The 72,089-nt window shown below is 42.7% G+C and overlaps 2 protein-coding genes and 1 long non-coding RNA gene across 3 annotated transcripts in view; 2 read left to right on the forward strand and 1 right to left on the reverse strand.

Annotated features, from left to right (window-relative positions):
- Nucleotides 1-1,195: 1,195 nt before the first annotated feature.
- Nucleotides 1,196-3,851, forward strand: LOC309504316. The gene is made up of 2 exons (XR_014208057.1): nt 1,196-1,433; nt 2,715-3,851. It is a non-coding gene; the product is annotated as an uncharacterized lncRNA (long non-coding RNA).
- Nucleotides 3,852-18,565: 14,714 nt separating this feature from the next.
- Nucleotides 18,566-37,343, forward strand: LOC309511377 (uncharacterized protein). Its single transcript, XM_082186578.1, has 12 exons — nt 18,566-18,914; nt 23,107-23,187; nt 23,976-24,174; nt 26,351-26,436; nt 27,869-27,987; nt 28,282-28,375; nt 31,060-31,178; nt 33,432-33,500; nt 34,034-34,157; nt 34,266-34,359; nt 36,729-36,792; nt 36,969-37,343. Exons 1-10 carry the CDS (start codon nt 18,636-18,638, stop codon nt 34,314-34,316), a joined length of 1,221 nt encoding a protein of 406 aa, XP_082042704.1. The 5' UTR covers nt 18,566-18,635; the 3' UTR covers nt 34,317-34,359; nt 36,729-36,792; nt 36,969-37,343.
- A 24,476-nt stretch (nt 37,344-61,819) lies between these two features.
- The window catches only part of ubald2 (UBA-like domain containing 2), an 18,862-nt gene continuing 8,592 nt past the window's right edge, over nt 61,820-72,089 (reverse strand). Inside the window, exons 2-3 of the mRNA XM_082166981.1 lie at nt 70,779-70,832; nt 61,820-64,525 (exon numbers count right to left, since the gene is read on the reverse strand). Coding sequence (XP_082023107.1) covers nt 64,166-64,525; nt 70,779-70,832 — 414 coding nt within the window. The 3' untranslated portion in view covers nt 61,820-64,165. The remainder of the gene's footprint in view (nt 64,526-70,778; nt 70,833-72,089) is intronic.

Consider the following 72,089-nt stretch of genomic DNA (forward strand, 5'->3'; position numbering starts at 1 on the left):
ATCCGCCCGCATCCCCACCTGTGAATTTTAGGAATGTCACAATCCACCCGTTTTAGCCACTTTTATGCGGGTACCCAACCCATTGCAGGACTCTAGGTGCTTATGTGACAGCTGATAGCGACATTATTTGACTATTATGGCATTTCTTAGATTTTTGCTATAATAGCCGTTTTATTTTTCTGTTAAATTAAATTCAAAAAGTATCTCGTCTCCTCGTTTGTCCACTTTGTTGACACCGGCCATGTGTGCAAACCAGACAGTGTATATAATGGGTACAAACTGGGCGGAAATGAACTAAAACTTCTTTTGGGGCGGGTTGTACCCATAAAATGACCTAAAACTTAAATCGCAATCCATTATTTATTCGGCAAATAACGTTTCCATCAGCGTTTATCGCATAAACCGTACATCGATCAAGATAAAATCCGATGAGACCGACCGTATTTCATTTTAGTCGATATTCAAGAAATTCAATCGAATTTTACTGTTTCCATAAGGCATTTTTCATTCGATATCACATAATTCGGATAAAAACGTGTTGATGGAAACATAGCTACAGACACTCATTAATCACTCAATAGGTCTCATTCATGAAATCGTAAATATACGAGTAAATATGTGAGTGATTTGCGCGTAAAGAGACATTCCCGAAAATTCTTCTCCTGATTCACAAATACTTCGTAAACGTCAAATGTGATAGTGAAATGTGTGTGTGTGTTAATGAATTCCAATCAGTTGTAAATGGGACGCGCGTGCCGTGCACGCTCACTCAATTACCATAAATCCCGCCCATTAAAACCGACTGAAAACTATATATGGGCATCATATTATGACACCAAACGAAGGATTTCAACATGTCTTCTCAAAAGCGAATGAAGAAGATAAATTTCTCAGATGCAGAAATTGAAGTTTATTATCAGAAGTTCATTCAAAACGCCACATTTTATTTTCAAGCGTAGCCTACATAGTGGCATATCAGGTCCTAAAAAAAAGGAAGCTTGGCAGCATAGATGCAGTTAATGGAGTTTCATCTGTTAATCGAACAGTCCCAGAAGTGAAAAGAAAATGGTTCGACATGAAGCTTGACTGGATCACTTGTGACTTGCGGACTTGTAAAAGAATAAACAGCTTGAATATTAAAAAAACAAAAAAGAATAAACAGCTTGAATATTAAAAAAACAAAAATGAATAAACCGCTTGAATATCAGGGCTCTAGAGTGCGACCAATTTGGTCGCACATGCGACCAAATTTTGTAAGGGTGCGACTAAAATTTTACCTAGGTCGCACCTGTGCACCTAATGTCCTCACATCCACTGCCTCTCCACGAACTAAGCGTTTGTTCTCCTTTGACGGAACTCACACTCTTCTCTCACGCGGTGCCACAGCTCGCACAACACTACAGCCCTGCTTAATGAGTGACGACTAGGGCTGGGTACCGAGTTCGATACTTTTTAGGTACCGACCGAATTGCCTCGATACTATCGAGTATCGAAAAATGACTTGTTTTTCGGTACCAGATTTCGATACCTAAGGGGTTAACTCGTCAACGTCAGTGCTCAAACAAATACATATGAAATGCACAACGACACGCCTAAAGTCGCTCACGCACATACACCGTACGCAAACTCTACACACACGAGAAGCGTGGAACTCTCCGCGCACATACTCATATGAGACGCGAGCGCACACACACACAAACTCTCCGCGCACATACTCATATGAGATGCGAGCACACACACACAAACTCTCCGTGCACATACTCATATGAGATGCGAGCACACACACGCGCACATACTCATATGAGATGCGAGCACACCCACACACACACACACACACACAATACCCTAAAGATGTGGAAAAGTCGATCAAAAGTGTGGCTACATTTCTCCAGGCTCGATGCCAACAGCGCGCGATGCAGTATTTGCGGTAAAATAATTGCTGCAAAGACCGGTACCATGACAGATATGATGAAGACCTTGACAGTGCACGGAGTAAACATAAGAGCTTTGCTCCGTAAAGTTGGTCCGTCTTCGACTGGTAAATGAAGAGATACCTTGTTGATCACTCTGACAGTGTTTATATTGCAATAATAACCTACTGAATGTACACTGCCGTTCAAAAATCCGTTGGTTAGTCAGAATTTTTTTTGCAGTAAGGATGCATTAAAGTGATCAAAAATGACCTTAAAACATGTGTAATGTTACAAAAGATTTCTGTTCCAAATAAATGCTGTTCTTTTGAAATTTGTATTCATCAAAGAATCATGAAAAATATTTATCATACTAGTTTCCAAAATATTAAGCAGCAAACTTTTTTCATATTTCTGAAGGATCATTTGACACTGAAGTAATGATTTTGAAAATTCAGCTTTGACGTCACAGGAATAAATTACATTCTGAAATATATTCAAATAAGATTTTAAATTGTAATACTATTTCACAATGTTACAAGTTCTACTGTAATTTTGATCAAACAAATTCAGCTTTGGTGAGCATGAGCTCTTTATAAAAAAATGTTGTTCCTTTGTGCACTGGCTAAGGAGCATGAGTCAAACTGAAAAAATAAAACCAAAGTTTTTTTGAGGTAATGTGTAATGTAATATTGTTAAAATGGATTTCATAAAATTGGTATCGAAAAAAGTATCGTTCAGGAACCGGTATCGGTATCGAAATTTTTTGGAACGATACCCAGCCCTAGTGACGACGGAGGACAGAATTAAACATTCAAACGTAGCCTGGTTACACTTAAGGTCTGTGATATTAGTCTGATTTTATTTTAGATTTCGGCTTCCAAATATTATAAAAAATAATATATTGAGGTAAAACCATTAAAAACTATAGCCGCATTCTATCTTGCGCAACTTCTTCCCTTCGCAGCATTGCGCTGTCATTTCTCCCTAAAACTCAAACTTACCGACAGAATCAGCACGATCGGTGATTGTTGTAAAATGCAGTCTAGCTACTGTTGCGGGACACGTTAAATAATTAAAAGAGCAATTAAAGGCACAAAAATCTGCGCAAGAGATGCTGTTCGCAAGGCGGCGCGTGCTCCGAAACAGACCGAGACAAGCAAATTATACTTTGGGTTTCATGTGCGCGTCTAAACGATCAAATATACAAAAGTATGTCAAAATGACCGGCTTGGAGATTCAGTAAAAACAGTTTGTCTTAAATGGATGTAGTTCTGGAATAGTTGGGAGAATATGGTGCATCAGTAGCCTATTAGATCTGCACTCGGTCTTAAAGGGGCAGCAGTCTAATAAACATGCTGACGATTGCGCCATTACTGCGAATCAAACAACAAGAGAAAAATCACTCACAGCTCTTGAAAGAATAACTTCAGCTTTAATAAGCATTAATCTATTTATGATAAATTATGTAGTGTTATTTTACATGTGATTACTTTATTAGATTTCTTTTTAGACCATACCTGATCAGTAATGTTAGTAGACCTTCCTGAAATTAAAGCACTGTGTAGGCCTATATAATGTGTATCTTTGTTTAATTGTTTATCTTTTGTTTATCTATTGTTTATCTTTGTTTAATATATATATATATATATATATTAAACAAAAAGAACCGATAAGAATACAGTTAAAGTACCGGATCGATAAGCAGTATCGGTAAGAGTAGGAATACCGTTAAAACCCTACTCCCCGGTCAATGCTCCGACAACAGCCCAGACATGGAGCTACTTCAGCCACCATTCTCCCCAGTCCCTGGTAAGATGCCAAGCCCTGGTCCTTCGTTGGAGATGGCATCCGACTCAGGGACGGAGGTAGAGCCTACCGCGCCTGAGCTAGAGACTCAAAATAGTTAGTTTGGCAGCTCAGTGAAGCACTTTAAACTTATTTTTTTAAAAAAAAATTTATTTTTTTATATACAGTATAATTGTGCTTAAAAAAATAAATAATTGTGTGCACCCAAATTTTGTGCTGGTGCACCTAAATAAAAAAGTTAGGCGCACCAGTGCAACCAAGGCAAAAAGTTAGTCTGGAGCCCTGAATATATAGGCCTATATATATAAAAAAAAGAATAAAAAAAAACCACTTGCGGACTTTTGTTCCGTTTGCAGATGGCTCTCGTAATTACTGGCTCTCGTAATATAAGTAAAAAGAAAAACCGTATGTAATTGCTATATATAATATTTTTTCAAAATGCTGTGTAAATATGTAACGATTAAGGTGAATTAAAATGCATCCTTATTAATGAGCAAAACGTTCGGATGTTAAGCACACTATTTACGCGTGGCTGGAGCAGGTGTAGATTTCTTTCGTAGCAACTAACATTTGGAAAATACGAACATTTTAATGAATCCGAAAATTTACGTCAGAACCACTTTACACACGATTTACACCAAAATTCGTTCTGCTCGTGTTTCATGAATAAGACCCATTGTCTCAACTCATGACAAAATGCTCATTGTTATACGCCTATGGTACGTGATAGCTTTAGCCCACGGCTAAGTAGTTCAGCTCGCGCTGTGCGGCCTACTCAACTCAGCTCATATCAAATCATTTCTGAAATTGACATATCTTTCATAAGATAACATATGATAAAAAAAATGTCACTCAACAAAACGAGATTGCATCACATATTCAATTAAAAAAGACTATTCAATAAAGATTACCGCTCTGGGATCGGTCTTACATAAGTCTTTAATCCGATTTCCACTTCACCTCTCTCTAAAAGTGGCCCTGGTGCCATCAAATATTTTGGTTTGCCAAATGATTATTGATTGTCAGACTCCAGAGAATATTCTTGCAGTGGTTTGGTTCTGATCGGACCAAAAACCTAGAAGTTCGCAAAAATAGTTTTTTCCAAAAAATGCAATTTACTCGAAATTGGCGCCGAAGGGCGAGCAAATCCGAGGCATGCACCTGGTCCGCCTCGAGCCAAGGAATCCAACGATATAAGACACTTGAGCCTACGCCTCACGGTTGATGAGTTATGAGCCGTTTCGTACTTTTGACCGCTGTAGCGCCCCCGTCAGGCCGATCGGGGCGGGCCTTGGTGACGCTGTAGGCGGTGTGAGTATCAGCCCCCAAAGTTTCAAGTCTCTACGACTTACGGTTTGGTCTGCCCGATCAGTTTTATGTCTGAATGTTGCATCATGGGAAAATTAACAATAACAATAGGGTTTCAGCACTTCGTGCTTGAACCCCTAATGATTTCTGAAGGATCATGTGACACTGAAGACTGGAGTAACCTAATGATGCTGAAAATTCAGCTTTGATCACAGGAATAAATTACATTTTAATATATATGAAGAGTTCAGATGCAAAAGCCTCTAAGTGCCATCTGACATTTTCTTCTAGAATGATCATTTTTATCAAGCTCGTATATTTAAGTTCAATAATTTCACTTAAATGGCAATGAAGATTACCTATTAATTGTCATTTAAGTGAAATTACTTAACTTAAATATACAAGCTTTTATAAAAAAGATCATTCTAGAAGAACATTTCAGATGGCACTTAGAGGTACTCCTTACCTGTTAGTGGGATTTCTGGGCGTGGTGACTTCCACACAGTCTGTCTATTCGTGGTGGTACATAGTGACAGCCTCATATCATTCTCTGGTTCCAGCCTTGCCCTGTACTTGTTCTTTAGATATGCCAGTGTGGAAAAACCGCTCTCACAGAGGTATGTAGTTGGAAAGGGTAAAAGACACCTCACTGCTTTTACTGTAAGCTCTGGAAATTCTGTCTGGCAACTTATCCAGAACTTCACAAGGGGTTGTGTATCATACATATGCCTCCTGACAGAGTCTGTGGACATCTCTATGAGCTGATCCTCTTCTACAGTGGTTAAGCTTGACCCTGCTGCTGCATCATCACTGAATGGGAGCAGGATCCATTTGCTGTCACAGCGCCACTCATCAGAATCATTGAAGTACTTTTAGAATTGAAGCACAAGCTTCCTCAAATGCTCACACACAATGTCTTTAATGTCAGTGCTGTCAGAATATTCCTCAACTGAAGGGAACATAGCCAAGTTACCACTCTCCACTCTTTCTATCCATCTTGAAATTTTTTTAACAAATGCCTCTAGTTTTTCGTAGAGCTGCAGGACGTTTGAATCTCTCCCTTGCATTGAAGTGTTCAACTTGTTAAGCTCTGCAAAAACATCGGTGAGATACGCCAGCTTAGTTAACCAGTGGCTGTCCTTGAACATGCAAGCCAGTTCAGTGCACTCCTTCTCGCACAAGAAAGTATAGATAGCGTCACGTAGTTCAAACACACGGGCGAGCACCGCGCCGCGAGACAGCCATCTCACCTCTGAATGGTAAAGGAGAGAGGTGTGTTCACTTCCTAAGCCTTGACATAGGGATGCAAACAGGCGTGTATTTAATGCTTTTCGTTTTATCAGGTTTACAGTTTTAACAACAGCATCAAACACCTCGCTGAACTCAACACTGAGATCTCTATGAATCATGCAGTGTGTCCAAATTATCGCCGGTGCTACTTTCTTTACGTGCCCAATCAATCCAGTCTGGCTGCCACTCATTGCTCTGGCTCCATCGCTACATAGCGCCACACACTTCTGCCACGAAATAATGTGTTCTTTGAAAAAGTCATCAAGGGCTGAAAAGATCTCGGCACCTGTAGTTCACCCTGGCAGTGGTTTGCAAAAGAGAAATTCCTCGCACATCGCACTATTATCCTCGTAACACACAAATGCCAAAAGTTGCGCGTCATTTGTTATATCTGTCGTCTCGTCTAATTGAATTGAAAATCCCTGAACTGATCGAAGTTTCTCTATCAGCTGCTCTTTCACATCATTTGCCATTTCCTCAATTCGACGTCCGACTGCTATCTGACAAAGGAATAGTTTTTAATTGATTAGCACATTCTTCGTTCATCATGGTTCCCTATCAAGGCTACGGAACTCGACATTACGGATGTCGTATATGGGAACTCCTCTCATCCTTCACTTCCGCTGAAATCTTATAGGCTAACGCCAGCAGAGCTGGCCAATTGACGCAAATATGCAAATACTGAAACACCGTTGCAGTTATAATGCAAGTGCAGCGCCAATTCCCTTCAGAATCTCTCTCTTCACGCTTAAATCGTGTGCTAGAAAGCTGATACTACAAACTTGGATTATTCGCCGTCGTTGAAGTTGCGTCGGAGATACTCGCACTGTCTCCTGCATCCGATGGCAACTACTTGCAACTTATGCTCGGGCCCCAACGCCCCCACCCCACCTTTCATCCCCCTCGCGACGTCGCTGACTTCGTTTCCTTCGGGGTGAGTGAGGGGGACGACTCCATGTCGCTGTCGGCTTCCGAGAACGACTGGGGTGCAGAGCAGGCCGCACCGCTGGCGGCCGCGGAGCAGGACACCCCTGCGGACCTGCAGGACGAGCTCTTCCGCGTCCTCTCTAAGGCCGTCGAGGAGCTGGACCTCGACTGGAAAGCTCCTGATGAACCATCAAAGAGCAAATTGGATACGTGGTTCCTACAATCGAGCCGCCGTCAGGCCGCTTCGAAAAGGGGAACACCGTTTTTTCCCGACGTGCATGAGCACGTGGTGAAGTCGTGGGCGGCCCCGCAATCGGCGCGCACCCTCACTTCCACCCAGGCTATGTTTGCCCCCGTGGACGAGGCGGGGGACCACGGCTACCTCACCATCCCCCCCGTCGAGGAGACCGTCGCCGCTCATCTCTGCCCGTCGGCTCCCGCCCTGGGCTCGGACCGCAGCCTGCCGTCCCGAGCCTGCAGATTTACGGCCCACCAGGCCAACAAAGCCTTCGGTGCCGCGGGGGAGGCGGTATCCGCGCTGCATGCTATGGCCCTTCTCCAAGTGCTCCAGGCAAAGCAGCTGAAGTCTCTGGATGGCGCCGCCTCTCTTGACGCTGACGCCATCCGAGATCTCCGTTCGGCCACGGACCTCGCGCTCCTGGCCACGAAGCGCTCGGCCCAGGCGATCGGCCGTTCTATGGGCTTCCTCGTGGTCCTCCACAGGCATCTGTGGCTCACCCTGTCGGACGTGCAGGAAGCCAACAGGAAGACGCTCCTGAATGCGCCCATTTCCCCTGCAGGCCTGTTCGGAGACGCCATGGAGAAAGTAACCGAGCGTTACTCCGAGACGCAGAAAAAGGCCAAGGCTATGAGCCACGTCATTCCGCGAAGGGCGCCGCCGCCGCAGCCGCGCTCTCGTTCGTCCTCAGCCTCAGGCCGCCAACCCCAGGCTGCGGCCAGAAGACAGGCAGCACCCCGCCCGGGACAGGATGCCCGTAAGGGCCGCAGCGGTCAGTGGCAAGGGGCAGGTAACAGGAGGACGCAGAGGAGCCCGCGCAGAAAGCCCACCGCGTCCCCTGCCAGGCCCAAGCAGTCGTCCTGACCGCTCGGGCAAGAGGAGGAAAGAGCGTCAGGCCGGCCCCGCGTTCAAGCGGCGCGCTCTAGTGCACTTCGTCCCTCAGAGTTCTGCGAGCGACGCGTGCAGTTGTTCTGTGTATGCAAATGTTGTGAATGTTGTTCAAATAAAGCAAATCACTACTTCACAAACAGAGCTTTTTTCTCCTCTTGCACCACACACTGTGTTACCCGCCCTGCCCTCGAGCAGCGCAGAGTCACGGTCAATAACTACCCCCAGCACTCACATAGCGGCCATGACCGCAGCGGCGATGACCGCAGGTTTAGATCAGCCCACGCTCAGTCGTTTCCAGGCAGCGTGGGAAGCTATTCCGGGCATTTCACCGTGGGTGTTGAATATAATTCGGCGCGGGTACACACTTCAGTTCAAACGCAGACCACCCCGCTTTCGCGGCGTAATTCAGTCATTAACTTTGCCCCAAAACGCTCATGTGCTGAGGCAGGAAGTGTGCAGCTTGCTCGAGAAGAAGGCTATAGAACCAGTTCCCCCGAGCGAGCGGGACAGCGGGTTCTACAGCCGCTACTTCGTTGTGCCGAAGAAGGGAGGGGGTCTCCGCCCCATTCTGGATCTGAGACCTGTCAACAGAGCGCTTCACAAGCGCGCCTTCAGGATGACAACACTGAAGCAAATCCTGGCGCAAATTCGCCCCGGGGACTGGTTCGCTTCAGTGGATTTAAAGGACGCTTACTTTCACTTTCAGATAGTGAAGCGTCACAGACGATTCCTGAGGTTTGCGTTCGAGGATTCGGCGTACCAATATACGGTGCTTCCGTTTGGACTGGCCCTAGCCCCCCGAACGTTTTCAAAATGTGTAGACGCGGCACTCTCACCCCTCAGATCGAGCGGAATGCGCGTCTTGAACTATCTGGACGACTGGCTAGTTCTCGCTCAGTCGAGAGAAACGCTGGTCAGCCACGTGAATACCCTCCTTCGACACTTGGAGATGCTCGGGTTGAGGGTGAACGTCCAGAAAAGTGTGCTCACACCGAGCCGGACGATAACATTCCTGGGAGTGTGCTTGGATTCGGTGAGAATGAGAGCGCGCCTCTCCCCCGAGCGAGCGGAGGCTCTGAGTTCTTCTCTCGGTCTCTTCAGACCTGGCAGGCTCGTCCCGCTAAAAGAGTTTCAGAGGCTACTGGGACGGATGGCAGCGGCTTCCTCGGTGTGTCATCTGGGGCTGCTGCATATGAGACCGCTTCAACTCTGGCTGAAAGCGCGCGTTCCCCCGGGTGCGTGGTATTCTGGCCACAGGCGCGTTATGGTCACCAGCGAATGCGCCCGCGCCCTGGCCCCGTGGAGGAACCCAGATCTCTTCAGCTCAGGTGTCCCTATGGGCTTAGTGACGCGGCGAGTGGAGGTCCTGACGGACGCTTCATCCACCGGATGGGGAGCGGTCTGCTTGGGCAAGCCCGCCTCGGGTCGGTGGTCAGAGAAGCAGATGGAGTGGCACATAAATCGCTTGGAACTAGAAGCGGTCTCTCTAGCTCTAAAAACCTTCCGGTCTCAGCTGGAGCAGCGGCATGTGTTGATTCGGACAGACAACACTTCCGTGGTCTCGTACATAAATCGCCAAGGCGGTGTACATTCCAAAGCCCTATTCAGGCAGGCGGAATCCCTTCTGCTATGGGCGGACCGGTTTTTCCTCTCGGTGAGAGCGGCGCACATCCCCGGTGTTCTAAATCGCGGGGCGGATATGCTCTCGAGAAGCGGGATTCCCCAGGGGGAGTGGAGGCTTCACCCCGGGACGGTTCAGCTGATATGGAATCGTTTCGGCAGGGCGGAGGTCGACCTCTTTGCAACGAGCGAGAACGCGCACTGTCAGATGTTCTTCTCGCTGTCCCGTTCCCCCCGGGAGGTGGACGCGCTGACTGCGCGATGGCCGAGAGTCTGTCTCTATGCTTTTCCTCCGGTGAAAATTTTGCCCATGGTGTTGTGCAAAATCAGGGAGGAGAAGGCGGCGGTGACTCTGGTAGCCCCGAACTGGCCGAATCAGCCCTGGTTCGCGGATCTGGTAGAGTTACTAGCAGGGCAGCCATGGGAGATTCCGCTCAGGAAGGACCTTCTGTCTCAGGCGAGCGGAACGATCTGGCATCCCAGCCCCGCGCTGTGGAGCCTCCATGTGTGGCCGCTACAGGGTCGCTGAGCGGGCGGGACGCGCTGCACTCGCGGGTTTTGAATACCATCGCGGAGGCACGAGCTCCGTCCACCAGGCGCCTGTATGCTCTGAAGTGGGGTGTTTTCTCTAAATGGTGTCAGGATGTCGGCATAGACCCAGCGGACTGTTCTGTGTCGGATATTCTACGCTTCCTTCAGTATAGGATGGATGAAGGGAGCCTGCCATCCACTCTGAAGGTTTATGTGGCCGCTATTGCCGCGTTTCACCCCCCTGTTGACGGACAGTCTATCGGTAGACATGCGTCGGTGACACGGTTCCTCAAGGGAGCTAGGAGATTGTGCCCTGCACGGCCGCCTTCTGTGCCGCCGTGGGATTTAGCTTTGGTCTTGGAGGCTTTGTCACGACCGCCTTTCGAGCCCCTGGCCTCGATTGCCATTAAGGAACTATCGATTAAAACGGCTCTGCTTCTCGCTCTCGCCTCGGCGAAGCGGGTTGGGGATTTACAGGCTTTCTCTGTAGGTGAAGATTGTATTCGCTTTGGACCGGGAAACTGTAATGTTACTCTCAGACCGAGGCCGGGTTACGTTCCTAAGTCGCTCAATACCCCGTTCAGAGCGCAGATTGTTTCTCTGCCTGCCCTGTCCGCTGAGCCATCAACCTCTCAGGGTTCGGATGCTCAGAGTGCTATTTGCCCAGTCAGAGCGCTCCGAGAATACATTTCTCGCTCGGCAGCGTTTCGACAATCGGACCAGCTGTTTGTGTGCTTTGGTGGATGCAACAAGGGACGGGGGGTCTCAAAACAGAGGCTTGCTCACTGGATCGTGGACGCTATTGTTTTGGCTTATGATTGCCTGGGACAGGAATGTCCCCTGAACATCAAGGCCCATTCGACTAGGGCGATTGCCTCCTCGTGGGCTTGGACTAAGGGTATGTCTATTCAGGATTTATGTCTTGCGGCTGGCTGGTCTTCTCAGAACACGTTCGCCAGATTTTACAAGTTGGATTTACCCTCTGTAGCGTCTCGAGTGCTTTCGGTGAGTTGATCGCTTACACAGCATTAAGAGAGCTGCTCTGCGCTTTGCTCATGAGTTGTTCTGTGTGCTATTTGTGTGTTGTACTATTGTCACCGCTATGCGTTGGCTTTCTCTGTTGTTGTTGCCCTGTTGGTCTACAGTGCAACCTTCCCCCAGATATACTGCTCGGGATATGCAAATTCCATATAGTGTTGGTAAGCTTGTGATTGGTCCCTTTGGACCTATCAGAGGTTAGAGGTTCGCTATTTGTCAATCTCGGCCTATCAGGCGCTTGCACTCTGGGGGCGAGGTTTGTATTGGGTCTGTTCAATAGTTGCTGCCACGGCGGGATTCTATACAGTTCCCATATACGACATCCGTAATGTCGAGTTCCGTAGCCTTGATAGGGAACGTCTCCGGTTACTTTCGTAACCTCGGTTCCCTGAAAGGCAAGGAACGAGACATTACGCTCGCCGCCGTGTTCGCTATTATTTAGCGTTGTTCGATTCGGAAGGGAATTGGCGCTGCACTTGCATTATAACTGCAACGGTGTTTCAGTATTTGCATATTTGCGTCAATTGGCCAGCTCTGCTGGCGTTAGCCTATAAGATTTCAGCGGAAGTGAAGGATGAGAGGAGTTCCCATATACGACATCCGTAATGTCTCGTTCCTTGCCTTTCAGGGAACCGAGGTTACGAAAGTAACCGGAGACGTTTTACACATGTCTATAGCTGCTGGCAAAATCAGCAAAACTATAAACCATGATTTCAGAATTTTTTTCTACTGTTGTAGTAAACCGGCCTGTAGTAAACTTTTAGAAAGACTTAAGGAAACTCCTACTGATATAATATATGATGGTTTATTGTGTTATATTTAATGTTACTAATGTGCATAGACTAATAACAGTACAGTTAACATTTTGAGTTGCACAACCATTCTGTTGTATTTTGCAATTATATTTGGCATAAGGTGTACATTTATTGCAAACAAAACAGTTACTGGGGAAAAGCAGATACTGGCAGATACAAATATATTATATTTATTAATGTCAAGAATTCAGAAGTGTATATATTTATATAGCCTACACTACAAATAAATAATATACAATTAAATTATGCTTATTTTAAATGTATTGAGCAGGCTAGGTATAAAAAATATAGGCTTTTAATAATCTTTCAGTGCGCAAAACCATGATAATATGAAACGCTTCAAAACAGAGCTCGCAAAGCGCGTATGCGCATCGCGGGTGCAGAATGACGTGCTCAAAGCAACATGGAGTCACAGTGTGCAGCGCTGCGCTGCACAAGTGCGCATTTAAAAGTTCACGGCACAAGGCAAAGAAATGTCGAGCGCACAAATCCTAGTGTATACTGTATATCTGTCCAACAGTTTATTGATCATTTGTTTCACAGTTTTAAATTCCAGTTATTGTGCGTTTGATGCCGATTCATAGTCCTTGTGATGTGTGATCTAACAAGCACACGGTATTGAGTCGTTTAAAAACAGCAACAAACTCCAACAAAATAAAGTCATTTTATGCAAAGCCACAGCCTTTTATCTACAGATCATGCATTATAATGTGAATATATCATATTGGAGAGAGTTTTACCGTGCATCCAACCGGAAGAGGCGCGCGCGCTGTTTGAATACAGAGGAGAGAAAACGAGTTTCCGTAAACTTTAATTATGTAAATAGACTTCTGTCCCTCACATTAAGCTATGGAATAACTTCAGATGACTTTGTCACCCAAACTGACGCGGTAGTCTTCTTCGTCTTATTTCTTAACTTCTTTTGAAATTGTTGACCGACGGGCACGCGCTGAGCTGTTGCTGTCTGAGCGCGCAACAGCGGCATGGACGGAGGGGCGGGGGAGTACTGGCTACTGTGTGCGATCGAAGGTCTAGAGCGGCTTGCCTGCCTGGCTGTGCATTAGGGATGAAATGCATAACTGATGCTACTAAAATTTATACTGGCCAGCGGGGTGGCCAGTGGGGTGGCCAGGAGTCGGTCAGGGGTGGCCACGCCCTGGTGGCGCCATTGCTGACTACAGATGGAGAGTCATGTCTCCTGAATAAATGCATTAAAAAAAAAGAGGCTGTATTCGATATGTTAAACTTTCTCCCAGGTGTAGTGTTGTTAATTTAAAAAATTAAACATAGCAAGTGATCTCTAGCTCAACAAACAAACATATAATATTGAGAATTATTTTTACCGAGTAAACTATTTATTGCTTTATTAACCCTTCAGAATTAATACATATTTATTATTTTTTCTTGAAAAAAAGGCAGACTTAGAAACTCCATTAATTATAAGGATACAAAGATTTTTTTTCCTTGAAAATGGTTGCGTAAATATCAGTTATTAACATAGCTTTCTTATTTTTTTACCAATTTAAGAGAAATATATTTCAGTTTCAATTTGGAATAATTTAAAACATGGTCTTGATTTAGAAAATTTTGCTTTAATATGGAACTTACCTAGTAAAATAAAGAGATTTACAATATTACATAATTTGCTATCTTTACAGTCAAAATAGGTAATAATCGGTTTTCCTTCAATTGTTATTGTATGTTTTGTTTTGGATACCACATCATTTTCGACACCTTTCCCGAATGTTATACAAAATGAACAACCATAAAAGAGATGAGTTAACGATTCTTGTTCTATCTTATAGAAACCACAAAAATTATCAACAGGCATGAATTTTGAGATAAACAAGTTTGTGGGATATATATTATGCAATATATTCAAGTGTAGGCTAATTCCCTAACTTTGTTCGTGATACAAAATCTAAAAGGAACAAGCCACGCCCCCTGCCAATTAATCTCAGTCAAAGGAGAATTCCAAAAAAATTTCTCACGAGGTGTTATTTTCTTTAAATTTAGAAAGCATTTTCTGATACCGTCTGTCGGGCAGAAACCTCGTACGTCCAAATTTTGTCAATTTCATATTTATTCACAAATCGATGCTATTGGTCAGTCCCCACGTGGTTCTGTTATTTTTACAAATTATTAACCAATCTAAAGTGTTGAAAATAGCTTGAGAGCAAACCTCTTAACTCCATTGGACCGGACACTTCAACTGTCAGAGAATCCTCGTAACTCCACCTCTTCTTCACTCCCCGGCGGGCGGCCAATAGAGTCTGTCTGCATCCTGCAAGACTTCAAGTTACGCCCCACTTCAAGTTACGCCCCACTTCAAGTTACGCCCCTTCAAGTTACGCCCACTTCAAGTTACGCCCCTCCAAGTTACGCCCCTCCAAGTTACGCCCACTCCAAGTTACGCCCACTCCAAGTTACGCCCACTCCAAGTTACGCCCACTCCAAGTTACGCCCACTCCAAGTTACGCCCACTCCAAGTTACGCCCACTCCAAGTTACGCCCACTCCAAGTTACGCCCACTCCAAGTTACGCCCCTCCAAGTTACGCCCACTCCAAGTTACGCCCACTCCAAGTTACGCCCCCTTCAAGTTACGCCCCTCCAAGTTACGCCCCTCCAAGTTACGCCCCTCCAAGTTACGCCCCCTCCAAGTTACGCCCCCTCCAAGTTACGCCCCCTCCAAGTTACGCCCCCTCCAAGTTACGCCCCCTCCAAGTTACGCCCCCTCCAAGCCACTCCAAACACCCATTGTCCTACGTTCTTGCTACGGGACGGGTCCCCCCTCGGCGTGGACGCACTGGCCCATCCATGGCCCAATTTGCTGCTATATGCATTTCCTCCCCTTTGCCTCATAACGCTGTCTCTGGCCAGGGTGAGGGAACGGGGCTTGACCATGATTTTGATCGCTCCTAGGTGGCCCAGGGCACCGTGGCTCTCAGAGATTATCCCTCTGCTGTATGCCCAGCCGTGGCCCCTCCCACTTCGCACCGAACTTTTGTCCCAAGCGAATGGGGAAATCTACCACCCGCACACAGACAGGGTGGCCCCTTTGGGCCTGGCCCGTGCGAGGGCCAACTTAAACACATTGGGGCTCCCCCCACGTGTTGTGGCCACCATTCAGTGTGCCAGAGCCTCTTCGACATGGTCCCTTTACGACTGTAAGTGGCGTGTGTTCGAAGAATGGTGTGAAGGGCGACAGTTAATATCATATCAGTGCTCAATCACTGATATTTTATGCTTTTTGCAGGACCCTATGGATAAGGGAAGATCTTTTTCCACTATTAAGGTCTATTTAGCGGCTATCGCTGCATGTCATGTGGGGTTCGACAGTGCTACGGTGGGGCAACACCCCTTATGGGGACCTCTCCATGGTGCTTGAGGCAATGTCTCAACAGCCGTTTGATCCCCTGGGAAGTATTTCCCTGAAGAATTTGTCTTTCAAGACAGCTCTTCTCCTGGCCTTGGCTTCTGCCAAGTGTGTCAGTGATCTTCATGCACTTTCTGTTCATCCCTCATGTACTAAATTCTCTCTCAGTGGAGATAAGGTTTTTCTCAGGCCCAACCCGGCCTTTATGCCAAAATACTTCCCGGCATTCACGTGTGAGGTGATTGAGCTTTCCGCGTTTTTACCCAGCTCCTTTCTCCTCCACAGAGGATCAGAGGTTGAATGCCTTTGTGTCCTGTTCGTGCCCTGCGGGTGTACTTAGACAGGACCAGCTCGTTTAGAAAAAGCGACCAGCTTTTCATTTCTTGGGGTCCCCCGTACTCAGGGAACCCCATTTCCAAGCAACTCCTTTCTCATTGGCTTGTGGAAGCTATATCTTTGGAATATGAATCTAAGGGAGTGCAGCCGCCTGAGGGCATCAGAGCTCACTCCCCTAGAGGTATGGCTGCCTCTTGGGTTCGGTTTAAGGGAGTCTCTTTGCAGGACATATGTGCCGCTGCAAGCTGGGTCTCTCCCCATACGTTTGTCAGATACTACCGGCTCGATGTCACCAGAACTCTGGTTGCTTATTCCCTAAGTTAGCCTAAAGTGTTTTATACACTTGGTAAGGGGCGAGTCAAATGTGAAAAAAACATTGCATATTCTTTACTGTATAAATTAAATATAGCCTAGATGGATCTTTTTGTAAAGTTGAAAAGGGTAGACTATTTAGTCAAGACGTGAAAGACAATTAAATTCAGTATTCACGCGCTGTCTATCAAGACGTTGCCCGCCAACATTTGTATGTGGGGCCCATGTGGGTATGAAATGGGCGTGACCCACATTGTGAAACCCACATGGGACCCACATCAATTGCCCATGTTCAGCCCATGCCCACAAGGAACCCATGCTGCCTGGATATAACCCACATGGGGCCCACTTATCAATGTTGGCTGGGAATTGTGTGACAATTATTAATCCTAGCACCTTTACAGGTCTGCCTCACACAATTCTTTCCCAGGTCCTAGTGTCCCCCTCTCTACCAGATAGATATAAACTCACTATTCTGAGAAAGAGTCACAATTGCTAGATATAAACTTGGAATTGCGAGGGGAAAAAAAGTCAGAACTTTGAAATAAAAAGTTGTAATTTTACCTTTTTTTTTTCATTTTTTTTTTATTCCGTTGTGGAAACAAGCTTCTATAAGTCTTAATGCAAATCTGAGCAATGAAACATCATTTATATTCACTACGCTGTGAGACTGTCGAGGAGAACTATGACTAGGCCTATAGATTACATTTTTATCTTCCACAATTACAAAACATGAAACACTCAATGCACAGCCACAGTCAGTTTTAACTCTTTTTGCCAGTTGGTTAGCTGAGCTTAAGTCAACAAGTCATAAGTACCAGTAAATATGAATGTGCTGAGAAAGGGTTCAGAAAGAGCTTTTTTAATACATTCACAGCACTTACGCTACAAGCTCATTTGCATGGGAGCAGAAGCTACATGTGTTATTTGGTTCAAGCCAATGCAATCAATAGGATGTTGAGGGAAAATCAATAGGATGTTGAGGGAAAATGTTGAGGGATGATGAGGGAAAATCAATAGGATGTTGAGGGAAAATGAGATGAATATCTGGTCATTTACTTGAATGTATCTTTCTGTAAAAATGGTAACGGCACCTGGTTCTTTAAGATCTCATGATAGTTACAACACCTTGATGCTTGACAATTTTATTATACACAAAAATAAAATGAATTTACAAGTTTTGCTTTGGCTAAATGTATTGCTTTATTATTTTATTTGATGTTTGTATATGTGTGTAATCCACATTTGACAGAAAAACTGCCATATATGTGTGTGTGTATATATATACACACACACACACACACACACACACACACACACACACACACACACACACACACACACACACACACACACACACACACACACACACACACACACACACACACACACACACACATATATATATATATATATATATATATATATATATATATATATATGTATATATATATGTATATGTGTATGTAATTTAGTTCCATTATATTCTTGATAAGAAATATCTTAATATGGTGAAACAGAAACAGCTATTATGGAGATTTGTGTTTCTGCAACAACCCCCCCCCCCCCCCCCCCCCAAATAAACACTGAAGTAAAAGTAATATTAAAACTGTTCTGCATTTTGGGTTTTAACATTCAAAGTTTGATCAAGAAGAAAATCTGATACTGTTTTAGTTTGACATTTGTTTATAAGGAACAATGACTACGATATTATACAATTTTGTATTATTTTGGGACAATGAAACATTCACATTTACAACAGTTCCTCCAAGCAATCAATAAAAAAAAGTAAAATAATATATAAAATACAGCGCCGCTTTAGAAATCAACAAAACCGAAGAAAACGTTTAATGCCTTATACACTTCGGCTATTTGTTTATCCCAATAAGATTGTAGCCTATAGTAGGCCTATGAAAATACATCTTTTTATTTTATTTTATTTTTTTAAGTTTGCTATTTTTATCATTACATTATCATTTAACATGTAAAACTACATGTATATCGCTTTCCGCTGTCACGTGCACTGCCGATGATGATGCCACTGAATCAGTTGCTAAGCACCCAAAGACGCCGCCGCTCACAATACTAACGTTAAGCGTAAACAGAGCAAACTCGACCAAAGCAAAGCAGCCGGTAAGACTAAATCGGGCCTTGCGAACTTGTTCAGAGAGAAGTCATTCAAACGAGCATATCTGTGATTGTCGATTTTGACAGCATTGTATTTGCTAAGACCATGTCGACAGACATAAGCCTGCATGAGCTGCTGGAGCTCTCCATCCCGTCTAATTTAATAGGGGTCGATTTCAACTCCCTGCACACTTTGCTGCACGCCATCCTGGAACACCTGAAGACCGAGAGGGTCAAAGCTGAAGCTTCCCTGCCGGAGTCGTCGAGCCCGAATGGGGCGCTGGAGCAGAGATTGCAGGATTTGGAGGAGCAGCTGCTGGCACTGAAGGCTCTTTCCACCGCCTCCGAGCTCATGGGCTCCTCCGACACGGCGCTCAGCGACAAGGTAAGAGACAGGAGGAAACTACTACTGTGAACTAGAAGTAACGTTATATGCTTTACAGGGCCATGGTACCTCCACTACACTGTAGGTCTATCACCACAGAACACAGTTAGTTAATAACTTACCTTGCTGGTAACACTTTACAATAAGGTTCATTAGTTAACATTAGTTAAAGGGGTGTTATAATGCCGTTTCCACAAGATGTAAAAGAAGTCTTTGATGTCCCCAGAGTGTATTTCAACAGAAATGTGAAGCAGCACAAATCCTCTCAACATTAATAATAAAAAGAATGATTTCTGAAGGATCATGTGACACTGAAGACTGGAGTAACCAAATGATGCTGAAAATTCAGCTTTGATCACAGGAATAAATTACATTTTAATATATATGAAGAGTTCAGATGCAAAAGCCTCTAAGTGCCATCTGACATTTTCTTCTAGAATGATCATTTTTATCAAGCTCGTATATTTAAGTTCAATAATTTCACTTAAATGGCATTGAAGATTACCTATTAATTGTCATTTAAGTGAAATTACTTAACTTAAATATACAAGCGTTTATAAAAATGATCATTCTAGAAGAACATTTCAGATGGCACTTACATCTTGTACTTTTAAATAAATATTAGTTTCAAATTTTTCTAATTGTTTTCTAAACTTGTTACATTAAGGCAACAAACAAAATTCCCACATTATTGTAAATGTATAATACTAAATCCGTAAAACCATAGAATTCAGTAGGGTATCCTTTCTTTTTCACATCATAATAATAGAATTATAAATAGTATTTTACATGGTACTCCCAAAAGCTATAATGTTACCATGGTAGTTTTCAATATTGTTTTGTAGGTGTACTATTTGGTGTGCCATCACATAATATGGAAATAGAACTGACTAATTACTATATTCATATACCATAGTGTTTACAAGGTACTACAAGGTAACAGCCATAGTATTTCCATTGTTATATGCCCCAACACTACCAACATAGATCAATAAATAAATAAAAAGGGTATTACCTTAAAGCACGTCTAAAAAAATTCCCATATAACAATATTATATATTGCCATGGCACATGCTCAAAAACATGATATTACCATCTAAAACATAATCATATTTTCATGCTATGTGTCCACAAACACTGTATAACTCTTGCACTTTCCAAAAACATGTTAATAGCTTGTTCTTTTTTCTAGTTTTATTTTCATTGACAAGGAAGGATTGAACAGTCAGTAACTGTCTTGATAGTCAGTATAATAATCTAATTCATGTTTGTCATCTACACATCTACACTTCCTCCACAGAATAAAACAATTCAGGAGATATTTTGTGACTTTTTATCTCACAATTCTGACTTTTTTTCCCCTCACAATTGTGAGAAATAAACTCGCAATTTGCAAGTAATAAAGTCAGAATTGCGAGACATAAAGTCAGTATCCCCGCAATTGAGAGTTTATATCTGACTTTTTGAGAGGTGTGAAATGAAACCAAGTAAATCTTCAAAACCTGTTTCCTCCTCAGTGTACGGACGTAAACCAAGACCTGCTGAATAATCTGAGACAGGAAGTTGATGCGCTGAATGGTCAGCTCAGCCAGGTGAACACACACACACACACACACACACACACACACACACACACACACACACACACACACACACACACACACACACACACACACACACACACACACCAGTATCACTCACATTTCTGCTCATACTGTATATATTCAGCACTTGATAACATGTTGTCATCCTCAGCTGAGTGAGTTGGCTGACCGTATTGTGGCTATGGAGCAGTATTGCAGCCGAGTGCAAGAACTGGACAACACCACGGTGAGTGAGGAATAGTTCAACCAAAAATAACTTTTCAAAATTCACCCTCATGAAATTTCACAAACAAAGAAAGTCCACTGTCAAAAGTGTGCCAATGTATGAAGCCTCTTGTACACAGAAGTCACTTCACATCCCTCACACGATCTCCAGATCACATCGATTTGAAATAAAAGTATTAAAGGGGTCCGATAATGCCCTTTTCAAGACATTGTAACGTTACCGACCCCAAACTTTTGAACAGTAGAGTATATGTAATGGAAAGTTGCATAAATGTACATCTTGAGTCACACTTGGAAATAACAGCAGCTGTTAGGTATAAAAAGGAAGGAGCATAAAATAATCTGAATATTTTTGCATTAAATATGCAAATTAAGCCTTTTAATTTTGCTGTATGATTTACTTTTAAATCAATATTTTTTTCTAATTCTAATCTTCTAATGTTACATTAAGGCAACAAACAAAATTCCCAAATTATTGTAAATGTATAATACTAAATACGTAAAACCATAGAATTCAGTAGGGTATCCTTTCTTTTTCACATGACTGTATATCACAGTAATAGAATTATAAATAGTATTTTACATGTTACTCCCAAAAGCTATAATGTTACCATGGTAGTTTTCAATATTGTTTTGTAGGTGTACTATTTGGTGTGCCATCACATAATATGGAAATAGAACTGACTAATTACTATATTCATATACCATAGTATTTCCATTGTATTTTATATAAAAAAAACAGGGTATTACCAGATATAAAAAAAAAGGTCTAGAAGCATAGTATTTCCATTGTTATATGTCCCAACACTACCAACATAGATCAATAAATAAATAAAAAGGGTATTACCTTAAAGCACGTATAAAACAAAATCCCAAATAACAATATTATGTATATATTGCCATGGCACATGCTCAAAAACATGATATTACCATCTAAAACATAATCATATTTTCATGCTATGTGTCCACAAACACTGTATAACTCTTGGGGTGGTGGCGCAATGGATAAGACACATGCCTTTGGTGTGAGAGACCCGGGTTCGAATCCACTGTGAGACACCAATGTGTCCCTGAGCAAGACACTTAACCCCTAGTTGCTCCAGAGGCGTGCGACCTCTGACATATATAGCAATTGTAAGTCGCTTTGGATAAAAGCGTCAGTTAAATGAATAAATGTAAATGTCTTGCACTTTCCAAAAACATGTTAATAGCTTGTTCTTTTTTCTAGTTTTATTTTCATTGACAAGGAAGGATTGAACAGTCAGTAACTGTCTTGATAGTCAGTATAATAATCTAATTCATGTTTGTCATCTACACATCTACACTTCCTCCACGGAATAAAACAATTCAGGAGATATTTTGCGACTTTTTATCTCACAATTCTGACTTTTTCCCCTCACAATTGTGAGAAATAAACTCGCAATTGCAAGTAATAAAGTCTGAATTGCGAGACATAAAGTCAGTATCCCCGCAATTGAGAGTTTATATCTCGCAATTCTGACTTTTTATCTCACAATTCTGACTTCTTCTTGTGAGATATAAACTTGCAATTGTGTCAAAAGTCAGAATTGTGAGATTAAAAATCACAATTACCTTTTTTAATTTCTTATTCTGTGGTGGAATCAAGCTTCCATACTCTGTACGCTAGTCATCCCTTCAGTTTAATAAAGTTACAAACAAGATAAATTTGTCCATCAAACAGCCTCACAGGGAAGCAAACAGCACTGAGAGTAACACAGGTTAGACATCAGGAGTTACACAAACATTTCAGACAGTGATGCCACATCCTGTTTGATTCAAGGGTGATTCCCAGGGCTGTGTGCTGTCATGGCAACCTCTGGTGGGGTTAAAGGTCAAAAGTTCAGAAAGTGTATTACTTGCCTTTTCAAAGAAAGAGACACAGAGGATGTGCTTAACTGATTCAGCAGTGCTCTTATAGAGTTTGATCCCTCTTCAAAGTTCAGGCAAAAGGGCATTATGTGCTTTTTCTTTGAAGAGCGTGTTGGTTTCCCAGTTACTGTTGCCCAGTATGAGAGGTGTGAAATGAAACCAAGTAAATCTTCAAAAACTGTTTCCTCCTCAGTGTACGGACGTAAACCAAGACCTGCTGAATAATCTGAGACAGGAAATTGAGGAGCTCAAAGAGTCCAGAAATGATCTGAGACCGGAAGTTGATGCGCTGAATGGTCAGCTCAGCCAGGTGAACACACACACACACACACACACACACACACACACACACACACACACACACACACACACACACACACACACACACACACACACACACACACACCAGTATCACTCACATTTCTGCTCATACTGTATATATTCAGCACTTGATAACATGTTGTCATCCTCAGCTGAACATGAATGAGTTGGCTGACCGTATTGTGGCTATGGAGCAGTATTGCAGCCGAGTGCAAGAACTGGACAACACCACGGTGAGTGAGGAATAGTTCAACCAAAAATAACTTTTCAAATTCACCCTCATGAAATTTCACAAACAAAGTCCACTGTCAAAAGTGTGCCAATGTATGAAGCCTCTTGTACACAGAAGTCACTTCTCATCCCTCACACGATCTCCAGATCACATCGATTTGAAATAAAAGTATTAAAGGGGTCCGATAATGCCCTTTTCACAAGATGTAAAATAAGTCTGATGTCCCCAGAGTGCACAAAAAACCCCACAGATATTTTTTATAGCATGTTAAAATGGTCACTTTTTGAGGGTGAGCAAAAGCCCGCCGTGTAAGCATCTTCGATTACCTCACACAGACACGCACTGAACATTTCAAAAACGTTTAGCCTTTTATGTTCAAACCGCAGTCAGACAAAGATGGAGAGACTCAAGAAGAAGTGACAACATGTAGACAACATTTCTGAATGGTTAGTTGATGAATTTATGTAGCTTATGTGTAGTTATCTTCTAATCTAGTCATTGATTAGCATATTCTTGATAATCTATAAATCGCGTTCCCGGGGGCGGGGCTTTCAGAAGCCAGTAACAACCATCCTAAATCTCACAGGTTCTTATCGCAGTCATTGTTTTGTCAGAGCAGGCGGCAGCTGCAGTTGAGGCAAACATTGACCTGAATGAATGATTTGCTAAATGTAAATGCATAACCAACATCTACAAACAGAAACTGAGGCCAAAAACGAAGACATTCATCTCAGCCTCAGGTGGCATGAACTGTGCTTTTGTAAATGACATTCCCTCTTGCATTCTCAGGGGTTGCAGGGCACAGTCTCCGCCGCTGAAGGCACCGTACCCGTCCTCCCTTTGAACCCGGAGACCGTAGAGGCTCTGAAGGAGGTGGGCAGACTGAGAGACAGGCACGAGAGTCTGGAGACCCGTGTGGGACAGCTGGGAGCAAACAAGGCTGATGGGACCCAGCTTCAACATCTGCAGGATCTCCTCACTGCAATGGGTACGACATACACAGCAGGGTCTCAACCGACAACATCCTGCGTTATTTCTATTATTCATTGATAATTCTAATCACATTTATAATTCATGGTGACCACACAAAGAGGCTTATTGCTTGAAAAGATGCCGATGTTAAAACAAGTTTTATCACAGACAGCAACATAGTGTCGGCCCAGATCCGGCCCACATCGAATTCACATGTACCAGATGTGGCCCGGATCTGGGCTGACACTACGTTGCTGTCTGGGATTAAAGGGATAGTTCTGTCATTATTTACTCACCACCATGTCATTCCAAACCTGTATGGCTTTCTTTATCTATGGAAAACAAGATATTTTGAAGACAGTTTTTTTCCATTCAATGGAAGTCAATGGGGTCCAAAACAGCATTAATAAAAACAATTGACTTTTCACTTAAAAGCCACCGGTGTCACTAATGACAAGGGTTTCTGAACTCTATATAAAGCCCCTTTAATATAACATGGGCATTACAGGGGCCTTCATCTGCATTTTGCACCTGCAAATCAATCAAATATCCATCGGTCCCACTTTATATTACAGTTTTTTTCGATTGCTAAACGACAGTGAGCACAACTGGAGCTACATGTGCAAAACTCTAACTACAGTCTGCACTACCAACAGTCACCTGAGCTAAACAGTTCACATCACCTGCAAAACTCATTCCAAGCAACACAACTCTTGACACATGGCAGAAAACACACTCAGTGCAGCCAAACACTACACACAACCCTCACTGAGATAACACACACTGTCACTCAGAACACACTGAGAGGAAACACACTACACACATCCCTCACTGAGATAACACACACTGTCACTCAGAACACACTGAGAGGAAACACACTAGCATCAAACACCAATACAGAAAATACTAACTTTTCATCTTTACAGTTTGAACAATTTCAGTGACTTCATACAAAGTAATATTTTCTTCACAGAAAAGAGTGACATTCTTTCACATGATTTATTAAAATTTTTAGAACATAACAATTCTTTAAGGTAAATTAAAATTAGCAGTTTGCTTCAATAGTCTGTTGTAATTTACGGAATTACAGTAATGAGAAAAAAAAGGTAGAAACTAAAAGTACATACTGTAATTCAAACAAATAATTGAGGGGCTAATCCTGCCTCTCTCTAGCATCAGGCCACAAGACAATTAGTCTTTCTGAGCTCTACCTATATATATATATATATATATATATGTGTGTGTGTGTGTGTGTGTGTGTGTGTGTGTTCACTAACAAGTCTAAAACAAGACACCTGCTTAGCCTTTCAGCTGAAATTGCACTCAGCAGTGTTTGAAAGGCACAAGGCTGAAATCTATTCTGTTTTGAATGTGTGGTTCACAGTTTTGACAGCAGTGTGTTAGCATTTGAACAAAGTGCTGTAAATCCACAGTGTTGTATGTACACAGTGTTGTATGTACTTGCATCAAAAAATATTTGTTAGGTACAATGTAATTACAGCATTGATGTTGTATTGCGAAACACTTGTGCTGCTATTGAGGTGGATACGGGTAAGGTTAGGGACAGGTTTGGTGGTAAGGGTAGGTTTAAGTTAGCCTGGTCCTACCAGAATCTCGTACATTTCATTTGTACAGAGAGTCTGGCCACTCTCCATTGACAAGCGTTAACTTCCTTGAAGGCGGGTACTCTGTTGAAGTTTAAAACTATTGGATCTGCCCAGAGCCACTCTGGATCTGTCATAACCAATCGCTAACCTTTGGTCGTGACGTAACCCTACAACTCAAACTAGCGCACGACCTTAACGTCATCGTTCTCAGCCACTCCCTCTGTTCGCTGATTGGACCGGTAAAAATTTGGCTGGAGAAAACCCACAAATATACCGCAAACCCAGACGGAGTACTGAAGGAAAATGAAAATTGAGCGGAAGTACGTAGGAGGGCGGAGCCAGGCTAGAAGGTTAACAGTGTAATTATAGATGTGATTACAGAAATTAACTACAGCTGTAATTACATGCAGGTATTTTTATAAAAATTCAAGGTCAATGTAAAAATGTACACAATAAGTGCATAGTAAGTACTAGTTAAATACACTTAATATGAAGTGGGTCCCAATTTTTATTCACAGGCAAGTTACTTTTTGTTAATATGCTTGTGTAAGTATGTTTCTGACATTTTGTTTGTGACGTCTGCAGGAGAGCGGCAGATTCCTGACCATGTGTCGGAGCAGCTCAATCATCTGAGGACTCTTGTGGACAGTCTTCTAGAAGATAAAGAGAAGGTATGAGAGAAAATAATCCAACCTAACCTTTCCTCTAACCCTCTCTTTAAAAACACAGTTTAGGGTTATCAGATTATATGATAGTCAAGTTCCTCTAAAGGCTGTTTTCATCGGTACAGTTTATGTAATTATCTAAACAGAACTTCCCCTAGACTTCTATTGTTGTAAAAGGTGAAGTGTGTCATTTGTGTCAGTCAAACATAGTCCAGCCTAAACTAATGCCGGTGACTAAGCAACCAATGTTGAGATGCTCAAACAAACAGAGCAATGTATTGATTGAGCCACAATGACACACTGTACACTTTTCAGTGCAATCAATCTAACTGGGATAGGAGAATATATTTGAGGTACACTATGTAACAACATTTAAATAATGAGTCAATACATCATCAATCCTTCCTCCAAAACATGTTTTTGTCTTACCGTGATTCACTATGGTAACCCTGACACCAACATAGTGTCGGCCCAGATCCAGGCCACATCTGATACATGTGTACTAGATGTGGGCCGGATCTGGGCCGACACTATGTTGCTGTCTGGGAAACATATTATAAGTGTTTATATTTAGAATGTTTCACAATGTTTTTCCGTGGGAAATTAATATTTTACAATATTACTATTTTTACTGTATTTTTCATTTAAAAAAAACTGCTTAATCAAAAGCTCACTGCTTGGTGAGCAGAAGAGTTTATTTTTTTACTTTTATTTTTAAACATTTTAAACATTTCCCTACCCCAAACTTTTGTACAGTTGTGGAAACGGAAAACAAATTTTATAGATGGCATTTCCAAATATGATTTGGACACTTTGTTAAGTTCTGTTCCGAATTGTTGTTTTCCACCTCATTTTAAATTCTGGAAATTAAATGGTTCACTCAATTCAATTCTGAATGACACACAGCCCATGGTTTTGTTGGATTTATCTTACTTCTGGCATATTAGTATTTTGGCAATTATTTTTCATCAATTATATGTAGGTCAAACTCAGGAGTTTACACGACACCGTTTTCAACTAAAAACATAAAACTTTTTATGCGTTTTGGTCGTTCGTTTACAGTTTTTGAAAACGGGCTCCGTGTAAACATCAAAAACATGAATCTGTGAAAACGATGACGTCATGCACATGTGTATTACGTGTTCAGTATATGTGTTTCATCGCCATCTAATGGCCTGGCAGCAGAATACAGCGTTTTTAGTCGTTTTTGCAGATCCGTGTGAATGGGGATCGTTTTGACAATGGTGTCGTCTGTGCGCGGAAAACTCAAAGTAAAATCTTCTCGGTTTTAAGCGTATCGTTGTCATGTAAATGTACCCTCACACTCAAACTTAATTTTGTAATTTTTTCTTAATTATGTTGACTTTCCATAGACAATGATTTTTATACTGTACAAACTGTATATTCTATCCCCTAACCCTACACCTACCCATCACAGAAAATCACAGAGGGGGAGAGTGTGTTGATGAACATGAGCTCAGACTCTTGTGGACGGAGCGATCAGGACACAGACGCCTCACTGATAAAGCAGCTGACCCTGCAGACATCCAACATCAGGTACTAGTGATTAACCAGTCACTCGTCAGAGACATGGGACAAACCATGTCCCACAGTTTCACATGGCATCAGTTTTTTTGGGTAGAATTGGTCATTAAAACCATGTAGCATCAGTCAGAGTGCAGTGTCAAAAACAAGATGTGCAGATACATTTTTGTCATAAAATGAAACAAAGATAAATCATATCAGAACTTTTGTTTAATGAAAAAACGTGATTAAATTAGAAAAGCAAGTGCAATTTCCTTTCACTGGTTGACATTTTGAGCCCTTTGTACATCACACACACTCATACAGGACTGCAGTGCTGAAGCTGGATGAGAAAGTGCAGGATCTGATGAGAGAGAAGAGTGAAGAGAGAAGCAGCCAAGACAGACACAATCAAGAGCAGGTCAGACAGACAGAACTCCTCCCTCCAAAGGGCTGGGCCATATATCAAACTCGAACACCAAAAGTTAATATTATAAAATAACTAATAAATCACAATAACCGATATATCGCCCAGCCCTGTTGATTTAATACCCTAGCATTGGGTTATTATTTTTCCTTAACATTATTTAAATTTTTTTCTTTACGGTTCACCTGTAGTTAAACAGCTCTGAGATTGAGGATGTGACGTCCTCCTCATCCTCTCCACTCTCGAAAAGTCAACAGCATGAGGCAGTAGAGTTCAGCAAAGCAGCGGCACATGTCCAAAGCTCAGGCCAGGATCAGGGTGAGAGTTCACGTCAGGATCAGAGTTCAGGTCAGGGTGAGAGTTCAGGTCAGGATCAGGTTCAGAGTTCAGGTACGGGGGAGAGTTCACGTCAGGATCAGGGTCAACAGCAGAAAGAAGGTCACAATCTAAACCAGGAGGTCAGTCAGTTGCCCAAGAGTGACTACAAACCACCGGAGGACAAGACCCCTCACATCAAGAACCAGCAACACCAGGACAGGATTAAGGTACATGACAGACAGGGACAGAGATTAAACAGAGATGAAAAGAGTCTATATTTAAGACATTTTAAGAAACATTTGAGACAAAGTTGCAACCCAGACAGCAACATAGCATCTGCCCAGATCCGGCCCACATCTGGTACTCGTGGATTCCACACGGCCCGGGTGTGGGCCGGATCTGGGCCGACACTATGTTGAAATTGAAATGCAATGTGTTTACCCGGTTTTAGGTTAAAAAAAGTAATTATTTTACACATACTGTACATTATTGTTGCTCCTCTATGCCCCGCCTTTCTGAAACGCATCGATTTTTATAAAGCTCATCGTTCTGAAAAGGGCGGAGTGCTCTGATTGGCCAGCGATCCAGAGCATTGTGATTGGCCCAAAAACCTTAAGCGTGTGACAGAAATGTCACGCCCCTTACCATATTTGGAACATCAGCTCCCAAAGCAATAATGAAAGGTGATAATGTCAGCCTAGAAGACTATGAAAACAAACATAAAACTATGTCTGCATTTGATCTCGTAGAAGCGACAAACAAGTGCTACTCTTTACTGCTCAAAACTTGCGTTTGAATAGTCAGTAGCAAATTCTTAAAATATGAAAACATACTTACTGTGTCTGTGAGTCAGAAGCGCCAGAATGTACTTGCAAATATGGAATTGCTTTTTAGAATCAGCCTTTGTGCACAGCCGGCCTTGTACTCTCCCAGGTTCTGGAAACAGTCCTACAAAAAATACGCAGCACACAATCGAACATTTTAGTTGTACTGTTCTGGAACAGTGTTGTAAATAAAGCTTAACCACTGTGTTCTAATTTCGCTTCTGATCAAAATCTGACCAATTTACGCTTTCTCAACGAACAACAGTAATACAGCGAGAATAAGAGTTACGCCTTCTTTCTTTTCGGGCTTATACATTTGGGCGGTGTTACACAACTCCACCCCCACACACTGACGTAGATTTGTGGGGGAATGTTTGAACGAAGCATTTTAGGAAGGTGTGGCTGAGTCTTAACTTTTATAAAGCACATCTCTTAAGGTTTGACACTTTGAGCTTTGTAACTCTGCAGATCTTATACTTACACTAACAGCTACATAACACACTAAAGAAAAAGGAAACATGAAATCGCATCATATAACCCCTTTTAAAAAAAATCCTTATACGGAAATAACATACTTAAGTGGGAACTAAATGTAATGTTGCCAGATACTTAATTGCATCCTAATTGCAATTAAATGAAAATGCATTATATTTAAATTAGTGCTGGGCAACGATTAATCGCGATGGACAAAAACTGGACAAAAATTCTGCCGTTTAGAGTTGTGAGTGGATTCTAACTTAAACACTTTGTTCACCACGATGGTTTTGAATTGCTTAAAATATGATTGAAATCACTTCAAAAAGGAAAATACAGTTAAGTTCAACATGTGCAGTGCAAGTCATAGGCTACATAAAATTATAATGAGAACATTATTATAATTGTGTGCTTGGGACATGGATTTTAATGGTAAGACTTTTGTTTTTGTAATCAGGCTCTCAAAAATTATAGAAAAATTTGAACTTTATCTGCCAATTTATCGGTTATCGACTTTCAAATTTAAAGAGTTATCGGTTATCGGCCAAAGTTTTCATATCGGTGCTTCCCTAGTAAAATGTACTAAAAATTTACATCATCAAGATGTGGCATAACGAGCTCCACTGATTATAATCGGCACTATGTCATTTTAATCTCATCTGATGCAATATAGACGTAGTGGTGTTGTTGGGATGTGTGTGTGTGTGTGTTTAGAGATTTACAAATAATGATTGACTCTTTGAAATATAGCTATTTGAAAAACACATGCATTTCGCTAAACGCTTTGTGTTTTGTAGTGTAATTGGGAAGTTGTTTTGGGGATAAATTGTTTACTTTTGCACTGCTATGATATATTTATAGGGCCATGTTGCTTCCGGTTCAGGAGAAATGTTAATGTGCAAGATAAACATCTGTCCACATTTCACATTTAAAATAGCACTTTATTATGTAAAATTGTGTGCAGAATTTTGCAGTATTATAAACCATTGTATTTAAACTTCCATCATAAGTGGTTGGATAAAAAACAAATATTTTCTGTAATATGTATGATTTGGGCTTTAGTTGAACTGGATTAAGCTGGATCCTCTGAAGAAAAAGCTGGATGAGGGCTGGGTGAACTTCAAGAAGAATATGCAGACACAGTCGCTCCCCGAGCAGCACAACGTCGCTGGACTCAAAAAGTGAGTGACGAGATTACATTTTTCTCTAAGACATATACACCTTTTGCGGCACAGCTATCTTTAGAATTTTGTCTTTGAACTTTTTTGCAGTAGCTCTGTATAACGAAAGATTAACGAAAGATATCATGAGAGTTTGTAATGTCTGAAGCGGATGTCATAACAAATGTCAGTAGACCAGGAAGATTTAAAGGGGTGGTATAATGCCCTTTTCACAAGATGTAAAATAAGTCTCTGATGTCCCCAGTGTGTGTATGTGAAGTTTTAGCTCAAAATTCCCTACAGATATTTTTATATAGCATGTTAAAATTGTCACTTTTTGAGGGTGAGCAAAAACGCACCGTTTTTGTGTGTGTCCCTTTAAATGCAAATGAGGTGCTGCTGCCGGCACAGGGGGCGGAGCTTCAAGAGCTTGTGTCCTTTTACCTCAAACAGACATGCACTGAAAATGTCAATGTTTATGTTCAAAATGGAGTCAGACAATGATGGAGAGACTCAAGAAGAAATGACAACATGTAAAATGCAACAGGACATTTCTGAATTGTTAGTTGATGAATTTATGTAGCTTATGTGTAGTTATCTTCTAGTCATTGATTAGCATATTCTGTCTTGATAATCTATAATCGTGTTCCGGGGGGCGGGGTTAATGTAAATTATAGGGTTAGTGATGTCACTAACCCGGGAGGAATGTTGTGTAGTCCCTACCTGCCGTTTGTTGTAGTCCTTAAAAAACAATTTCTTTAAAAGCAAATAACTTCCTTTGCTTTGAACTTTGAGTGTTGTAACTTTGCAGATGTTGTTTATGCTCAAACAGCAGCATTACACACTAACTAAAGTTAGAAAAGTGAAATCATAATCAACCACCCCTTTTAAAACGAGCGTTTTCATTCATAAATCTGTAAGATATTACCTTCATGCTGTGGAAATACTAATCGGAAGAACACAACCACTTACATATATGGTCCGTCTATATATCATTTTTTGTCTATTTTCCTGGCAAGTGGTTTTTGACCAGAATAAGCTGCAATGTGGAGCAGACTTTAAAGCTTGACCTAAAACATAAAGTCAAACATAGTGAATCCTTATATGCCCAAAGCCCTCTACGCAAGTGTGTCAATACAAAAACCAAGCTTGATTTTATGTGTTGTTGCATTCATAAGTTAACGCAACGCAAGTAAAGGGCCACATGCTGGGAATTCGTTTACCAAGTATTTGCATCCATGTGTATGTTTCTGAAATGTTCAGTCAGCCACTATCTGAATAACCATCATATGACTAACATGATGATGGTTGTATGAAACAAACCTCACTGTCTTTTGGCTCGTTTCCACTGAGTGGTACGGTACGGTACGGTACAGTACGGTATGGTTCGGTAAACCATGAATCAGCTAGCGTTTCCACTGCCAACAGTACTTCTACGTCACAACGCTTCCTACGCTACGTCCTACGTCATACGCCAGCATCCATCTCCGTGAACGCGCGTCGATCGCTACCGGAAGGCAGTTATTTTCATTTCTAAAGTTTTAAATATGTAGATATTTTACGACAAAACCGCACGGATTACCCTCAGAAGGCCTTCGTTTATCCCCCTGGAGCCGGATGGATTACTTTTGTGAAGGATGCATGCACATTTTTGGGACTTGAAGGAGTGGACCCCATAACTTCACATTATAACCACTGAAAGATCTAAGACATTTTCTAAAATAACTGAAAATGTGTTCGTCTGAAAAATGATTGACATATGCATCTCGAACGGCTTGAGGGTGAGTAAATCATGGGTTTAATATAATTTTTGGCCGAACTATCCTTTAATAGGCATGGTGTAGCCTATGCCAGAAAGAAGCGATCAACGTAATTTTCGCGCGAAGAAGAAAGCGACATAAACAACAATGGATGACATACAGCAGATCTGGTTCTTGCTTCTCGGCGTGTTTGTCACAAGAAGCCAATACACTCAACACTGTGACAACAACATAAAGCAACTAATTGTATTATAATTGTATAATATCATGATTAAGAATTAATATGTCTCTGTGTTAAATATTTTTTTAAGATAAAATATTTAAGTATATTCAAGATGTTACTTTATGGTTGCATCACTTGACATTTTTTGAGTAATTCAATCAATACTGGGATTGAGATTCAGTATTTACTTTTCTAAGACCTTGCCACTTGTTATTTTAAATAGATATTTTAAAAGTTTCTGCTTGTCATATTCTCAAGACGTCTTTGCTTTGTGTCTGTGAATGTTTGCAGGCCAATGCCCATCCTGCCCTTGGACCCGGTACAGCACTCTCACACGTCCAGCCTGTCCTACTTCAGGAGGTGAGACCGCTCGAACACACACACATTTACCACTGCCTGTCCACAAGAGGGACTCAACTTCACTGTGTACTGCAGATTCCACACTCTAAACCTGGCATGAACCCCATTGATCTGGACAGCAACCTCCTGTACTCTAGAAAAAACTACTAAAAGTAGATTTATAGGTTTATTTCAAGTTTAAAAATGAAGAAACTTAGACTATTTTTCCTCAACAAGTATTAAAATAGTACACTTACAAGTACACTACTAGCACATTTATATTAGTATGCACACTATATGAAGCATTCTAGCAAAATATACTTTATTTAATAAAAGTATCCTTGAAGGGTACTTTTTTATTAGGGGTATATTTATTATTTATATATACATAGGGAGACGACATATTTAAGTGCATTGAAATCAAGCAAGGAAATACTGGCCACATGACCAGTTGCGATTACTGATGAAGTCTTAATAAGTTGATCATTGAGAACTCTGGCTGTTTATTTGTCTCAACCTGAAACCTTTTTGTCCAAAAATGTTTTAATGTGCAGCCAGAAAGATCAAGAGCACAGTCAGTCTTGTACATGCCGTAGCTGCGGGGGCAAGCACACCCTCACCTTTTCCAGGAGCCCCAACCGCATTCAGCACATCACACATCTGATCCAGAGTGACAAGGTGAGTCGGCCCATGTCCTCTGGACTATCCACATAGGTCTGACACGTGACGCTCACAAAATAATTTTGAACTGTGTGTATGTATGAACCGTGAGCTGTGTTCCTATAGACTGAAGAAGTGACCCTCATCGGTTCGGACGGAAAGGTCTATAAGGGCTAAAAGAAAGGACGGACAATATTACCACCCATCTCTCCTCGAGCAGGCAAGATCACATGTCAAAATCACAGCAACATCTAGCCTTAACATACACTAGTGGCCAGAGGGGATATTTACACTATATTTGCTTTTAATGACCCTTCAAGTTCGATTAAACCATCAAAATATAAGGAATATGTTATATCGGGGTAAAGACAACACTACATTTGGTGAAGGTTTTGAACTGCCAAATTTTTGGGCAAAAAGGCAAATTACATCTACAAAAATCTACAAACAAAAAGGGTAATTTTTTTTTGGTAAAGTTTATTACTTTATACAAATCTACGTTTTCCTCGCATCTCATTCTTTCCCCATCGCCATGGCCATTTATGCCAGCTTTCTAGATCTGGAACTGACATGAGAACAGTTGAGCACATGAATGATTGATTCTTGTGTTGGAAACTGTTCATTGATGGTAGAAGCTTCTGTTGTGTTCGGGACAATGTGCAGACTCAATACGGGGGCCCTGATCATGCTGCACCTCACGACTTGTTACGTAAACAGGAACCCATCTGTACGCTTGGCCCACTTTATTCTTTATTTTTAAAATGAGTCTCAGATCTTTGCTCTTCATTGTGTCACTGAATCAAGGAAAGACACCTGCTTGGCAGATGAGCCATGTCATGCTTGACCGAGCAAAAGTTTGGCAGCTTGTCCATGTCACGCAGTAAAGAGCGAGTAAAGAGATTATTTATGAGAAGATGAGTCCAGTTTTTAAGGTCAGAAGTCTGTTTCCCAACAAAGCAGAAGTCTTTTTCTTGAAGATTCATAGAGGAACAATCATAACCTTCTAAGACAGACCAGTATACTGTTGTTTCTGATTCAATTACATGATTATCAGTAATAAGCATTTCATTTCCTCATAAAAGACGTTCTCACTGTCTTACACCTCAAGGCCTGGTTTCACAAACAGGGCTTAGATTAAGCCAGGAATTAGGCCTTAGTTAAATTAGGACTTTTAAGTAGCTTTTATAAATGTGCCTTAGAAGAAAAAAACATTACTGATGTGCATCTTGAGACAAAACAATGGCACGGACATATTTTAAGATATGCCAGTGCAAGTTGCTTTCAGTTAAAACAGCTCAAACATTCAGTTTAGTCTGGAACTAGATTAAAAGGGTTAGTTAACCCAAAAGTTCAAATTTTGTCATTAATTACTCACCCTTGTGCTTTTCCAAACACGTAAGACTTTCGTTCATCTTCAGAACACAAATGAAGATCTTTTGAATAAAATCTGAGAGATTGTACAATCTGTTTTTTGAACAATCAAGCATGAAAACATTCTAGTACACCCCGAAAACAAAATCAAGACTTCGTAAAAGGATATAATAGGACCCCTTTAAACACACGCACTGGAGTGAAGAACGAAGCTGTTTAAGTTGGCTGTAAATGAACACTGCACAAGCTAATTTAGTTACAAGGCTAACGGTGTTGAAGGGCTGGTAACACTGAGGTGCTGTTCTTGACCTTTGTACTTTAAATACCCTGTCTCTGCCCAAGTTGAGGCTCACAAGGTTATGTCCTGTGCTGTGTGTATATCTTATCCATGGCTGAACTAACGGAGATGTCAAATTAGTCAATGGTAAACAAAGTCAGACTGTTTTTTTCTGGGCGGCTCCCGAGTCCCAGCAGCAGCATGTGTGAAATGATCTGTGGTGTTTGTCAAGGCAAGTATCAAACCTCATTGGTTTTTTCACACGTCAAGTGAACATGCTTGAGCTTCCCTTTAGCACAACTGATGTGGGAGTTGATGAGCAACTTGTGAATAAAAGCCTAAAGTAAATCTTTTCAAGTATTTAAAGCGATAGTCTCTTTAGAAAATTTGGACTGAACCGCTCAATTCATATGGATTAGTTTTACGATCTCTTTATGAACTTTTTGAAGCGTCAAAGTGTTAGTTGCATAGCTGTCAATGGAAGCTCTCAGACTTCATCAAAAAGACCTTAATTTGTAATCAGAAGATGAATGAAAGTCTTACGGGTTTGGAACTGATGATGAGTAAATGATGGCAGAATTTTTATTTTTGGGTGAACTAACCCCTTTAAGCCTTGCCTGTGAAACCGGGCACAAGTCTTTTATTTTTTTCTGATTGGATGTAAGTTTGGAATGTGATTCATCTGGAACCTGCTGGGTTTGTTCAAGAGAAAAGAAAATATTAAAATCTATTTTAATTTATCAATTTGAAACATGATCATCATAAAAGAGGTGTATCTTAGTCATTGCATGTATGAATTGCATTTGTAATGTATTTCTGGATTAATTAATAGATCTAGACAAACACAGCTGACTGACTTCAGGAACAAAGCTGACTGATAAAGGTCAGTGTTTCTGTCACTGCCTTCATGCCTGACATGTGGATTGTTGATGGTGTTGCAGGAACTGGAGGAAACCCACTGGAAGTCCCAAAGGTCTAGTGGATGCTGGCCGTGGAAGTGACAAGGCAAGGCAAGGCAAGGCAAGGCAAGGCAAGGCAAGGCAAGGCAAGGCAAGGCAAGGCAAGGCAAGTTTATTTATATAGCACATTTCATACACAATGGCAATTCAAAGTGCTTTACATAGAAGAAATTAAAATAAGAAAAAGAAATAAGAATAATTAAAACAGGCAAGTTTTACAAGACTCAGCGCAGCCACTCAATTGGGTTATGAGGAGCCAGCTTTAAAGGGGTCCTGTTGTGCTTTTCAACTTTATATTTTATTATTTTATATTATATTTATATTTTATTTTACAGAGTCCAGTTTTCAAGAACTGCAACGAACATTGAGCCAACATTGACTCAGAGCTTCTCCGCGTGCTCACTAAGGCCGTGGCAGACCTCGGGCTTGACTGGTCTCCACCCAAGCAACCATCACGCAGCAGGCTCGACGAGTGGTTCCTGCAAGGGCGCCGGCAGACCCCCCAGCAGAGGCCCGCCCCCTTCTTCCCCGAAGTTCACGATGAACTCACTAAATTGTGGAAGGCGCCGCACTCGGCTCGCATCAAGCCCTCCTTTTCTTCAGAAAGGCTATGAGGCGATTCCCCCCCTCTCGAAGAGGCGGTGGGCGCTTACCTTTGCCCAACTACTGCCGCGGGATGGAAGACTAAGGCTTCACATCCCTCCAAGCCTTGTCGCGCTACATCCGCCCTCGATGGCCGCGCTTACGCCGCCGCCGTGTCGGCGCTCCATACGATGGCTGTTCTACAAGTCTTCCAGGCCAAACTACTCCGTTCCCTGGATGAGTCTGGACCTGAATCGGAGGCTTTGAAGGACTTGAGCAGCATGGCCAACCTAACAGTGCTCAAGCGGCACCTATGGTTGAACTTAACGGACATGAAAGAGGCAGATAGGGCGGCTTTCCTGGACTCTCCCATCTCCACTTCCGGTCTCTTCGGCTCGGCTGTTAGGAGCTTCTCCGAGCGCTACACGGAGGCTCAGAAAGCATCGCAGGCGATGCGCCACTTCCTCCCCAAGCGCTCCAGCTCGGCTTCGAGTCGCCAGAACAGGAGGAAGCCTCCTCCTCAGCAGCCCAAGGCAGCGCCGCCGGTCACCCAGCCCCGCCCAGCGGCTGAAGTCCGTCGCCACTCCCACTCTGCTAGACGCGCTCCGTTCCCTGAGAGGCGGGGACCCCGACCCAAGATTGCGTTGGACCCCGAACCTCGTAAGCCGTCCTAGCCACGGGGAGAAAAAGAGAGAATTCGAGTCCCAGGGTTTCGAGGGATTTTTGAGAGATCGGTCCGGCCTCGGTGGGACTCGAATTCTCTCTTTTTCTCCCCGTGTCTAGGGCGGCTTACGAGGTTCGGGGTCCAACGCAATCTTGGGTCGGGGTCCCCCCTCTCAGGGAACGGAACGCGTCTAACAGAGCTGGATCAGCGACGGATTTCAGCCGCTGGGCGGGGCTGGGTGACCGGCGGCTCTGGCTTGGGCTGCTGAGGAGGAGACTTTCTCCTGTTCTGGCGACTCGAAGCCGAGCTGGAGCGCTTGGGGAGGAAGTGGCACATCGCCTGCGATGCTTTCTGCGCCTCCGTGTAGCGCTCGGAGAAGCTCTTAACAGTCGGGCCGAAGAGACCGGAATTTGGAGATGGGAGAGTCCAGGAAAGCCACCCTATCTGCCTAGGGCACTGCGCTCGAGCACTGTTAGGTTGCGCATGCTCCTGCCGATGGCCTGGGCTGTAGACTTAGTAGCTTGCAGGGCCAGGTCGGTTGTGCTCCGCAAGTCCTTGAAAGCCTCCGATTCAGGTCCAGACTCGTCCAGGGAACGGAGAAGTTTGGCCTGGAAGACTTGTAGAACAGCCATCGTATGGAGCGCCGACACGGCGGCGGCGTAAGCGCGGCCTGCGAGGGAGGATGTAGCGCGACAAGGCTTGGAGGGATGCGAAGCCTTAGTCTTCCATCCCGTGGCGGTAGTTGGGCAAAGGTAAGCGCCCACCGCCTCTTCAAGGAGCCGGGGAATCGCCTCGTAGCCTTTCTCTATAGCGCCGTCGACGTTGGAGAGTGCTGAAGAAAAGGAGAGCTTGATACGAGACAAGTGCGGCTCCTTCCACGATTTAGTGAGTTCATCGTGAACTTCAGGGAAGAAGGGGGCGGGCATCTGCTGGGGGGTCTGCCGGCGCCCTTGCAGGAACCCCTCGTCGAGCCTGCTGCGTGATGGTTGCTTGGGTGGAGACCAGTCGAGCCTGAGGTCTGCCACGGCCTTAGTGAGCACGCGGAGAAGCTCTGAGTCAATGTTGGCTCTCACGCTGTCTTGTGTGGATGGCGGGGGGCCGGAAACGGACCCCGCCCAGTCATCGCAGTCCGAAGCCGCAAGGGAAAGGCTGTCATCCTTTTCCTCTTCCTCCTCGTCCAAAGCCCTGAACGACACGAGGTCCGCCGCTCGCTGAGAGGGGCTCTGGTCGGCCTGTGTAAACAGGACTGGCGAGGGAGATCGCTGGAGAGAGACCGAGTCACGCGGGGACTGGGCCGGCGTGAGCTCACTCGTCTCAGCTCACTCAGGCTCCCTTTGTGAGCGGCGCTGCTTCTTGCACGGCTCGAGCAGAGGGGCGGGGAGCGGGTCGTCGTCGGCGAAGCAGGCGAGTCGAGCACGCAGAGTGGTAAGGTCCATGGCATCACATTCAGGGCAGCCGCTCTCTCTTCATCAGATGTGGACACGGATCTGGCGGACTGCGGTAAACCTCGGAATGAACAGAGAGACTAATATTAGCGTAGATGTCATTCTTCTTATGATGTAACGAGTACATCAGGATTTATGGGAAGTGTTCCCGATTCCGGCTGACCTAATCTATGCAGCCTAACATTGAATTATAAAAGTCTATAATGTGTTATGTGTATGCTAGGTCAAAGAGATGTGTTTTTAGTCTAGCTTTGAACTGACAGAGTGTGTCTGCTTCCCGGACAATGTTAGGAAGACTGTTCCAAAGTTTTGGTGCTAAATAGAAAAAGGATCTACCACCAGCAGTCGATTTTGATATTCTAGATATTATCAACTGGCCGGAATTTTGAGATCGCAATAGACATGAAGGACTATAATGCGTTAAGAGCTCACTCAAGTACTGCGGAGCTAAACCATTTAGTGCTTTGTAAGTAATCAGCAATATTTTTAAATGTATACGATGTTTAATAGGGAGCCAATGCAGTGTTGACAGAACTGAGCTAATATGGTCATACTTTCTGGTTCTGGTAAGAACTCTAGCTGCTGTGTTTTGGACCAGCTGTAATTTGTTTATTAAGGGTGCAGGGCAGCCACCCATAATAGCATCACAATAATCTAGCCTTGATGTCATGAACGCATGGACTAATTGTTACGCATTTGTCAATGAGAGCATATGAAGTAATTTAGATATATTTTTAAGATGGAAAAATTCGGTTTTACAGATACTAGACACGTGACTTTCAAATGAAAGATTGGTATCAAAGAGCACTCCCAGGTTCCTAACCGACGACGAAGACTTGACAGAGCAGCCATCAAGTGTTAGACAGTATTCTAGATTATTATGTGAGGAAGTTTTTTGTCCAGAAGTAATTAGAATCTCTGTTTTTTCAGAATTAAGTAGTAGGAAATTACTAGTCATCCAATTTTTTATATCACCTATGCATTCCGTTAATTTTGTGAATTGGTAAGTTTCAGTGAAAACTAATTCCATGCTTCCTAATGATATCTCCCAAGGGTAGCATGTACAGAGTGAAAAGCAACGGTCCTAGTACTGATCCTTGTGGTACGCCATACTGAACTTGTGATCGATAAGACATCTCTTCATTTACTGCTACAAACTGATAACGGTCAGATAATTATGATTTAAACCATGTTAATGCAATTCCACTAAAGCCAACATAATTTTCGAGTCTATTTAAAAGAATGTTGTGGTCAATAGTATCAAATGCAGCACTAAGATCGAGTAACACTAATATACCCCTTTTCCACCAAGGCAGAGCTGGTGCTGGTTCGGAGCCAGAGCCTAGTTTCAAATCGGTTCTTTGTTTTTCCACCGCCAAAGCACCAGCTCCGAACCAGTAAAACTGGTTCTTAAGTAGCACCAAATCATTGCAGGGTCTAGAACGGAGCCAAGAAAGAACCGCTTGCGTCAGAGGCTGGGGGCGGGGTTACCGTGGCCAACAAGACTGAAGAGAAACTTGTGACCGCCATTTTTAAATAGCAGCTAGTCGAGCTAATAGCAGCTCGATTATAATATCCGTCTATGTAAGTTACGGCGAGCGGCACGAACGCGTTGAATTCGCCGTGTTTGGATGCCGATTTATTTTCGCAAACCTATGAGCATCCATAGTAACGCAACGTCTATTACTGTTGATGCCTTGTTCGAGATGCATCGGAGCAGCGTGGACCGATCAGAGCTGCGGGAGTGTTTGGAGATCATACGACTCCTTGTGCTTTTTGATCGCTTTCGCAGTGCTTTGATTTCATGTGCTGATCGTTCTGCGAGAAGCCGATGCATCTCGAACAAGTCTGGTGTGTTTGTGTTTGGCGCTGCCGCACTAGCGTTGCTGGGCAACATGATACGTATGCAGTGACGTAAGATATAGCTCTGTTGTGGCTCTCTGGCCGGTGGAAACGCAAACCGGTTCTTAGTAAGCTCGTCAGTCGAACCAACTCCGAACTGGCAATAGCTCTAGCTCTGAACCAGCACCCGGTTCTTGTTGGTGGAAAAGGGGTAATAGAGAGATACATCCACGATCGGATGATAAGAGCAAATAATTTGTGACTCTGATGAGAGCAGTCTCAGTACTATGGTACGGTCTAAATCCTGACTGAAAATCCTTGCAGATATCATTTCTTTCTAAAAAGGAACATAGTTGTGAGGATACCGCCTTTTCTAGTATCTTTGACAGAAAAGGTCGAATCGAGATTGGCCTGTAATTGACTAATTCTGTACGATCAAGTTGCGTTTTTTTTAACAAGTGGTTTAATCATAGCCAGGTTAAAGGTTTTTGATACGTATCCTAATGACAAAGATTAATTAATGATATTAAGAAGAGGATCTATGACCTCTGGAAGCATCTCTTTCAGTAGCTTAGTCAGTATAGGGTCTAACATACATGTTGACGATTTAGATGATTTAACGAGTTTAACGAATTCTTCCTCTTCTATGGCAACGAATTAATCAAATTTTTCCTTAGGGAGACTAGTAGTAGTAGTCTACTGTAGTAGACGGTTGCATAGTTATAATTTTCTCCTTTTACTGCTTATTCTCGTGTGTTCGCCGCTGCGTTCTCACTCTAAAAGAGTAATATTTCGGAGGCGTTGTTTCAAATGCCTCGCACCACCTGCGCCTCGTGTAGAGGACCACTCATCGGTAGAGACCGCCACATTCTGTGCGCTTCCTGCCTGGGCCGCGACCATGCCGAAGCTGCACTCGCTAAGGGCGGCTGCCCTGAATGTGATGCCATGGACCTTACCACTCTGCATGCTCGACTTGCCTGCTTCGCCGATGACGACCCGCTCCCCGCCCCTTTGCTCGAGCCGCGCAAGAAACAGCGCCGCTCACAGAGGGAGCCTGAGCGAGCTGAGACGAGTGAGCTCACGCCGACCCAGTCCCCGCCTCGGTCTCTCTCCAGCGATCTCCCTCGCCAGTCCTGTTTACACAGGCCGACCAGCGCCCCTCTCTGCGAGCGGCGGACCTCGTGTTGTTCAGGGCTTTGGACGAGGAGGAAGAGGAAAAGGATGACAGCCTTTCCCTTGCGGCTTCGGACTGCGATGACACAAGACAGCGTGAGAGCCAACATTGACTCAGAGCTTTTCCGCGTGCTCACTAAGGCCGTGGCAGACCTCGGGCTTGACTGGTCTCCACCCAAGCAACCATCACGCAGCAGGCTCGACGAGTGGCTCCTGCAAGGGCGCCGGCAGACCCCCCAGCAGCGGCCCGCCCCCTTCTTCCCCGAAGTTCACGATGAACTCACTAAATTGTGGAAGGCGCCGCACTCGGCTCGCATCAAGCCCTCCTTTTCTTCAGCGCTCTCCAACGTCGACGACGCTATAGAGAAAGGCTACGAGGCGATTCCCCCCCTCTCGAAGAGGCGGTGGGCGCTTACCTTTGCCCAACTACTGCCGCGGGATGGAAGACTAAGGCTTCACATCCCTCCAAGCCTTGTCGCGCTACATCCGCCCTCGCTGGCCGCGCTTACGCCGCCGCCGTGTCGGCGCTCCACACGATGGCTGTTCTACAAGTCTTCCAGGCCAAACTACTCCGTTCCCTGGATGAGTCTGGACCTGAATCGGAGGCTTTGAAGGACTTGAGCAGCATGGCCAACCTAACAGTGCTCAAGCGGCACCTATGGTTGAACTTAATGGACATGAAAGAGGCAGATAGGGCGGCTTTCCTGGACTCTCCCATCTCCACTTCCGGTCTCTTCGGCTCGGCTGTTAGGAGCTTCTCCGAGCGCTACACGGAGGCTCAGAAAGCATCGCAGGCGATGCGCCACTTCCTCCCCAAGCGCTCCAGCTCGGCTTCGAGTCGCCAGAACAGGAGGAGGCCTCCTCCTCAGCAGCCCAAGGCAACGTCGCCGGTCACCCAGCCCCGCCCAGCGGCTGAAGTCTGTCGCCACTCCCACTCTGCTAGACGCGCTCCGTTCCCTGAGAGGCGGGGACCCCGACCCAAGATTGCGTTGGACCCCGAACCTCGTAAGCCGTCCTAGCCACGGGGAGAAAAAGAGAGAATTCGAGTCCCAGGGATTCGAGGGATTTTTGAGAGATCGGTCCGGCCTCAGTGGGACTCGAATTCTCTCTTTTTTTCCCTGTGTCTAGGGCGGCTTACGAGGTTCGGGGTCCAACGCAATCTTGGGTCGAGGTCCCCCCTCTCAGGGAACGGAACGCGTCTAACAGAGCTGGATCAGCGACGGATTTCAGCCGCTGGGCGGGGCTGGGTGACCGGCGGCACTGGGTTGGGCTGCTGAGGAGGAGACTTTCTCCTGTTCTGGCGACTCGAAGCCGAGCTGGAGCGCTTGGGGAGGAAGTGGCACATCGCCTGCGATGCTTTCTGCGCCTCCTTGTAGCGCTCGGAGAAGCTCCTAACAGCCGAGCCGAAGAGACCGGAAGTGGAGATGGGAGAGTTCAGGAAAGCCGCCCTATCTGCCTCTTTCATGTCCGTTAAGTTCAACCATAGGTGCCGCTTGAGCACTGTTAGGTTGGCCATGCTGCTCAAGTCCTTCAAAGCCTCCGATTCAGGTCCAGACTCATCCAGGGAACGGAGTAGTTTGGCCTGGAAGACTTGTAGAACAGCCATCGTGTGGAGCGCCGACACGGCGGCGGCGTAAGCGCGGCCAGCGAGGGCGGATGTAGCGCGACAAGGCTTGGAGGGATGTGAAGCCTTAGTCTTCCATCCCGCGGCAGTAGTTGGGCAAAGGTAAGCGCCCACCGCCTCTTCGAGAGGGGGGGAATCGCCTCGTAGCCTTTCTCTATAGCGTCGTCGACGTTGGAGAGCGCTGAAGAAAAGGAGGGCTTGATGTGAGCCGAGTGCGGCGCCTTCCACAATTTAGTGAGTTCATCGTGAACTTCGGGGAAGAAGGGGGCGGGCCTCTGCTGGGGGGTCTGCCGGCGCCCTTGCAGGAGCCACTCGTCGAGCCTGCTGCGTGATGGTTGCTTGGGTGGAGACCAGTCAAGCCCGAGGTCTGCCACGGCCTTAGTGAGCACGCGGAAAAGCTCTGAGTCAATGTTGGCTCTCACGCTGTCTTGTGTCATCGCAGTCCGAAGCCGCAAGGGAAAGGCTGTCATCCTTTTCCTCTTCCTCCTCGTCCAAAGCCCTGAACAACACGAGGTCCGCTGCTCGCAGAGAGAGGCGCTGGTCGGCCTGTGTAAACAGGACTGGCGAGGGAGATCGCTGGAGAGAGACCGAGGCGGGGACTGGGTCGGCGTGAGCTCACTCGTCTCAGCTCGCTCAGGCTCCCTTTGTGAGCGGCGCAGCTTCTTGCGCGGCTCGAGCAAAGGGGCGGGGAGCGGGTCGTCATCGGCGAAGCAGGCAAGTCGAGCATGCAGAGTGGTAAGGTCCATGGCATCACATTCAGGGCAGCCGCCCTTAGCGAGTGCAGCTTCGGCATGGTCGCGGCCCAGGCAGGAAGCGCACAGAATGTGGCGGTCTCTACCGATGAGTGGTCCTCTACACGAGGCGCAGGTGGTGCGAGGCATTTGAAACAACGCCTCCGAAATATTACTCTTTTAGAGTGAGAACGCAGCGGCGAACACACGAGAATAAGCAGTAAAAGGAGAAAATTATAACTATGCAACCGTCTACTACAGTATCACATCGTAGTATGCAGTGCATTGTAGTCTCCCTAAGGAAAAATTTGATTAATTCGTTGCCATAGAAGAGGAAGAATTCGTTAAACTCGTTAAATCATCTAAATCGACAACATGTATGTTAGACCCTATACTGACTAAGCTACTGAAAGAGATGCTTCCAGAGGTCATAGATCCTCTTCTTAATATCATTAATTAATCTTTGTCATTAGGATACGTATCAAAAACCTTTAACCTGGCTATGATTAAACCACTTGTTAAAAAAAACGCAACTTGATCGTATAGAATTAGTCAATTACAGGCCAATCTCGATTCGACCTTTTCTGTCAAAGATACTAGAAAAGGCGGTATCCTCACAACTATGTTCCTTTTTAGAAAGAAATGATATCTGCAAGGATTTTCAGTCAGGATTTAGACCGTACTATAGTACTGAGACTGCTCTCATCAGAGTCACAAATTATTTGCTCTTATCATCCGATCGTGGATGTATCTCTCTATTACCCCTTTTCCACCAACAAGAACCGGGTGCTGGTTCAGAGCTAGAGCTATTGCCAGTTCGGAGTTGGTTCGACTGACGAGCTTAATAAGAACCGGTTTGCGTTTCCACCGGCCAGAGAGCCACAACAGAGCTATATCTTACGTCACTGCATACGTATCATGTTGCCCAGCAACGCTAGTGCGGCAGCGCCAAACACAAACACACCAGACTTGTTCGAGATGCATCGGCTTCTCGCAGAACGATCAGCACATGAAATCAAAGCACTGCGAAAGCGATCAAAAAGCACAAGGAGTCGTATGATCTCCAAACACTCCCGCAGCTCTGATCGGTCCACGCTGCTCCGATGCATCTCGAACAAGGCATCAACAATAATAGACGTTGCGTTACTATGGATGCTCATAGGTTTGCGAAAATAAATCGGCATCCAAACACGGCGAATCCAACGCGTTCGTGCCGCTCGCCGTAACTTACATAGACGGATATTATAATCGAGCTGCTATTAGCTCGACTAGCTGCTATTTAAAAATGGCGGTCACAAGTTTCTCTTCAGTCTTGTTGGCCACGGTAACCCCGCCCCCAGCCTCTGACGCAAGCGGTTCTTTCTTGGCTCCGTTCTAGACCCTGCAATGATTTGGTGCTACTTAAGAACCAGTTTTACTGGTTCGGAGCTGGTGCTTTGGCGGTGGAAAAACAAAGAACCGATTTGAAACTAGGCTCTGGCTCCGAACCAGCACCAGCTCTGCCTTGGTGGAAAAGGGGTATATTAGTGTTACTCGATCTTAGTGCTGCATTTGATACTATTGACCACAACATTCTTTTAAATAGACTCGAAAATTATGTTGGCATTAGTGGAATTGCATTAACATGGTTTAAATCATAATTATCTGACCGTTATCAGTTTGTAGCAGTAAATGAAGAGATGTCTTATCGATCACAAGTTCAGTATGGCGTACCACAAGGATCAGTACTAGGACCGTTGCTTTTCACTCTGTACATGCTACCCTTGGGAGATATCATTAGGAAGCATGGAATTAGTTTTCACTGAAACTTACCAATTCACAAAATTAACGGAATGCATAGGTGATATAAAAAATTGGATGACTAGTAATTTCCTACTACTTAATTCTGAAAAAACAGAGATTCTAATTACTTCTGGACAAAAAACTTCCTCACATAATAATCTAGAATACTGTCTAACACTTGATGGCTGCTCTGTCAAGTCTTCGTCGTCGGTTAGGAACCTGGGAGTGCTCTTTGATACCAATCTTTCATTTGAAAGTCACGTGTCTAGTATCTGTAAAACCGAATTTTTCCATCTTAAAAATATATCTAAATTACTTCATATGCTCTCATTGACAAATGCGTAACAATTAGTCCATGCGTTCATGACATCAAGGCTAGATTATTGTGATGCTATTATGGGTGGCTGCCCTGCACGCTTAATAAACAAATTACAGCTGGTCCAAAACACAGCAGCTAGAGTTCTTACCAGAACCAGAAAGTATGACCATATTAGCTCAGTTCTGTCAACACTGCATTGGCTCCCTATTAAACATCGTATACATTTAAAAATATTGCTGATTACTTACAAAGCACTAAATGGTTTAGCTCTGCAGTACTTGAGTGAGCTCTTAACGCATTATAGTCCTTCATGTCTATTGCGATCTCAAAATTCCGGCCAGTTGATAATATCTAGAATATCAAAATCGACTGCTGGTGGTAGATCCTTTTTCTATTTAGCACCAAAACTTTGGAACAGTCTTCCTAACATTGTCCGGGAAGCAGACACACTCTGTCAGTTCAAAGCTAGACTAAAAACACATCTCTTTGACCTAGCATACACATAACACATTATAGACTTCAATGTTAGGCTGCATAGATTAGGTCAGCCGGAATCGGGAACACTTCCCATAAATCCTGATGTACTCGTTACATCATAAGAAGAATGGCATCTACGCTAATATTAGTCTCTCTGTTTATTCCGAGGTTTACCGCAGTCCGCCAGATCCAGGCCGTGTCCACATCTGATGAATGTCCTGAAATGTCAACTAGGCTCTTTCCTGTGAAGGCCTCCCTCCCCTCCCTTTACCTATCTACAGATAAAGCGTTGTCGGAAAATAATTCCGGTTCGCGTGGCTACATGGAAGCGATAAAAATTCTGTATTATTAATTTTAAGGCCAGACAAGTACTATGTTGAGGGTTGATTTGTAGGGAAGGACTACACACCTGCACACATATATTCAAACACGCATACCTATAGACTGAACTCGTAACACGCATGTGCACGCCATCGGCGTTCTCACTGGTTCGCGTTTTTGAAGTTTGCGCAGAAAGAACGTAATAAGCATGTGCACGTCATCGGCGTTCTCACTGGTTCGCGTTTTTGAAGTTTGCGCTGAAAGAACTTAAGAGTTTTCTGTTAAAACGTTGTCGTGTTAGCGGCCCCAAAGTTGGAGGGACACAAAGGGAGCCTGAGCGAGCTGAGATGAGTGAGCTCACGCCGGCCCAGTCCCTGCGTGCCTCGGTCTCTCTCCAGCGATCTCCCTCGCCAGTCCTGTTTACACAGGCCGACCAGCGCCCCTCTCTGCGAGCGGCGTACATCGTGTCGTTCGGGGCTTTGGACGAGGAGGAAGAGGAAAAGGATGACAGCCTTTCCCTTGCGGCTTCGGACTGCGGTGACTGGGCGGGGTCCGTTTCCGGCCCCTCGCCATCCACACAAGACAGCGTGAGAGCCAACATTGACTCAGAGCTTCTCCGCGTGCTCACTAAGGCCGTGGCAGACCTCGGGCTCGACTGGTCTCCACCCAAGCAACCACGCAGCAGGCTCGACGAGTGGTTCCTGCAAGGGCGCCGGCAGACCCCCCAGCAGAGGCCCGCCCCCTTCTTCCCTGAAGTTCACGATGAACTCACTAAATCGTGGAAGGCGCCACACTCGGCTCGCATCAAGCCCTCCTTTTCTTCAGCGCTCTCCAACGTCGACGGCGCTATAGAGAAAGGCTACGAGGCGATCGCCCCCCCTCGAAGAGGCGGTGGGCGCTTACCTTTGCCCAACTACCGCCACGGGATGGAAGACTAAGGCTTCACATCCCTCCAGGCCTTGTCGCGCTACATCCGCCCTCGGGGGGAGATGTACAGGGAAATGTACAGGGACACAACAGGGACATTTTTCCTGCTTATTAAAATTGCTTTGAGACTGGGGAGAGGAGCTTGGAGATTGTCTATCTAGGCTAACAGCAGGTGGCAGTAATGAAGTGTTTTATTTTGTGATTTGCCCTTTAAATGAAGAAGAAAAAGCTTACGCAAAAGGGATAAAAAGCTGTACGAGAACACTAATCGGCCTTCACTGAAGAGATATCTTCACAGGTAAGAAAAACAGTTGGTTGTAAAACTGCAGTGACATATATTGTAGTGACATTTGATGCAAATTTTTTTACTTAAGACTCGTTTGTTTTTAACCTTTTAAAAATAGATTATTTTTAAATGGATATAACTACATTTAAAATAGAAAGAGAGACATGGTTTAAAATTAGAGGTTTAATTGTTTTTAATCTTCAGTGAATTCATGCCGGCAAGGATTGCTGGAAATTAAAACTGTTCTTTATCTTATTGATTTTTGCGCAGAACAAGCTTGCCAGAGTTTTGCGCAGCCGTTTACAGTGTGATTCAGCAGATGTTTCCTTTGCAAGGAAGTGGAGCCTGATGTTGGTGTAGCTGTCTGCAATGTACTTAATGAGAAGGAAAATATGATTGTTGTTTGGTTCTAGGTTGAACAAGTGTGCCTCAAGTTCCTTAAATGCAGAGCCATCATGGAGTTCCAGAACCTGTGTGGATAGCCTGGTTTTAAATTTGCTGTCCAATTCTGAGATGTGCCTTGTGGGTTAGTGCTGTTGAATACACCTCTCAGCTGTTTTGCAGATTTTTAGGACACTGTCTGATGGTCTGATAAGTCCACCCTGGGACTTCATGTTGATGAGGGTGTGTCCAAACTCATCTTGGAAAGAGCTCTCTACACTGAGTCCTGATAAACATGTAGGGCAGTGAATCTTCTTTGTAGCTGTTCTGACTACAAAGCCAGCTACAGGTATGTATCCGACCACAGCCTCTTTAAACATGGACAGACTGGGAAGGCTTGCGGTGGTATTTGTTTCCGTGTTCTCTTCTGTTTCAGGTTGCATGTCGCTTTGCCGAAATGAAAACATATCAGAAGGTGTTGCCTCCAGTACCACTGTGCTGTCCAGTGGAGAGCAGTTGCCACTGGCTTTGATGGCAAGTCTCACTACCATTCTTTTGAATGCTGACTTGAACTGCCTCGCTGTGAGATTGTTGTTGCATCCATTAGCTGAGAGAATGGCAGCAAAAAACAGCTCAAGGTGGACCTGGCTAAATTTGTAGGTCAGCAGGTATTGTAACTGCGATGTCGATGGTCTCACATACATTCACTGAAACTCCGGATTATTAAGCCTTCGCCGCCGTTGACGAGCATCCAGCGGAACCAGCCCCTGCTTCGCAGGTCTGAGGACGCCGGCTTCCTTCGCCGCCTTGAGCAGTTGTCCATGTTCTGCTGAGCCAATCCGGCGTGCCGTATCCTTACTAAAGCTTTGTGTTCGCCGTCACGACACATTCTAAAAAAGAAATTTCCAGCGAGGCGTTGTCTCAAATGCCTTGCACCAATTGCGCCTCGTGCAGAGGCCCTCTCGTCGGTGGAGACCGTCATATCCTCTGCACTTCCTGTCTGGGCCGTTACCACGCGGAAGCTGCATTCGCTAAGGGCTAAGGAATCTCCCCACCCTGCGGGCTCAACTGGCTGATTTCGCCTATGACGACCCCACTTCCCGCTCTCTCTCCCTTTGCTTGAGCCGCGCAAACTGCGCCGCGCACAAAGGATTTAAGAGCGGATGGTCACGAGCAATGTTCAGCGCCCGCGGCTAGCTTTCTTCACTTTCAGGAAAGTTACCCCGCCCTTTGGTATGCCTTCATTTGTTATTTTTGTGCCAATGTCTACATAACCAGTCATTCTTTTGCCATCCCATTCAATGTGCTTCATAATGGACATTTCATCCATCATTAGTGCACATAGCGTCTCCTGTCCCTTGGTCTGTGCTGCTGATGATTTAGCTTGGAGGGAGGTAAGTACTTCTTCACTGAATCCAGGATATCCTCCAGTGCTGCTGTACCACCTTCTTATTGTTGATGGGTGAGGTAAACCCAAGTTGAAGGTCTCCCTGACATGCTTGTAGGCCTTAGCTGAATAGAATTGCAGTGTAAGTGCAAATGACTTAAGGGCTCGCTGATATTTTGTGTTACCACATTTTTCTCTCTTCAGGGTGCTTTAGTCAGCCTTCTGGTGAGGGTCTTTAGACTGGCCAAGCAGTAGCTGTGCTCATTTGTTGTGGGAGCCTGAAGAGGATTATCAGTTGTGGTGTCAGAGGTGTCCTCACTGCTTTCCAACACTGCCTGTGTGTCCCTTAATACAGGGGCCTTTCTGTTGGTCTGTTCCTAGAAAACAAGGTTTGTGTTCCTCTTGTATTAGAATTGATATTGACAATAAGCTTTCTCTGATACTACTTAACCAAAAATGTTTTAATCTAATCTACTTTACTAAGCAATTATCTGTCTACCTTTTGCAGATGTGGAGGGGCTCATGACAGGATCTTTTGGAAATCTACAAAGCTGTACACAAAAAGCCAAATAAAGTCTTTATTTACACAACATTAAGCACATGGTTTGAGTTTTTGAACATAACTTGATTAGAGCTGTTAAATTTCAAATGGCAGATAAACAATTTTAGCAGTCAAATAAAACAATGAAAGATTTGGCTACCACCGCAGGCTTTTGGCTACCACCAAAGCCTGCGGGCCCAGCTCGCCCTCCCCCTGCCTCTGTGAGAGCCCTTCGGCCTCTGCCACAACGCCAGGGCCCACACCCTCCTCCATCTGCTCGAGGTGAACCAAAAACAACTGATACCAGCTCTCAGTGATGTGTGTCGGGTCCCCGCTTTGATAACAGTAACTTTCTCAAATGTTTACAGAACAAGCGGGAACCCAGTGTGCCTGTATCTTTCTCTATTGCTGTTCTATTACAAGATAGAAAGTCTAAGGCCTTCAATAGCCGTACAGCAAACTCAACTAATCTAGTGCCTATTGCACGTCTAACTAAGATTGGTGAAGTAAGACTTAAGTTAGCAATTTTAAACATCCGCTCACTTAAAAATAAATCACTTCTAGTCAATGACTTAATAACCACAAACAACCTGGATTTTATGCTTCTAAATGAAACCTGGCTAGAAGACAGCTGCAGTGCAACAATCCTCAATGAAGCAGCCCCTCCTAACTTTACTTTTATGAGTGTCTGCAGAGCTGTTAAAAGAGGTGGGGGTCTAGCTGCTCTTTTTAACGATATCTATCAATGTAAGCAAATATCATTTGGGAACTACACATCTTTCGAATATCTGGGTATTGTATTAAAAGGTGCTCCACGCATTTTACTCATCATTATTTACAGGCCTCCAAAATACTCTCCAGCCTTTGCTGAGGAATTTACAGAACTGTTATCAACAATTACCTCAGAGTTTGACTGTTTTGCCATTGCTGGAGATTTTAACATTCACATAGATAATGCAGAAAACAATATGGCAAAAGAAATCAAAACTGTTTTAAAAACTTTTGATCTGACTCAACATGTACATGGACCCACACACAATCATGGACACACTCTAGATTTACTTATCAGTAAGGGTCTAAACATTTCATCGATTGTTATTAAGGATGTAGCACTGTCTGATCATTTCTGTATTTTCTTTGATATATTGATCTCTCCTGCCACTGAAGCTAGATCTGTGTCTGTAAAGAAGAGATGCTTAAATGAGAACACTAGTGTACTATTTATGAAGGCTATATCCTTAACACCAAGCATATCTGCTGACTCTGTTGATTTTCTCCTTGATTCTTTTAACTCAAAAGTTAAAAGTGCAATTGATGATATTGCTCCTGTGAAAGTCAGGAAGAAGAGTGGCAGACAAAAAGCACCTTGGAGAAACTCAACAGCAGTGCAAAATATGAAAAGACAATACAGAAAAGCAGAGCGCATGTGGCGGAAGACAAAACTAGTAGTCCATTATAACATCTACAAAGACAGCCTTCATGCTTTCAATATGGAACTAGGCAAAGCTAGACAGACTTTCTTCTCAAATATTATAAACTGCAATTTAAACAACACACGCACTCTTTTTGCTACTGTAGAGAGACTGACAAACCCCCCAAGCCAGATTCCCAGTGAAATGCTCTCAAACAGCAAGTGCAGTGAGTTTGCTTCTTTCTTCTCTGACAAAATCAATAATATCAGAAAGGTGATCAGCACATCATTGAGTTGCACTGGGGTCAGACAGATCAGACCACCTGAAAAAGTAGTAACTTTGTCTGATTTCAAAAAAATGTATGGCAAAATTTTGGTAGAAACCGTACAGCACCTTAATACATCAACATGCGCTCTTGACACACTTACATTTACATTTAGTCATTTAGCAGATGCCTTTATCCAAAGCGACTTACAAATTAGGACTAATATAAGCGAGTCATCATAAAGAGGCAAAAAACAACAACAACACAAGAAGTGCTTAAAATACGAAGTTCAGGTATTATTCAGAGTAGTATAAGCCTGATAAGTGATGTTTCAAAGGAAAAAACATCGGGGGTTTTTTTATTTATTTTTTTATTATTTTTTTTATGAGGTTAAGTGCTCACGGAAGAGATGGGTTTTTAGCTGTTTTTTTTTAATGTTGTCAGGGATTCTGCATTCCGGATGAGGGTGGGGAGAGCGTTCCACCAGCATGGAACTGTGAATGAGAATGTTCTGGAAAGTGATTTTGTGGCTTTCTGCGATGGAACCACGAGACGTCGCTCGTTGACCGATCGTAGGTGTCTGGTAGGGATGTAGACTCGTAGGAGTGAGTGAAAGTAGGAGGGAGCTGAGCCTGTGATGGATCTGTAAGCAAGCGTCAATGCCTTGAACTTGATGCGAGCAGCGAGAGGTAGCCAGTGTAGAGAGATGAACAGAGGAGTGACGTGGGCCCTCTTGGGCTCGTTGAAGACAAGACGAGCTGCAGCATTCTGGATCATCTGTAGGGGTTTGGTTGCATATGCTGGAAGTCCAGCCAGAAGGGCATTGCAGTAGTCAAGCCTAGAGATGACCAGGGCCTGGACGAGAAGTTGTGTTGCATGCTCAGTTAGGAAAGGCCGGATCTTCCTGATGTTGTGCAGTGCAAACCTGCAAGATCGAGCTGTCTTTGAAATGTGGTCTGTGAAGGTCAGCTGGTCACTGCAGTCACTGCAGTCAGCTGCAGTCACACTTCCCACATCTTTTTTCAAAAGTGTGTTAAACAGTTTAGAAGCAGATCTTCTAGAAGTGGTAAATGGCTCACTTCTCTCTGGGAGTTTTCCAAACTCCCTGAAAACTGCAGTTGTCAAGCCCCTCCTGAAAAAGAACAATCTGGATAAGACCATATTAAGCAACTATAGACCGATCTCAAATCTTCCTTTCATAGGCAAGATCATTGAAAAATTTATCTTCAATCAGCTGAACAAATTCTTAAGCTCGAATGGATACTTTGACAATTTTCAATCTGGTTTCCGACCGCATCACAGCACAGAGACAGCGCTCATAAAGATAATAAACGATATTCGCTTAAATACTGATTCAGGCAAATTATCAGTGCTGGTACTACTCGACCTCAGTGCTGCATTTGACACTGTCGATCATAACATACTTCTTGACAGGCTGGAAAACTGGGTGGGGCTTTCTGGGATAGTCCCAAAATGGTTCAGATCATACTTAGATGGGAGAGGTTATTATGTGAGTATAGGAGACCATAAGTCTGAGTGGACATCCATGACATGCGGAGTCCCTCAAAGCTCAATTCTTGCGCCACTCCTGTTCAACCTGTATATGCTCCCAATGAGCCAAATAATGAGAAAGAACCAAATTGCTTACCACAGCTATGCAGACGACACACAGCTGTACTTAGCACTATCGCCTAACGATTACAGCCCAATTGACTCCCTGTGCCAATGCATTGATGAAGTCAACAGTTGGATGTGCCAAAACTTTCTTCAGTTAAACAAAGATAAAACTGAAGTCATTGCATTTGGAAACAAAGATGAAGTTCTCAAGGTGAACGCATACCTTCACTCTAGGGGCCCTATCTTGCACCCAGCGCAAGTGACTTTGTACACCGACGCATGTATCATTCCTATTTTGCACCCGCGCAAAGCGGACTTTTCCCTCCACAGAAGCACGTCGGTTAACTAAGAAATACACTTGCGCTCCCGGGGGCGGTTCAGCGCAAAGAGGAGGCGTGTTCCGGCGCAAACGTTGCTTCTTGCTATTTTGCAGGTTTAGAAAACAATTGCGCCACTAACCAGGAAAAAATAGTTTAAAGTCAGTGGCGCGTTGCGCATGTTATTCATAGGCTATTTTAAGGGCGCATGCTTGGCCATAATCAATGTAGCGTGTGCACAACGCGCACTTTGATTCTCTCATCTACACAGAAGCAGCAGTTTTCATTTTTGCAAATCATACATTATTACGATAGATAGATAGATAGATAGATAGATAGATAGATAGATAGATAGATAGATAGATAGATAGATAAACAATTTATTATAAAAGCATACATCTAGCTTACACATTTACCCAAATTAACCGAAGTTAATTTGGGTGGATTTCTCCATTTCAATGTAACTTCTCTCTTTTACGGCCGTGACGAGAGCGTTGCTCTCCTTGGCTGTGAACCGCTGCTGGCGCGCGCCTGGCAAATCCGCCGTTACAATAGCAATCCGCTATGGAAAAAGCGCATCTGCTCTTAAAGGGAATGTGAGATGACGCTCTGATTGGTTTATTTCACGTTACGCCCAAACCACACCTATGAATAATGAAGCTACTTCAGACCAACCCCTTTTAGATTTGCGCCTGGCGCAAGAGTCATTTATCCCGCCGGGAAAATAGCAACAGCGCCGAGACCCGCCCACAAAGTTACTTGCGCTTTGCGCTTTGACACTTGCGTTTCAGATCGTTAAAATAGGGCCCTAGGGGTCAAACAACTAAAAATCAAGTCAGGAATCTTGGTGTGACACTAGAGTCAGACCTTAGTTTCAGTAGTCATGTCAAAGCAATAACTAAATCAGCATACTATCATCTAAAAAATATTGCAAGAATTAGATGCTTTGTTTCCAGACAAGACTTAGAGAAACTTGTGCATGCTTTCATCACCAGCAGGGTGGATTATTGTAATGGACTCCTCACTGGCCTTCCCAAAAAGACCATAAGACAGTTGCAGCTCATACAGAACGCTGCCGCTAGGATTCTGAGCAGAACCAGAAAATATGAACATATCACACCAGTCCTCAGGTCTTTACACTGGCTCCCAGTTAGATTTAGGATTGATTTCAAAGTATTATTACTGGTATATAAATCATTCAATGGCCTAGGACTGCTCGCTTTCGGGTTAAACTTTCCACGACTGCGCAACTGGGTCATAGGTTGCCAGGTTGAGGTGACAAACGGGTTGGCCAAATGGTGTCGCTATTAGACACTTATTTGTGATTTATTGCTGCTCTGAGGTTTCCTATAGGCTAGTGTTGACTGTTTTAAGGTTTTTTTGGGGGAAGAAGCATTACTCTTGCCTCGGAGAAAACAACACGGGAATAGCGACAATTGTGCATATAAATTACTACTTATAGGGCTTGAATTACAACCTGTGGGCAGTTTTTCTACATCCTTTTGTGAACGTCGTTTTACAGTTGTATGCTGCACAGCCGGTCATCTTACTGTAAAAGTGCCGTCGGAGCTAGCCTTCTGCTGGTAGGGAATCGCAAGATGGCCGCTCGAACACTTCTGGTGGCTTTACTGCCTACTGGCAGTTTAGAACATCATGAGCTATATAGTCATTATATAGATCAGTGGGCGTGACATTTCACAAACACACGCTAAGCTCTGCCAATCACAACACACTGTTCCAGCTAACCAATCACAGCACATTTCGGAAGGAGGGACTTCAACGAAAAGGGAGAGAGGAGCTGTAATAATGTAAAATATGTGAAAAAGAATGCGTTTTTTGAACAATCAAGTATGAAAACATATTCTAGAAATGATCAGTGGTGTCTGATAAGGCAAGCATATGCTGTAGTCATTTCTAGTATAAACATCCTCCTAGTGTCATGGTGGTGACTTTACTGCACAAAAGTACATTTAATTTTTATATATATATATATATATATATATATATATATATATATATATATATATATATATATATGGGTGGGAGACATGACATGCAATTATACCCGTCCATGATGTCATAACCTAATAAAAATGGGTATTTGTTAAAAATATATATCTTCATGTTGTTCCTCTGACAAGATATTATTACAGCATACCATAGCTGTAGTTGGTGTTTATACTACAGGGCCGTTGAATGCTTGAATCTGATTGGTTGACGAACGTTCTAAGGTGTGCATTATTTTCAGGGAAACGCCTTTCTTATACTGTCTATGGGAAACGCACGGCTAAAGTAGTTCCAGGCAGGTCTTGACCGCATTACAGTTCCATATCACTTCGCGTAGTCAACTGTAATAACGGAAAATAGGATACAATTCATAACAAGAAAAAGCATTTCGCCCCATGCGCTTGATCTGCAATTTTCAATGTCTAGCTTCACAATCAATAGAAACATGCAGTTTAATTTGAATAAATAAACTATAAAGTCCTATCTATAATCAATAGAAAATTAAACTGAATATAGGCTAAATAAATGGATAGTCCTGCAGCACGGATTTTTATTGCAGATAATTTAACAAATAAATAATTATTGATAGGCCTACTTGTTAAAAGGGCTTTGGGTTTCATTTATTTGGCTAGTCTACTGTCATCTGTCAATAATAGAAAAAGAAAAAAAAGAATTAACGAATTAATTAAAACGAATTGAATTAATAAATAAATAATAATATTGACGCACATATGCTTTTCTGTCTCATTATTGCAACATCTCTCTCTAATAACTGCATAAAGCCGGGAACACAACTTTAAGGCCGGTTATGAATGTAATTTGATACTTATGACTGATCATGCCCAAACGCGTGTTCAGCGCGTTCAGTCTGTGTTCAAAGTCGGTGTTTAAAATCTGCTGCAGTCGATGAAAACAGTCAGAGAATGTGTCAGCTAGTCGTGTGACCCCAGCATTAGTCTGCTATCAGCGGCTCAAACCTCCGTTACTAACTCTGAAATTACGTTTTGGAATTAGCAACGGAGGCGTGGGATTAGATGCGTAAGAAATTAGTCCTACATACAAGAGCGTTTTAATGACAAAAACTTTACAAACGTCTTGAAATACATAATCTGAACAATGTTTCGAGGTGTGGTAACTGTAGTATAAGCGGAATAATTGACTTCAGGCCGTTGAATTATTAGAAAAATAATGCACATCCGAGGTGTAATGGCCACTCCGCTTCGCGTCGTGACCGCATTACCACCTCGGGTGTGCATTATTTTTCTAATAATTCAACGGCCTGTCGTCAATTATTCCTTACATAAATACCTCTACTTCAAATTTGTATCTAAACATCAAAATTGTCATGTGGTGTGACTGTCCGGGATATGTGTGACCTTACTAATATGACAATATATATCAGCAAAGTATAAATAATTGATAGATGTACAGTACAGTTTAAGTAACAGACTTAGGCTATTTAAACAGACACAGAAAGTGTTGATGTCTGTGGATGATTTAAAAGCAAGTTCTGGCCAAATACATTTTGTCCGCGTCATATGGTGTGACACTGCAATCTATATTTTGAACGGGCAATAATTTGGACATCATTATGATGAAGAGGTCCACACTCAACCAGGAAGTTGCAGTGTCATCTCTGGAGTGGTTTGCAAGGTCAAGAGTTGAGTTCTGGCTTTTTAATTTTTAATTAAAAAGCTCTGTATCTGATATGCTCATTAGTGGTCAATGTTTTGTGTCTTATGGTGTGACATTATTTACATAAAAATGAAACACTTTTATACGAATTTTACTTATTAATTCTTAAAAATCATTCCTGCCATGTGGCAATTTACATGCTAAGTATAAGCTAGCTGTTTTTAGTTAACCAAGAGATTAGCTTAACTGAACAAAACGTCATATGGTGTGACACTGTATCATATGGTGTGACTGTTTTTCTAAGTCACACCATATGATATATTTGTCACACAATATTACATACACCTTTTTTAATGATAAATAAATAACTATTCAAAACATATTCAATGATAATAGTGGATGTTTAATAGTGAACATTAAATTACCTATACAATTAATGTATTTATTTTCAATTTTATACTTAATTTAATGTTCTTGAAGTGAGATGGTGTTTGATTTACTCATATTTATGAGTTTCTTATAATTTTAAAAGTTTTAAAACAATGTTAGTATGTTTTTTGATTAATGTTAACTGAATTGAATTAATTGAATGTTGAATGCAAATAAAATACAGTTTTTTGCATTGACAAATTGTGGATTGGTGCAGTTCATCATATAGCGTGACACTATATAATTTGGTGTGACATTCAGAATGGTGCCAGTAAAAATACTTTCTTAATTATAAATCATAAAAAAGTCAACGGAACACAAGAGAAATAGTATCAGCAAGAGTCACAAGCATTTTCATAGATTTATAACCGGGTTTAACATAATTAATCTAAAATATCTGGAAAGGCTGAGGAGAGATGACTTACTTTGCATGATGATTTAGAAAAACAATACAAAATCTAATGAATCTGCACAAAAGAAATGTTAAATCTTAAGATAGTAATGAAAACTATTTATGTTGAAGTTAGTTACTTAGGGAGAGTATATCCCATTTTTATTTTATATAGAATAACTTTTATGTCACACCATATGACAATTTTAGGCACGAATGCAACAAATTGGTGAATAAATCCAATTTCAAATACAAAATCTAAAAGACCACATATATTGTGGGAAATGCAAGAGTCAGTACAACACAACTCAATATTTTTTATGCCTAATATTTGAAGTAAAAAATTAAAACTTTTTTCAGGCTTATATGTCTCCCACCCATATATATAGCATTTTTAAAGGTCAGTGTCTGACAGATGCCTTAAGCGTTTGCCGGTTTACGACTTCCAGTTGTACCTGAAGCAGTTGAGTGATCTTTAACCTTTCACCTCTGCCCTCCACTACCACAGCTTCCAGTATTTCAGTGAGGGATCAGCCCCTGTCCTCCATGGACGTCCCGCTCCAGTCCTCATTCCATGACACCACAGAGCGCAACAAAGACCTCAACCAATCAGAAGATGAACCGGTGACATCACTGTAGAGCTCCTCCAATAGAAGCCGCTCCATTGTTTGAATGAAATGTTTACAGCAGGGCGAGACACAAGCTCTGTTCGTGTACAGAGTGTTCATCTGTAACGTCAATCTAAATAAGATTTAATAAACCTTTTTATGCATACGCATCAAGTTATATCAAATACATAAAATAATCAAATGCATAACTCGCTTTCCCATTCTTAACCTTCTCGGTTAAGTGTTGATCTGAATCACACCAGTGCTTTCAGTCAGTTCAAATCAGTTTTTTTTTTGCTGGAATAATCTGAGGTAAAAGGTACCAAAGTACACAGTGTCACAATACATTTTTCACGTGCAGATCACACACTCACAAACACACACGTGCATTATATATATAATATCATTTATAGTTCTGATGTGCAGCAGAAGATTGTTGAGCATTACAAAATAGAAAGTGGCTGTAAGAAAATAGCTAAAGCATTAAAAATCCCCATTCCCAACATCAGGGCAATAATTAAGAAGTTCCCATCAACTAAAGATGTTACAAATCTGCCAGGAAGAGGATGTGTGTCTATATTGTCTTAATGGACGGTGAGGAGAGTTTGAGTGGCCAAAGACTCTCCAATGATCACAGATGGAGAATTGCAGAGATTAGTTGAGTCATCTTTAATGTGGGCCTATTTTTTTTTATGTAGGTCCTGGACTTCTTTTTCAGACACATGGTATCATGGATTCTAGCAAATACTAACAGATATAAAAATCAAAGCCTGACGGCCTCTGCTAGAAATCGTATAATGGGCCGAATAATTGTCTTCCATCAGGACAACAATCCAAAACAAACATCGAAATCAACATAAAAATGTGTTACTGAGCACAAAATGAGCTTCTGCCATGGCCATCCCAGTCCCAAGAGAAGAGAAGAGAAGAGAAGAGAAGAGAAGAGAAGAGAAGAGAAGAGAAGAGAAGAGAAGAGAAGAGAAGAGAAGAGAAGAGAAGAGAAGAGAAGAGAAAGAGAAGAGAAGAGAAGAGAAGAGAAGAGAAGAAGAGAGAGAAGAGAAGAGAAGAGAAGAGAAGAGAAGAGAAGAGAAGAGAAGAGAACAGAGAAGGATCTGGAGAGATTCTGGATGGAGGAATGGTCTCTGATCTCCAAACTTATCAGGCATTATAGGAGAAAACTCAGAGCTGTTATCTTGAGGAAAAGAAAAATTTCAATAATTGGTCCCAATGTGTTTTGAAGAAAAAAAATGTGATGTGATTTCATAATGTGATGTGATGACTGTGTATACAGTATATAACAGTCATAGAACAATTTACCCAAGAATGTTTTTTTAATGACAACTTATTTATTTTTTTACTATTTATTCTGTTTGCGCTTAAAACTCAACCCTAAAATTTAACCAATAATGTATAAACATTTTACAAACACATTCTTGGTTAAATTGTATACATTGAACATAAACAAGCATAATGAACAGTGAAACAATGTTTTTTACAAAAAATCTAATTTGTTCTCTGTGTTTAAATTCAGTGGTAGGCTACAATTTTACAAAGGATCTGGAAATAGTTCTTTGTGTAACTTGAACTTGTGCAAATTTTCTGCAGCAAATTACAAAAGAATGGACCTGTGAATGATTGCTATGAACAATTCGCCTAATGAAACAAGCTGAGCAAATGTCCCTCTTCAGAGCCCCATTCACTTTAACTGTCTGGAAAAGAGCAGCGTGAACATTCATCAAAACATCTTCTGTGTTGGTAAGGGTTTGGATCGACGTCGGTGAACCATATCATGATACATCCGGCTTAACATCTTCACTTTGAACTTGCTTGCATGTGAACTTGTGTAAGCATGTCCTAGTTTCAGTCACGACAAGTCGAGTTACTTTCAAGACAAATAACACAAAACACACTAGTCATTAAATCATTTATTATGACCTTAATATAAACACGATGACCTCCAAAATGGTTTCAGATCATAGCTTTTTTTTTTTTTGTCAGACATATAAATACAAATCTCAACAAGGGAGAAGAACAGATAGTACAGGAGGGAAATCGATACAAAAGGTTGTTCGCCAATTAATTGGTTTCCTCGATGAAGGGATTGCTCATGACTCGCTCTGTGTGTGTGTCTGTGTCTGTGTCTGTGTGTGTGTGTGTCTGTGTCTGTTGTTTATCACAGTCCAAAACAAAGAACTGAATCACCGGCCAGTGGTGTCAATGACATCGCGACGCTCTGAGATCTACGGCAGCCCAACTGTTCAAACCGTCAATGCTTGACTGGAGAGAACGGCATCTGAGACTCGAGTGTTGGCCGTGTTGCTGTGGGATTTGGACAGAGCGACAGCTGAATAAAATGGAGAGCGTTTGGACCTCAAGGCACTCGAGACACTGACACACATCTTCACCCTTCAGAGACCGACATTTTAGGTTTCGTTCTACATGGCAAACAACAGCGAAACCAATTGGAAGAACAAACAATTATCTGTCATATCGATCCACCCATGTTTTCCAAAACCAAAGGTACTTTTCGCATTTCACATGCATTTTCTGGGCCGAAATGCAGAGGCTGGTCTATCAGCCCTCGATGATTGGTCAAGACACCGGCGCTAATGAAGACAAAGCTGTGAGGCGGTTCAACGAACCTCGTCTCTCAAAAAACGAGAAGAACAAATGCATGTAAAATTGTTCGTAAAAACATTCATGCCTAAACTGTCGTGAAAGTTTACCCAATAATGATTTTATACACATTTACAAATTAATTTGGCTTGTGCTTAAACTGATTCAGACGATTTATCTGAGAATGTACAAATACTTTGTTCGCGGTTAGTTTGTAAAACCAAATTAGATTTCAACTTTCGTTTCAACGGAAATGGGTGTGATATATATATATATATATATATATATATATATATATATATATGTGTGTGTGTGTGTGTCTGTGTGTGTGTGTGTGTGTGTGTGTGTGTGTATATAAAGCAAAACAAATTCCTGAGCACATCAAAAAATCACTACCGAATTAAAAATGATTGCTTTTGTAAATAACAAAAAAAATAAAAAACGTTTCTGGAGCACAAACGTTTCGTTTTTCCATCATCTATAAACGACCGACAAAGAACAGAACATGTCTCGCCTCACAGCCTTGATTTCAGTCTCTTCTAATGAAATGAACGAACGAGGTCGTACTAAACCACAAACCCAAACGGCAAAAGTGATCGTCTATGGTGAACGAATGAACGTCATGCGAAACTAAAGAAACCTTCAGAAATGCCAATAAGTGATGCTAGATCCACTGAGAAGAGTCCGATGTTTTTTTTTATATATGTGCTAATTTATATATTTTTATATATATATATATATATATATATATATATATATATGGCTCGAGTCTGTATCTCTCCACCACAGTTTTAGTTTAAACACAAGCATCTGTCCTGATGTACACAATAAAAGTTGGGAACTTATCAAACAAAAACAAAACTAAACATTGCATTTAAAGTCGTCATTACCGAAAAAATAAACCAAACGAAATCAGGGCGTCTTCATCTGAAACAATTCTGACCAGGATTATTGCAAACCTGTTCCTTTTTTTCCAGTTTTTTTTTTTTTTTTCATTTAAATCTAGAACAAAGGTTTGTTTTGTATGATTCACAATAACTTCAACTCAGCATCTCCGTTATGTCTGAGGCCATGTGCGTTTGGAAACAAACAGACGATAGTCATATAACAGCCTCTGTTAGGAACTCAGAGAAACAACTACCTCTCCAGAAACATCATCATCATCATCATCATCATCCTCCTCCTCCTGCTTCTTCTTCAGAACAGCACGACCACATGATACGCCCGTCATCTTTACAGTCCGTCGGTCTCTTTATTGCGAGTGCGTGTCTCCGACACAGAGGAGGAGCGAGAACAAAAGAGCGACGACTGAAGATTCGCTCTCCGGTCTGAATCCGTGGCTCGCCGTTGGGAGAGTTGAACGTCTTTTGGGCGCCTCTTTTCATACCTTCCATAATTTTTTTTTTTTTTTTTTTTTTCTCATAGTGGTTCTTTCCCAGGATTGGACTAGAAATGAAATCGACGGTAGATAAAAGAAAACACACAAAAAAAACAAACAAAAAAAAAAAGCACGAGATCTCCGAAAGGAAGAGAGATTGTTCATCTTTAGAAAACTGAACGAAAGAGTACCGTGTCCCCCCCCCCCCCCCCCCCGGCCATCCAAAAGTCTCAGTGAGCGTTTAAACCCCCCTTCGGGAGTCTCATCTCTGGCCGGTCAGGGCTGAAACGACGGGCGTCTGCGGGCCGCTGGCGGGCTGGGACACGGGTGGCCACGTGAGCGGCTGGTGCATGTGGTGGTGGTGGTGGTGGTGGTGGAGTGTGTGGTGTCCGGTGGGAGAGGACGGGGGCAGCCAGACAGGCTGGTTGGGCGGCGAGGAGGCCCAGAAGGAGCCGAAACCCTGTGAGGAGGAGTGTGGGTGGGGCGGAGGAGGAGGGGAACACGCCATGGACACCTGGGCAGAAGAAGCGCCGCTGGACTCGGACGTCCTCAGCTTGGAGAACATGGTGATGGCGTCGGGGAAGTTGGGCGGCGTGGCTGGAGTGTTGCGTGGAGTGCACATCTAAAAACACACACACACACACACAATCATCAGATCAGTTTGTGAAGAATCCAGTTTAAAACATGTTAGTTTTTAGGTTGTTATAGTTAACTCAAGCTAAAACCATTAAAAAAAAAATCGTCAACCAGTGGATCTCTGAGCTGGTGTGAGTGAGTGGAGGCGGGGGAACCGCGTATACTAAATGAGGCAAGAGTGTAGAGTTACATTCAAGCTATTTTAAGACATGAAGATTTGTTTGTTTTTTCAAGGAAACCTGTAATTTTGGTGATCAAAGATGAGTTTTAAGCGAAAAAAATTGATTGACTACAGGGGGACTTTAACATTTAATTTATAAGTAAATGTTGAGATTATCTAACTAAGATTAATAATGCTGTAGAACTATTGTTCATTTAGTTAACTTATGTTAACTAATGAAGCCTTGTTGTAAAGTTTTACTGAAATAGGTAACTGAAATAAAGAAACTAACTTACTTTGTTTCAGCTAGTTTCTAAAGCAACATTTCTCTTTTCATTTAGTTTAGCTTAGATGTACTAAATTAACTAAAACAAAAAATTATAAAGATATATATAATTAAAAAAAAAACAGTAACTGATAAAAACGACCAAAACACACAAAATTACTAAAACTTTAAAATTAAAATGATAAAAAAGCATAATTTTAAATATTGTAACTAATGACATTTCTAGAGTCATTCAATTAAAACTTTTCTTACAAATAAAATGGCACATGGCGTAACAATCAAATAAAACCATACTGTCAAGATAATAACCTGTTTTTAAACAAATATTATGATTTATAAATGAAATAACATCATTAGGATTTGAACCACATAATCTTTTAAAGCCTGAACTAACCTTGATACCAAAAGGACAATTTATCTAATATTTCAAGAAACGTATTGAACTTCAAACGCAGTCACGGAGGTCCTGTATGACATCATTTCCTGTTTTATGTTTTTTAACTCAAGCTGGTCGCACCACATGACTTTGATTTGGTGGATGAACATCTTTTCGAATATTAATAAGCAGTTTTGTTTAAATATGACAAGGATTATTATGGTTTTTTTACCCTTAATACAATTTGTATAATTTCTAAGAAATAATAAAAATCATAAAGGATTAATACTAAACTATACACATATACATATGCATGTATATACATTAATTTAATATAGAAATTAAAACATTCTCATCATTGAAAAGGTGCATTCAAGTGAAAGTACATATGAATTGCATTTATTTAGAATAAAATGACACCCCCCCCCCCCCCCCCCCCCAAAAAAAAAAAAGATATAAGGGAAGAATTTTCTCCTGTACATTTAAGACTTAAGACCATTCGTAAATAACTTATGATTGGCTAACCTTTGTGTAATGAAAACTCATTTTCTCCAGTGGTCTGGAAAAGGAGGTTAGTGTTGCGTTATAATACGTGAACGGCATGACGCTACAAGCCGCTAACGTCCGATGTGAAGTTTGCAGTCATCTACATCACACACAGATACGCATGTCAGATACAGATGAGGCTTTACGGGACCCTTAAACAAAAGTATATGCTCAGTAAGCAGGGTCAGATGCTCAGACTCAACAACATTGTGCTGAGCATCAGTCCCATGGTTCCCATAAAGCCCGAGTTTATGTTTGCACTGGTGCTCTTAGTCCGTCTCTCGGCTGTTATGAAGGAAAGTAGGCCACATATAATTGACAGCAGTTTGAGCTCCTGATAACTGCTCCTTTAATACACACACACACTGAGATCAGCTGACTGATACAAGAGGAGAAAGGGTTCGTCAGTTTATGAAGTTTAATTTAGGTTGAGAGCTATGATGAGGGTCAAAGGGACGAAAACACATCAGTCTGTTAAGTAGGTCATCATCAGTGTGGATATAAACACTGAAAGGTCAACACATCTTCTTCACCCTCCTCAGTGTTTACATCAACACTGACTGGAAAACTACACTACACTCCTCTAACAGATCTTACATTCTGTATTTGTGACCCTGGATCACAAAACCAGTCACATGTCGCACGGGTATATTTGTGGCAACAGCCAACGATACATCGTATGGGTCAAAATGATCGATTTTTCTTTTATGCCAAAATCACTAGGATATTAAAGATCATGTTCCATGAAGATATTTTGTAAATTTCCTACCATAAATATATAAACATGTATTTGTGTGAGTGAGTGCAGCACAATCGCCAACATAACTGGACAACTTTAAAGGAGATTTTCTCAATGTTTAGATTTTTTTGCACCCTCAGATTCCAGATTTTCAATAGTTGTATCTTAATGCTATCAATTCCCACAATGGAAGTTAAGAGGGCCGACGTAAAACAAACACTATCTGAGCTGACGAACAGCGCATACGTTCACGGACTCGAACTGCGCAGGATGGAGTGTTTTGCTACGAGACTCCTCCTTCAAGGACAGTCATAACAGTGTGTGCCGGGCCCAGCGTAAACATGACCTACAGACAGCATGTCCAAGGACCTGTTTGAGACCAGAGGGACTCTCTATAGGTCTCGGCACTGCCTCAAGAGATACTTCTCCAGCAAATATTTAATTCTCAGGAAACTTTGTATTATGTAATAAAAAAAAACGACTTTGTCAATACAGCAAATTGTAAAAAAAAAAAAGAAGAAAACTGTGTACTTCGGACAAAAACAAATGTATAGGCTATTATTTTTTATTTCTTTTGTGTTGAGAACAAAACGGAAGTGACATCTGATGCCCCTCGGGAAATGTGTCCCGTGTGTTTATAAATGTCTTTGTGTTGACTGACTGTATCATACAGACACAGCACATACACACACAAATGCTTCTGATCCAATCAGATCCTGCTTTTGGCTTTGCTCCGCCCCTTTGCCCTTATATGGTCCCCAGCTGCATGATGTAATGGCTGCTCTCGAAATAAAAACAAACACAGCTACGCTTCCTGCCTCTGCTTTCCTCAAACACGCCAGATTAAAAGAGGGAGAGGAAAACACATTCAGGCACGCACATGTCGAGGGCGGAGGCCGGCGCTGATCTGACTGCAGGAATCGTATCGCGGCATGTCCACGGGGACTGGTTCTGTGAGAAGAGAAACTGATTGCGTAACCCTCGGCGGACTGAAGGACTGGGGATGCACGTCTGTTTTAGTTCGAGAGGAAACGGCTCGGCTCATGTTTCAGCCGTCTCAGTGATGAGGTTTAAAAACAGCTGCGTGTGTGTGTGTGTGTGTGTATACACAAAAATCACTTCATCAAGCCCCAGACCACATGACTGAGGCTGAGATCTAGGTTTAGTCCAACACATCTTCAAATCAGTGATTGATAAGACTACATATATCATAAATATCATGATTTTTCCCTGCACATCTTTTAATTTTAAATCATGTGTCTCATAATCTTTAATCAAAATGACTTCCCTCTCCCTCTAGCAGCTCTTCTCTTCTCAGATGATGGGCGGAGCAACCTGTCACTCACACGAGATCAGCCAATAGCAAACCACAACCATCCAATCAAATCTACATGGACAAAATCAAGCCCCGCCCTACATCTGTTCTTGTTCCAGAAGTGTTTCACTCGGATATACAGTCACTATAGAGAAGAAAAGACTAATCGCAACTTCTTTTTCATGCCGGTTTCAAAGGCTCTGATACTTCTTAAATGCCGTTGACTACTCTGTAGTCTATAGACTAGTCTAGTCTTCCCTGATATTTTTTGTCTACTAAAAAGAGGATGAAATAACGCTTTCTGAAAAGCTTTAGCATGCTGTGCTTTAGCTAAATGATAAAAGTTTAGTTTAGTTCCTTTATTGTCCACATGTGGAAATTAGTCTTTGGCTTCACTGTACACCAGACATTTACAATAAAAGTCTTACAATAACTGTTAAAAACTTGATGAGCACAGTTTATAAATCACAAGGCTCGAAATTGCGACCATTTTGGACATGCTCCCGAAATTTAGTCTGTGCGACCTCGAAATTTATTTGGGAGCATTTGTGCCAGCGCAAATAATTCTTGTGGTGCGACCTGTATATGTATATATATATATTAGGGATGGGGCCGATCCGATCCAGTATCGGTATCGGGACCGATACCAGCGTAATTCACGTATCGGATTTTCCCGATCCAACCTGCGGAGATATCCGATATGCTTGAGTCATGTCTGCGCTTTAACGTTGTCTGCTGAAATGACTCCAAAAGTGATTCCCGCCGGCTAGTCTGCTAGCTGGCTGCAAACTGCGGAATGGATTTCCTGAACGGAGGCGCGGCTCAATGAGACACAGAGTTATGAGACACGCCACCGCTCAGGAAATCCATTCCGCAGTTTGCGGCCGCTGTGTGGAAATTCTTCACACTGGAAACACCGCAGAGCAAGACAGCAAAATGCAATGTTTGCAAAGCCGTAATTCAGAGCTCGTTGAAGCTCCCTCGCGTCGTACAACACAACGAATGCAATCAAACATTTAAAAAAGCACCACGTTACTGTGCGTTCACACCAAACGCGAATAGCGCGTCAAATTCGCGTCTGCCGCGTCTAGTTGGACGCTTGAATATTTTGAATCCATTCGCGCGCCCAGAGCGAAATTGACGCTCGTAAAAAGCAAAAGTTTGAAGCGAAATTGACGCGCGTCTGAGGCGAAATCCGCTTGTCTGTTTGCACATGGCTGATGTTGATCGAGCATTCATCGAGAGAGTTACAGCATCGGAGCGAGGATCACCCTTTAGATAGTGTGTGTGTGTGTAAGATGTTTTTCTTATATTTCAAGACTCAAGTATTTGACATTTTGGGAATGTAATAAATATTGACATGACCTACAGTTGCATATTTGTTTTCAGAATGGGATTTTTCCTGTTAACAGGATTTTTCTGACTTCCTTTTCTGACCTTATACTTACCATACATGCATAAATATGTAGGCCTACATATCATACTTGCCTGTTGAGAGGAGTTTATTTCAGCATCATATAAAATAAACAATAATGATAATAATAATATTAAAGCAAACACAGCTCTGGTATCGGAATAGTATCGGTATCGGCCGATATCCAAATTCAGGTATCGGGATCGGATCGGAAGTGAAAAAATGTGGATCGGTGCATCCCTAATATATATATATATGTTTTCACATGATAGATTTCGAGTTTGTAAGCTTTCAAACGATACCTAATTTATGATGATTACTAAAATATGTGATATGAAAAAAAGGAAAAAAAAGGGCGCCAAGTGTCCGTTAATTAAGCCTGTTTTTCTTAAAATTCCGTTCCTGAAAATCATAGCGATCGGGTGACTTCAGAGAACTTTTGTTATCGACAAACGTTCATATGTAATAGGTAAAATTTCCCCCAGATGGGTGATGGGTTTTCCCAGATTGCATCACATATTGGAACTATTATTTTTTTTTTTTGCCAATCTTGGTTCCGGACTTGCACACAAACTGAATTGCAATAATTTCCCAAAATGTCATTTGTGTGAAAATATCAAAAAAGCCCTATTCGGACGGGACTAGTTTTCCAGGTGGAAGTTAGAAAAATTCGAGAATCCAGGCAAATCCCGTCCGAATGCGAATGTCTGTGATTGCTGATGTTGTATTATCCTAATGCTTCTCCTCATGTGTTTTTTGACCCACTTGAGCCACCGTCTATGCACCAATCTTCGGCATGTTTTAATTTAGTTTCCATATGGATGGTATCCAACGAAAAAATAACATATAAAATTAATAAATAGAGCAAAAAAAAAAAAAAAAAAAAAAAACTTTGAAGACTACCAATTTTAATATCAGTGTCAGGTAAAGAGTAAGATACTTGTCTAGATTTCTCTGCTCTCTTCTTTATTACAAACAGCCGCTGCAATAAACTTGTGAAGTTTCCTTAAATGTTTTCGTTTATCAACAAATAATAAGTTAAAAGACATATACATGACCTTCTGTAACGCCCACGTCTAGAAAACACACACTCCCACTTCTATAATAAACGTGGAGATGTTAATCCCGTCCAAATAAGTGCATGAAATCACAGACGTCGAGTGATAAGAATTGTAACTCAAATGTTGTTTCAAAAACTAGTCGTGTGAAAAACAATTAACAACATTGTCCACGAATCCCCGACTAGTGTATTTCAGGCTCTTTAATAATATCCGTGGCCTTCAGGAAGTTCAGCCCCTCATTATTCCCTCAGATGCTATGTTGAGAACGGGGCCGTCTGATGACAATGACAGGATGTTGAACACGGCATTGCTTTGCTTTTTGTCCATGCTAAACACACTTACCATCTGGTGATGACTGGGGATGTTGGACTCCTGGAAAAACGAGCTCAAAGCCGTCTGTGGAAAGAGAGAGAGAGAGAGAAAGAGATGGGGATGAGACGGAGGAAGCTGTGTTACAACATGAATGGGCAGAGGAACTGGTTTGGAAACGTCGCTCTCTCCTCCCTCCTCCCTGCCACGGGTCAGTCGGTTCAAGCACTCGTGATCTAAAAGAGGGTTTCTAAATCGGCACACGCAATCTGTGCAGGATTCTAGCAACTGATACACTATACCGGCTCAGAGCTCCAGAAAAATGTCAGATTGACAAATACACAAACACCTGGGCAAACCAGTTGTGCTCCCCAAGACAAGCATCACTACTTCCACCAGTGTTATGTAATCAGATTACTTTTTTCAAGCAACTAACTAGCAAAGTGTTAAATTTACAACAAAATACTTTTTCAAATAACTCATTTATTTACTTCTGTTTGGGACATGGCATTTAATGGTGACACTTTTGTTTTTGTAATCAAGCTCTCAAATTATATAAAAATTTGGATTTAGATTTATCGGCCAATATATCGGTTTTCAAATATAAAAAATTATCGGTTATTATCGGCCAAAATTTTCATATTGATGCATCCCTAATTGTAAGGCATTACTTTTAAAAGTAGCTTTTTGAGGAGATCTGAGTCTCGTGGATGAATGATAAACTGAGCAAAAAACCCACCGACTTGCAGTGAAGGAGAGACCCGGGACATTTGAAGCTCTTGTGACTCTAATGCTGCGTTCACACTGAATGCGAATTGAGCGTCTGGAGCGAGTGATTTCCATGTTAAGTCAATGTAAAGACGCGTTGGCATGCGTCTGGAGGTCCTGCGGCGCGATGGACCGATTTTGCCTCATTCGCACGTCCAGTTCACGCGAGCGTCTGCCACATTAAGCGCAAGTGATTTTTATTGGTGCTTTTGTGCATTCACGCGTTTGAAGCGAATTCACGTCTGACGCCCGAGTTGAAAAATCTAAACTTTGGCGTATGTTCGCGCCACGTTAACCAATCAGAAGCCTGCTTGCTGCTGTCACATGGTGAAGTGATGTGATAAACTGGGGCATCCTCGATTGGATCCTCGCTCTGACACGGGACAACAGGTCATCAAATTGGGCATGAGACAGGCGGAAGTACTGCTGAAAGCGGCCGTCATCCAGGCGCAACTCCTGCAGCAAGTGGTGAAACTCGCCAAACTGGGTACGCCGGTGGACCCAAGTACGGCAACGATGACCCCTCCGTCGCTGTTCTGCTCTCCAGAGCAAATACAGAGCGGTGATTCTCTCGAT

The sequence above is a fragment of the Leuciscus leuciscus genome (genome assembly GCF_965113295.1).
Source record: "Leuciscus leuciscus genome assembly, chromosome: 1".
Classification (NCBI taxonomy): Eukaryota; Metazoa; Chordata; class Actinopteri; order Cypriniformes; family Leuciscidae; genus Leuciscus; species Leuciscus leuciscus.

Excerpts from the sequence above, each read along its gene's own strand:
- LOC309511377 (XM_082186578.1), top strand. The coding sequence starts at position 18,636 with ATGTCGACAGACATAAGCCTGCATGAGCTGCTGGAGCTCTCCATCCCG. Across the intron at positions 26,437-27,868 it reads TTCTAGAAGATAAAGAGAAG|AAAATCACAGAGGGGGAGAG; the intron begins GTATGAGAGAAA and ends TACCCATCACAG. Across the intron at positions 31,179-33,431 it reads AACGTCGCTGGACTCAAAAA|GCCAATGCCCATCCTGCCCT; the intron begins GTGAGTGACGAG and ends GAATGTTTGCAG.